Consider the following 72,089-nt stretch of genomic DNA (forward strand, 5'->3'; position numbering starts at 1 on the left):
AATAAACGGATCCCCACTGATAAATAACTCGGACAGCACTCCGGCGTCTCGGCAAGAAATGCCCATAAATCCGACTTATAAATAGGACTCCAATCCACGGAACAAAAAGTCACCCTCTGAGTCACCAACAGAACATGCATCTGTAATAATCACCCTCCCCTCACAGGTAAATTCTAATCAGGTCATCCTAAGGCGGATAATAGTCTCGACAATCGGGCAAAGATACTCAATGGGTTTGCCCTTTCGGGTGTGCCATTGTAGCTCTCCTGAGATCGTCTAAACCAAAGATCCGGGAAATGATCGGTCACCAGAGTCAATAGCCCAAATGAAGTAACTCAACCAAAGTGGAATATTCCACAATGGAAAGCACTATCAGATGAACCTCGTCCGGCTTGTGGTATGTCACGTTGCAACATTATGCTGATTTAGCAAATGAGGAACGTGAGACCACACTAATCCTAGGTGTATACTCGGGCTTGGGTTTTAGCCCCACTCAGAACACCCACCCCAACACAGAGGAACCACCTGCACAGAGGACGGCAACATGATAGAATGATGCATGCACATATTTAATGCAAATATATACAGTGGTTAGAATAATAAATGCACTAAATACAACAACACAAGCAACCTAAACTATCCTAAAACGCTAGGAAAGACTCGCTTAGGGAAGATGGACCAGCACAGGTCTACATCCGAGTTCCCCAGCAGAGTCGCCAGCTTTCGCATCCTGCGAAAAAACAACCGACGGGACTCAAATAAAAACACAACACAGAGCCGCCACTGCGCGTTATTTATCCCAAAATAGGGAAAGGAAACGCTCAGAGAAACCTGGAAAGGAAATGGTCTCGCGACCAAAGAGAAAGGGTAAGGGAGTCGGTTACGCAAGGGGAAGGTATTAGCACCCCTCACGTCCGTCGTACTCGACGGGATCCACGTTCTAAAATAAAGAATAGGTTGCTAAACATCACACACACACACAGGGAACGCAGGTGGGGTTGAGAGAAGGGAGCTCGATAGGACATCGCATCCTATGCCTACATATCTCGTCTGGAACGAGAATCAGAGCCACTGTAGTTCGGCTTACGCACGCCAAACAACACAAAACGCACAAACAGATGGCAAACATGGAGCCCGACAACCACTTGATGGAATTACGCCAGCATCCGAACCAAAACACGCACAAAATGGCAAACATGGAGCCCGACAGCCAATTACTGGACTTACGTCGGCATCCGAACCAAAACACAATCAGATAACAAGTAAACACACGCAAAAAAGAAAAAGGTTGCCCGGAGTGGTCTCGCTCGACCACCTGCCTACATACCTCGTCTGGAACAAGGATCAGGGCGATGTAGTTCCCCTGAAAGGGACTGAATTACTAGCCAGAAACCAGGGGAAGACACACTACCAGGGAGCTGGACTCGAGCCTAGTGTTGTCATGCATCGTTACCCTAAGTTCAGTTTTCTATCCTACTTGCATAAGCAAACTACTCCTATCCAGGAAAGAAGCAAGCATACAAGCATACAAAATAATTCAAGCATACATCAAATGAGAACAAGCATCTCAAACAGATATCCACATAGCACGCACTATAACCAAACAAGTGGGCTCACACAATAGGTTTGACTGCCTCAGCAAGTCATCTGTACGGGCTGTGTTTGCTCTTAACCTTGCCATTACGAGGCTAAGGTGAAGCAGATGAAAGGTGAAGTGAGGATCAGACCTCACAGCTCTTATCCCTGACCAGGGAGAGCTTCAGACAAGGGAGCGTGGGTCCAGAATGGAGGGACCCTTCTACGCTCAAAGACTCTGACTCGATTGTGCAACAGCACGAGATCTTGGGTTTGTGTCCCAATGCATCAACACACAGCCGTGTGAGCAGAGGGACGACTCACAGAATAGTGGGGGATAGATTGCATATCCTACCTTCCACCAATTGCCTTGATTAAGGACTTTACCTGCTTAGGCACAATATTAAACAATCACAAACATCGCCTTTTAAGGAGGACTTCAGACAGTTTGCCCGGTCAAATAACAGACCGGGTCTCCAGACTACATGAAGAATAGAAGTCCTACCTCAAGTGGTTTTCACAACCAAGCAGCAGCAAGCAAGTTCAATATGAACTATAAGCAACTAAATGTACCTGAAAACAATCAAGTATCATCAGTACTCAGACAGACAAACATAAACAGCAAATGTTAATCAGTTAGACTATACAAACTAATGCACAACAAAGCAAGCTCAAAGCTCAAGCTCAAGCTTCATAACCTACAAAACCAAGTCATGTTAGTGTACAAACATCAACCAAACTCATTTGAATTAACTTGATTCAATCTCCATACACATTGCACCTTTTCATCCTGAAAAATCAATCAAATGTTAGAAACTAGACCACTAGGCCAAGCCTAGGGTCCAAAGGTGACAAAAATGTCTAAACAGCAAGGGATTTCTAACCAAAGTCAAATTAATGTCAAACAAAAGCCAACACAATTAGTCCCATGCTCATACCATTCATTATATTCATTTCATGCACAAAACAATTCAATTTAGGTCAAATGGAACACCAAACATCCAAACAGAACTATTGCATTCAATTCCATGTCAAAACAATTCCAAAAATCCTCAAATAATTTACACCTAAACAGGACATATTCAAGGTATGGCATGTCAAATTTTAGCTCAATTGGACAAAGGGAACCATGTCAATGAAAATCAACAAAAACAGACACAATTATATGAGCCAAATCACAACATCAACACATGCATTCACTTCAAAAATTCATAAATCAATGAAAACAATAAAGAAATGAATGGGACCAAAAGCATCATGTCCTATCATGTGTCTATAACCAGCATACCAAATTTCATGTTCATTCAATACCATATGAGCATTTCACAACAAATTTCACAACATGTGTCACATGGACTTGCATATTTGACCAACAGAGATGAAAAATAGCAATCAAATTGAAAATGCAATGGAAAAATCCAGAAAAATTCACATAGCATCTTAACATGTTAATGAACAATCATGCAAAATTTCACTTCAATCCAACAAGCTTAGGTCATGAAAATAAATCCAGCAAGTTGACATAATGAGGTGTGACACAAATTGTCACACCTAGGTTCAAAAATTCATAACTCCATCACCAGGAATCCAAAATTCATGAAATTTACATGTAAATAACCATTGACATGTCTACAATTACCACAAAAATTTTCAAGAATTTCTTTTAGAGCATGAGAATTTCACAATCAAAATGGCCAAAGGTATCAAAATTGCACACATGTTAAATAACCCTAGGTCAAACTAAAAATTCACCAAGCACAACTTCCAAAAATAGGTCAACAAAATTCTACAGGGAATTTGGAAGTCAACAAAAAAAACCACATATTTTTTGGATTGTTAATTTATTTTTTATGAATTTTTTAAAGTGTTTTATGATTTTTAACAATTTTTTGAATTAATATTAATTAAATGAATTTTCATTAATGGCAATTGTAATTGTTGGAACGCGGGCGCGGGAAACAGCTTTTTCAAAAGTTCAAACGAAACAAAAGATCAAACACCAGTTTTCATCATCATCTTCGCCCAGCAACACCAAGAACACGCATGAATATGACGAACATCAAAACTTCACAAGAATCCACAATCCACACATGGTTGGAACCGTCTAAGAACAAGGAGTCCAAATATGATCCTGATTTAACCTAAATGTTCCTAAATCTCACGGATCGATCGACTTAGGGTTTGCATTCGAAACTTTCAAGCACGATATCTCACTCTATGCGTCATCATAATCCAAAATAAACCTAGCATTGCAATCTACATGGAATGAACTTTCAAATGCACATAACAATTAAGCAATTCGTGAGATTCGAAATTCACACACCTGGAGATGACAGTGATGAAATTGGTGTTCTTGAGCTTCGATTTCCACAAACAGTCGAAGAATGATGATGTGTGAGGTGATTGATGCGTTCAGGTTCGATTGCAATTGCTCCTAATGCAATGAATTTCGATTTGCCATGAATGATGCAAACTTGAACAGTCACGATCTATAACTCCTTTCCATCCAATTTCCAAAAACAGTTGAAGATGATGATGAGAGGAAGTGGCAGCAAGAAGAACTTCGAAAATTGAGCAAGAATTGAGGAAGTTTCAAGAGATTGAAGTTCTATGTGTTCTTGAGAGAATGTGATGAATCTTGAGAGTTTTTGATCTGATTTTGGGAATGGTGAATTTCTGTTATGATTTGATGATGATTAACAATATATACTCAAGCTTAATCCATGTTTAATCACTCTCATTAGCCAAAATGGAAATGATTAGCAAAAATGTTAATTTCAAGCTAGGGGCAAAATGGTCATTTCATGTGCCAGCTCATGACAGCTCAATGCCACCTCACACACCTTCTAAACACCTGTCATGAGCTAATGCCACTTGGTTCATGCTCATTGGAGGTGTATTTCTCATTTTCACTATGTGATGGCTTATGTGTTCAATTATTCAAGTTCATTTCAAAAGCCATTTTCCAAACCATAAGGCTTTGGCATGTTATGAATATTCCAACAAGTTTCAAATGCCATTTGTGAAGTGTTGCAAAAATCCCCATCCAAAAATTCCAATTATTTCACAAGTTGGACAATTTTGCCCCTGGTCATTTTAACTGTCCAGTTGAAATTTGACTTTTTGCATTGACCATTTTTGAGAAAATCCAATTATGCACCATGAAAGCACATGTCAAATGGAGTTTGTGCATATAAAGAACTTCCAATTTGGACAATCCATGTGGAAGTTATGGCCTCCTGATTATGGGTCATTTCTGAAATTCACTAGACCCTAACTTGACAACCATACATGGGATTTTCAAGTTCTTGGACTTTTTGGAAAGGTGAGAACAAGATCTACAACTTTCATGTTTAACAATTTTTCATTTGAAGCATTTTTGGACACGTGGTCTTGAGGTCAAAAACTTTCCATTTTTGGAAACTTCCATTACAAGTCACTTTCTATTTTTGGCAGTTTTTGTCTGACTTGATTTTCTCCATTCTTAAGCTTTGAGATGTCAAATAACACTTGTTCCAACATAAAAGAAGTGTATCCAACTCATTTCCACCTCCAAATCCATCAGATCATGTACAGTTGACCACAGTTGACTTTTCAACTGACAGATGAATCTGGCAATGCATAGATCCAATTAAACTCCAGTCTCCTGATGAAATGGCTCAAGGGTGAAACCCTAGCCTCAATAAGCACAATATAACCACATAATGAACCCCATAGCCATCATAGACCCCACCTCCTAATTATGCCCTGATTGGCCCAATGCAACTGATTAGGGTTGACCAGTGGTCAAAACCCTAATCTCAAGGAATGTGCTTCAACACTTGAATCCTCTGATGATAACAAGACATGATGATGATGATGAATCATTGTAATCAAGATGAAGACCAATATCCTTTGAGAATCACAAAACCCTAATTCACAGCCCAATCCTCAGATGGCCAATGATCAGTCAACAAAACCCTAACTTGCACTTTGACTTCCTCATCTTCTGATCAAGACTTGGAAAAATGGCTTGCACAATGTAACCACATGATATGCAATATGCAATGCCTAATGACCTAAAATGATATGCAAAATGATAATGCTAGTCCCAAGAGAGGAGGGCAAATTTTGAGGTGTTACAGTAAGGTATCACGCGCTTAAGTGATTTTGGCATATTATAAGATATGGGCCACATACACTTAAGTAGGCATTTTAACTTGCAGTCCATACAAGTGGTTCTATAAATAGAACCCTTGTGCAGTTGCAATTTCGTCTCTCTCTCTCTCTCTCTCTCTCTCTCTCTCTCTCACTCACTCAAAGCCTTCATTCGTAGCAGCTAGCAATAAGATTGAAGGAATCCGTTCGTGTGGACTGAGTAGAGGCATTGTCACCGTTCAACGTTCGTGATCGCTCCGTAGATCTGCACCAAAGGTTTCAATCATCACAAGAGGTAACGATTCTATCACTGATCATGCCCATCCGTAAGGATCACTAAAGGAGAATTTTTTTAAATTCTGCTGCGTTTTGGATCGCCCTTCTCCTTCAGTGGTATTAGAGTCATTTACGAAACCATGCATATGATACCTGTTTATTTTCTGTATTTTTTTGTATTAATACGATTAAAAGACAGAATGAATCAAAGAATAAATGAGTAATTAAATTTGGCATCATGTGTGTACGATTTGGATGATTGATGTTGACTATGCTTCGGAATCCGATATTAGTATGGTGAAGCAGCGATACATCGATCGTCCATAGGTTACGCAATTGAGATCGATCAAGTTATATATATGATATAAGTAATTCTAATGCAAAATACGGTATATATGATATATTGTTTCTGTTTCGTTCATTCAAATACTTAATGGTTGTTTTCCTTTGAGCGATCAATGGTCATTTGCTTCTTGATCCGACATTAGTATGGTGAAGCAATGACGTGTTGATCAATCATACTGAATTAACAATCGAAGTGTGTTTGACGGTCTGAAATTGGTGCATTAGGGTTAATGACGGCACAAGGGTTGTGCTGTCAAAGAGTTATGCGATTAGGGTTGTGACTGCGCAAGAGTTGTGCTTTAAAGTATCAAGTGTTGATGCGAAAAACGACGTCGATTTCAAATGAATTGTTCATTAAAAATTTGAGTCGGGGCGCTTCCCTACAACCCCGGCTAATTCTGTGTAGTGTGATCGGTCGCCGAAATTTAATTTGGTTTTAATTAATTAACAGAATTTAAATTAATAATAATAATGTGTTTATTATTATTGTCTTGTGGTGATCGTTTATAGCCTTAGTTTTCCTTTATTTTGTTTTGGGATTTTAAAATACGACTTGCGTGTCGTGCCTCTCTTTTAATATCTTAATGTAACTTATTTTCTCATCCAACCCCCTCTTATGTAAAACGAGTTTCTTTTATATAATATAATGTTATGAAGAAAGAGAAGAATACAATATCAAAGGAGGACAACCTTGAAGATCTTGCTTGGAGAAGCTTAGATCATTATTAGGTTAGCTTAGGTTCTCTCATTGGCTTGGGAGAACAATTGATCTAGGGGACATAACTGTTTCATTATGTATGTTGATGCATGTGAGAGACGATTTATATGATAAATAAGTTGGGGAGATCAAAATAATTGCAAATTCCCTCAAATTAAATATTAAGTTTATGCTTTCCAAGTTTTAGCACTCATCAAGACTAGTATCGGATAATGTAGGTTTCGCCTACGCGAGGTGCATGTTCTATATTTGTAAGGTGCGATGGGATAATTGTAATATCCAATTGCTAAAACAATGGGTCAAACTTAACTAAACAAATTATACACTACGCCAAATAAGGGAAAAGAGGGCGCTTATTTTGGCCTATAACAGCGCTTTTAAGCGCCCTCTAATCTGGCGCTGGCATAGGTAAAGACAGCGCTTTGATTTCCTGGAGAAAGCGCTGTCTAAAGTGGCCACATTATAGTGCGCTTTAAGAAAAAAGCGCCCTCTGGAGTGGTCCATAAAGGGACACCTTAGAGGGCGCTTTCAGGAAAAAGCGCCCTCTAAAGTTGTCAGTGTAAAGTGTTTAGAGGGCGCTTTCTGGAAAAAGCGCCCTCTAAAGTTGTCAATGTAAAGTGTTTAGAGGGCGCTTTCAGGAAGAAGCGCCCTCTAAAGTTGTCATTGTAAAGTGTTTAGAGGGCGCTTTCAGGAAAAAGCGCCCTCTAAAGTTGTCAATGTAAAGTGTTTAGAGGGCGCTTTCAGGAAAAAGCGCCCTCTAAAGTTGTCAATGTAAAGTGTTTAGAGGGCGCTTTGTCCAGAAAGCGCCCTCTAAAGTGTTAGTTATTTTAAAAAAATTTGTTTGAAAAACAGTGGATATATATTTAATTGGTAACCTGTTCGCATGCTGCAAAAGTGTAAAATTCATATTGATTTCATCCTTTAATCCAATGTTATACACCATTAATCTATTGATATATACAACATGAATCCATTTATATACAACATTAATCCTCCATATATACAACATTAATATATGATTCTTTGATCAACAATATACAACAACATATTCTCAAAGTACTACAATTAAGAGAATAAAACATAGCAACCAACACCCAGTGACCACTGTATCCAAAAGCTGTCTAGTAGTTCTAACCAATACTAAACAAAAACGCCCATCCACCCATGGTGGCAAACATGTTCTGTATATCCAAAAGCTGTCTAGTAGTTCTATCGCACATCCATACAAAATAAGGCTCAACCAAAACAACAGATGGCAGCATAAGTAGTCCCCTGCAAAAAGAACACGTCCAAATGCAAATAACACAGAACTGTCAAAAGGCGATTGAGCAACAAATAGTAAACAATGGCATAAAGTTAAATGACATAGCTAATATTACCTGAATTCCTGCATGGCTGTTAAGGTAAAAATCAAATTCCCTAGGGTGACAAATGCTGGTGTCTACCACGGTTCCTTTGACAATTTAGAACAACAAAATCAGCAAAAAGTGATAAATTCAAATGATAATATATACCAGCTGCGTTGAGAAATATATTGAAAAAACCTGGCATAATATTTCCACTTCTATCGGTCTCTTTGGGGTTGACAGGAAAGAGACGGGTGTGATGTCTCTTTTGGACCACTACAAAAGTAACTTTAGGTAGATACCCATCCTCTATTGAGACACAAGCCTGATGAAAAAAAATTAAAAATTAAACGCATAGAATTTAGTGGTGTATTTTATGAACGACAAAGTAACAAGAAATCAACTTTGAGAAGTCCTAAATTCTGCCTACAATACAGGGCTGCAAAGTTGATGCAACAAAAAACATATAACAATATATGGTAAGTACCTGTATCTCCGACCATATTTTTTCTTTGCCAACCTTCAAGTCCGGACTTCTCCAATTATCACATGTAATCGGAATATGTTGTCGAACAAGGAAACCAATGTAACTTGCCAACATTGAACCCTTATCTTTTGAAGATAGAATTGATATATGTTTAGATGGACATGTTCCATTGTCGTAGAGGGATACTTTCAAATATCCAGCATCATCATCTACGCGAATGAGGCTTGACGACAATAGAGCATCTCCATCTAAACAAATATCCAGCATCATCATTTTACCTGTAAAAAAGAAAACAATTAAAATCAGATGACAAATGTAAAAACAATTAAAATCATAAAAGTCATTTTACCTGTAATAAAGAAAACAATTAAAATCATTTGACCTGTACCTTTTTCACTAAGTTCTCTTTCTTTTCTTGGTTGGAATATGTTCTACATGTCTCTTAACAACATGGACGGTTGGATTGATCCAAATACCCTCATTATGATCATTTCTAATATATGAATCATTTGATATAATATTCTCATCTTGATCATTTCTGGTAAACGATTCAATCTCAACATCAATATCACCTTGATCTCCAGTGTTTTCATCAATTACTTTGTTGGAAAAAAGAACTATAGACCATTTCGTACTTTTCGGATCATTGACATAGAACACTTGTCTAGCTTGAGAGGCTAGAATAAAAGACTCATCTTTGTATCCCACCCTATTAAGATCCACTTGCAAAAATCCTGACTTATCCATTCGAATGCCGTTATTATTTTCAACCCACTTGCAACCAAATATAGGAATCTGAAACTTCTCATAATCAAACACCCAAATGCGCTCGATAACACCAAAATACGACAGATTTGCAAATTTGGGGTTTAAGTCCTTCACACTTGATATGTGCATTGCTTCAGCTACCACGGTGACACCACTATTCTGCATAGTACTTTTATCATCTTGTTCTTTGGTATAAAATGTGTATCCATTAATCGCGTATGCGCTATAAGAAAAAACATGGAAACTTGGACCATATGCTAAGCATCTCAACCTTTCTGTTATTGAAGCGGGATCTGAATAATACTTTGAATAAATATGATCCTTAAACCAAGGTATAAAACATCGATTGTGCTCTCGTACTATCCAATTTTCATTTCTATTGGGATTTAAACCTCGGAGAACATCCTTGTGAATTTCAACATACGGCTCAACCTCATTCTCATTGTGCAGAACATACAAATGCACTTGATCCCGTTCGACCCTTGATACTGCCACGATTTTATTTCCAATTAGATTTTTTCCTTCTTTCTTTTCGACAAGCTGAGACTTGGGGAGTCCGATTGACTGAACATTAGACAAATATTCAGTACAAAACTCAATCGCTTCTTCAACAATGTATCTTTCAACCATACAACCTTCTGGTCGACTTCGGTTCTTCACGTACCCTTTTAATATTTTCATATAACGTTCAACAGGGTACATCCATCTCATATAAGCTGGTCCACACAATTGTGTCTCTTTCACAAGATGAACAACTAGATGTACCATTATGTCAAAAAATGATGGAGGAAAAAACATTTCAAGCTCACACAAAGTAATAACGATTTCTTTTTGCAACATTGGTAAGATCGCAGGATTGATCACCTTACTGCAAATTGACTTGAAGAAAGAACACAACTTAGTTATAGAGCTTCTTACTTTTTCTGGAAGAATAGAACGTATACCTATTGGGAGAAAATGTTCCATTATAACATGGCAATCATGGGTCTTTAAACTCTTTAACTTGAGGTCTTTCATAGACACAAGTCTTCTAATATCTGAAGAGTACCCTTCTGGAACTTTAACTTCACTTAGAAACTTACACAATGTTTTTTTCTCCTTTCTAGATAGAGTATAAGCAGCAGGCGGTAGATATGTTCGTTTTCCTTTCCTCAAGGGTCCTAATTCAGTTCTTATTCCCATCGCTATCAAGTCCTTTCTTGCCTTAAGGCCATCCTTAGACTTTCCTTGTATATTGAGTAACGTGCCAATAACACTTTCAAATACATTTTTTTCAATATGCATAACATCAAGAAAATGTCTCACATACAAGGACTTCCAATACGGCAATTCAAAAAAAACTGACCTCTTCTTCCACCCACTTTTGACAAGTGTGTGGGCAAAAGGCTTGCCAAACTGAGTATCCAAATCTTTCACCTTTTCAAAAATTTGATCACCCGTCAATATAGGTGGAGCTCTGCCTTGTTCTGTCTCTCCATTGAACGCCTTTCTCCATCCACGGTAGTGATGATTTGAATTTAAGAATCTCCGATGACCGAGAAAGACATTCTTCTGACCAAACTCCAAGCGCTTCCAATCTGTTTTATCTTCACAAACAAGACACGCACATTGACCTTTTATGCTATACCCTGATAGATTTCCGTATGCTGGAAAATCATTAATTGTGCCAAACAACATCGCCCTCAAGTTGAAACTTTCTTTCCTATATCCATCATAAACCTCCACACCGGTCTCCCACAAAATCTTTAAATCTTCGATTAAGGGCTTCAAGTACATGTCTATGTCATTCCCTGGTTGTTTAGGTCCAGAAATCAACATAGACAACATCATGTACTTACGCTTCATACATAGCCATGGAGGTAGGTTATAAATCATAATAATCACAGGCCATGTACTGTGTGAGATACTCTGGATACCGTGTGGGTTCATTCCATCAGTAGATAATGCCAAGCGAAGGTTTCTTGATTCTTCTCCAAATTCAGGATAATCATTATCAATTTTCAACCACTGTGGTGAATCTGCCGGATGTCGATACTTTCCATCTATAATTCTTTCATCTGCATGCCAGGTCAAGTGTCTTGAATCGGTTTCACTACGAAACATGCGTCTAAATCTCGGAATAACAGGAAAATACCACAAGACCTTTGCTGGAGACAACTTGTTCTTATATCGCGAGACACCGCATTTAGGACACTCATTTAACGATGCATACTCATTTCGAAACAAAACGCAATCGTTTGGACATGCATGTATCTTATCATAGCTCATGCCAATAGAGCACAACATCTTTTTGGTCTCATATGTTCGATTGGGAAGAACATTATCCTCAGGAAGCATATCTTTCAAAAGGGCTAATAACTCTGTGAAACTTTTATCCGACCACCCATTGCCCGCCTTTAAGTTGTACAACTTTAATACCGCAGACAATCTTGTGAATTTAGTGCAACCATCATACAAAGGTAACTGCATCACTTACCAACCTCTCAAACATTTCGGGACAATCCTTAAGATCTCCTTCAAGTGCTTCTGCAATCTCTTCAACTCGATCACAATCGTATGTATCTGCGCCACTATAGTTTGAGGCATAGGTCGTACTATCCCCCGGTTCAACATTCTCGTTACTTTTCTCACCATGCAAATTCCAACATGTATAACTTCGATCAATTCCATGCCTCATTAGATGCGATGTCAACTGAACTGCGTCAACCCGTTTCCCATAACAACAACCCAAGCAAGGACATATCATTCTACTGGGGTCTTCGGCGTGCGCAACGGCAAACTTAACGAATTCTGATACCCCATTCTCGTACTCTCTCGACAACCGATTGGAAGACATCCATGTATTATCCATTACTAATTAGAATAAATAAAAAACAATTTCAGAAGAGTTCAAACACATTTGGACCTAGGTTTCTAAAAACCAACCGTCAATTTCCTAGTGCATCCGCTATCATGGTCGAAACAAACGTAGAAGGAGGAAACGTGCAGTAATAAGGTAAAACAGAAATTGGGCAAAGCTAAAACAAAGCAATAACATAAAACAGTAATTGGGAAAAGCGTGTACCTTTGATGGGTAGAAGGAGGAAACGCGCATGTAGATCTAACAGAGGTGGAAGGAAAACGCCTCAGAACCCTAACGTGAAAAAGAACGCTAATAACAGATAGTGAAATAACAAAACGCGCAGTATGTTATAATTTTAATGTTTACTAAAGGAGACATTAGAGGGCGCTTGTGGAAAAAAAGCGCCCTCTAAAGGGGGCCTAAAAGGGCGCTTATGAAAGCGCTCTCTAAGGCTTTCCAGAAGCGCTTTATAAACTGGAAATGTACATGGACTTAGAGAGCGCTTTTTCAAAAGCGCCCTCTAAGGGTAACCTTAGAGGGCGCTTTCACAAAAGCGCCCTCTATTGTTGTCCCTCCATTTTTTTTTGGCTTCACTTTAGAGGGCGCTTTGTTACAAAAGCGCCCTCTAAAGGGGGCCTAAGAGGGCGCTTCTAAAAGCGCTCTCTAAGGGTTTCCAAAAGCGCTTTATAAACTGGAAATGCACATGGACTTATAGAGCGCTTTTTTAAAAGCGCCCTCTAAGGGTAACCTTAGAGGGCGCTTTCTAAAAAGCGCCCTGTATTGTTGTCCCTCTATCTCCTCCTTATTTTTCCGCTTCACCTTAGAGGGCGCTTTATTACAAAAGCGCCCTCTAAAGTGCGCTGTCTATTCCAGTTGTTCGCTCCTTATTTTTTCTCTTCACTTTAGAGTGCGCTTTTGTAATAAAGCGCCCTCTAAGGGCCGCTGTCTATTCCAGTTTTTGGCGTAGTGATAATAAGATTATATATGTTTAGAAGCAAGAGTTGGAAATGATCCATGTGATGGATTGGAATAAGGAGTTATTCACCCAACTAAAATATTCGAGAGTTGTATTAGATACAATTGGAAGGAGTTCCGACCTAAATAACCTAGTTTTGTGTAATCCGCCTACGCGGACTTAAAACAAAGTGAAATATGGATCTCGACCCACTAGAAAATCTTCCAACGGGATTTTCCAAATCAAATGGTGAGGGCCATTTGTTTTGAGTAAAATAGTGGGAGCATATTTAAATAAAGGCCTAATTAAATATGTTATTGATACTTATATTTTTATTATTTTCATGTAGATTACCATGACAACAAACACCTCTAACAACATTTTACGATCAATCCTTGACAAGGAAAAATTGTCTGGGACAAATTTTCTGGATTGGCACCGAAATCTGAGGATTGTCCTCAAACATGATAGAAAGTTGTATGTCTTGGAGAAACCTGTTCCTGAAGAGGAACCTCCTAGTTCTGCACCTAAGGCAGAAATAGATGCTTATAAGAAGCATGTCGATGATGCCAATGAAACTGCTTTCCTCATGCTAGCTACCATGAACTATGAGTTGCAAAAGTAACATGAGAATATGGCAACGTTTGATATGATCGAACACTTGAAGATGCTCTATCAAGAGCAAGCAAGACATGAAAGTTTTGAAGTTTCAAAAGCCCTTTTTCAAGGCAAGTTAGCTGAGGGAGCCCCTGTAGGTCCCCATGTGCTCAAGATGATTGGGTATGTGGAAAACCTTGAGAGGTTGGATTTTCCCCTCGGAAAGGAACTTGTGACTGATTTGATCTTGTAATCGTTGCCAGATAGATTCAGTCAATTTGTCCTTAATTTCAATATGAATGATATGGACAAATCTCTTCCTGAACTTCTAGCCATGTTAAGAACTGTTGAGCAGAATCTGAAGTCAAAAGGGAAGTCCATTTTGATGATCGAAAATGAAAAGAGACAGAACAAAAGACCCATCAAGCAGGGTGATAAAGGGAAAGGCAAGGAAGTTGCCAAACCCAAACCCACTGTTGCTGCTTTGAAGCCTAGTGGAGGCATAGCAAAGGAAGGCACATGCTTCCATTGTGGTAAGACCAGACACTGGAAGAGAAAATTCCCAAAGTGCCTGGAAGATAAGAAGAATGGAGTAGAGACTTCAATTTCAGGTATTTTTGTTATTGAAATTAATTTATCTACTTCTGCATCATGGATATTAGATACTGGATGCGGTTCTCACATTTGTACCAATGTGCAGGGGTTAAAAAGGAGTAGAGATTTGGCAAAAGGTGAAGTTGACCTATGAGTTGGCAATGGAGCAAAGGTTGTTGCTTTAGCCGTAGGAACTTATGTATTGACTTTACCTAGTGGTTTATTAATTCAGTTAGAGAACTGTTATTATGTACCTGTAATTAGCAGGAATATTATTTCCGTTTCTTGTTTGGACAAGTTTGGTTTTTCATTTATAATAAAGAACAATTGTTGCTCAATTTATTTGAATGATATATTCTATGCTACTGCACAAATGAACAATGGACTATATGTCCTTGATCTTGAAATGCCTATTTATAACATTAATACTAAAAGGATGAAACCTAATGAGTTAAATCCAACTTACCTTTGGCATTGTCGATTAGGCCACATAAATGAGAAACGCATTTCCAAACTCCATAAAGATGGACTCTTGGACTCTTTTGATTATGAATCATATGAGACATGCAGATCTTGTTTAATTGGAAAGATGACAAAGTCTCCATTCACAGGAAAAGGTGAAAGAGCTAATGACCTTTTGGCCCTCATACATACTGATGTATGTGGACCACTGAATATACCAACCAAAGGAGGTTTTCAGTACTTCATCACATTTATTGATGATTTCAGTAGATATGGTTATGTGTATTTAATGAAACACAAATCAGAGTCCTTTGAAAAGTTCAAGGAATTCAAGAATGAAGTACAAAACCAACTAGGTAAGAATATTAAAACTCTTCGATTAGATCGAGGTGGTGAGTATTTAAGCCTAGAGTTTGATGACCATCTGAAAGAGTGTGGGATCCTATCCCAACTTACTCCTCCTGGAGCACCCCAATGGAATGGTGTATCTGAGAGAAGAAATCAAACCCTATTAGACATGGTCCGATCCATGATGAGTCACGCCGATCTTCCAAACTCCTTTTGGGGACATGCACTATTGACAGCAGCTTACACACTTAACCTTGTTCCATCCAAAAAGGTTGAGAAGACACCATATGAGATATGGAGTGGTAAGAAACCACATAAGTCTTACATGAAGATTTGGGGTTGCGAAGTTTATATGAAACGACAAATTTCAACTAAGCTTGAGCCCAAATTTGACAAATGCTTATTTGTAGGGTATTCTAAAGAAACAACAGGGTATTACTTCTACAATCCTTCTGAGGGCAAAATGTTTATCGGTCGAACTGGAGTTTTCCTAGAAAAGGATTTTATTTCCAAAGGAATCAGTGGGAGGAAAGTAGAGCTTGAAGAAATTCAAGAATCACAAAGCATTGATACACCTATGGAGGAATTAGAGCAGGAAACACAAGTAGTTGTGGAAGAGCAACCTGCTCAAGTAGAACAAGACCAACGTAGGTCAAGCAGGATACGTCACCTACCTGAGAGATATGGATATCTCATAACTGATCAAGGTGATGTATTACTCGTGGATCAAGATGAGCCTGTGACCTACCAAGAGGCCATAACTGGTCCTGGGTCTGAGAAGTGGCTAGAAGCCATGAAATTTGAAATGGATTCCATGTACACAAACCAAGTTTGGACCTTGGTAGAACCTCCTGTAGGAGTTAACCCTATAGGATGCAAGTGGGTCTTCAAAAGGAAGACTAACATGGATGGTAAGGTACATACCTATAAGGCAAGACTGGTTGCAAAAGGATATAAACAAATTCATGGGGTTGACTATGATGAAACCTTTTCACCGATTGCAATGCTTAAATCTGTTCGGATTTTACTTGCTATCGCTGCATATCATGATTATGAAATATGGCAGATGGATGTCAAAACTACTTTCCTTAATGGGAATCTTCTTGAGGATGTGTACATGACACAGACTGAAGGATTTGACATACCAGAAGAAGCCCAAAAGATATATAAGTTACAAAGATCAATCTATGGATTGAAGCAAGCTTCCAGAAGCTGGAATCTTCGTTTTGATGAAACGGTAAAACAATATGGATTCATCAAGAACAAAGATGAGCCTTGTGTCTACAAGAAGGTTAGTGGGAGCATGATCATTTTCCTGGTATTATATGTAGATGACATATTACTCATTGGAAACGATGTCCCTGCCCTACAACAAGTAAAGTCTTGGTTGGGGAAATGCTTTTCTATAAAGGACATAGGTGAAGCATCCTATATATTAGGAATCAGAATCTATAGAGATAGATCACAAAAACTGCTTGGCCTAAGTCAGAGTACATACATAGACAAAGTGTTGAGACACTTTAATATGCATGATTCCAAGAAAGGATTCATACCTATACAACATGGCATGTGTCTATCAAAAACACAATCCCCTTCAAATAAGGAAGAAAGGGATCGCATGAATAAGATTCCATATGCATTTGCAATAGGATCTATCATGTATGCCATGTTATGTACTCGACCAGATGTCTCGTATGCTTTAAGTGCAACGAGTAGGTACCAATCGGATCCCGGTGATGCTCATTGGGTAGCTGTCAAGAATATCCTTAAGTATTTAAGAAGGACTAAGGACTCATTCTTGATATATGGAGGTCAGAAAGAGCTTGTTCTAATTGGATACACCGATGCTAACTTCCAGACAGATAAGGATGACTTTAAATCACAATCTGGTTATGTATTTTGCTTAAACGGTGGCGCTGTGAGCTGGAAAAGTTCAAAGCAAGATACAATTGTTGATTCTACAGCCGAGGTCGAGTATATTGCTTCCTCAAGTGCAGCAAAGGAAGTTGTTTGGATCAAAAAGTTCATTAGTGAACTTGGCGTAGTTCCTAGCATTGTGGATCCCATTGGTCTCTATTGTGATAACAATGGTGTTATCGCACAAGCTAAGGAGCCTAGATCTCACCAACGATCCAAACACATACTTAGGTGTTATCACCTCATTCGAGAGATAATAGATACAGGATATGTGAAAATATGCAGAGTACCTACACTGGACAATATTGCTAACCCACTGACAAATCCTCTTACGCAGTAGAAGCATGATGGCCATACTAGATCTATGGGCATTAGGGGTATGCCTGATTGGCTCTAGTGCTAGTGGGAGATTGTTGGTGTAAGCCCTAGATTCCAATACTTTTGGTACTTGTATCGAATTATTTATTAATAATAAAAGGCTTTTTCTTTATTATCGTTGTTTAATAAAGTCCCTAGAATAGCTAGTCCGTTTAATGTATCAAGTGTGACTTAATCATGAGATCACATTAAACATAAGGACATTATTCTTAAAGTATCCGTAGTCGAGCCTTATTGTGAAATGGGATAACATTAAAGCATTAAGACTATTATGTATATAGATTGATGATCACATCTCATGAATCATGGATAAGGAGTTATCAGGTCTTAAATATAGGTATGAATATTAAGAGTAATATTTATACTAGATTAACCCACTATGAGAATACTATATAGAATGTTATGCAAAGTGTCATAAGTTATTCTCATGGTGATAATGATGTATACCACCCATTCGACCTGAAACCACTATGGACCCTAGATGTAGAGTCGGGTACCTTATTGTTGATCAAACGTTGTCCATAACTGGATGACCATAAAGACAGTTGATGGGTACTCCACGAAGCATGCTAAGGGACATGAGTGACCTAGATGGAATTTGCCCATCCTGCATAACAGGAAACATGTCTATGGGCTCAATATTGAACTGGACAAGGATGACACGGTCTATGCCTTGTGTTTAATATAGACATAAGGGCAAAAGGGTAATTATATACATAAGTATTATCACAAAAGGATTTGTCATATCACATGACATTTTCGTGTCTTGGGTAGCAGTCATGTGTTGCTAGATACCGCTCACTGTTTATTATGTTAAATACGTGATTTAATATAATTGTCAATGCCGCGAAAACCTACAGAGTCACACACAAAAGGACAGATTGATGAGAGATAGAGTAACTAAGGAACACCGTAAGGTACGGTGCATTTAAGTGAATTGTAGGACATTGTAAGGTACGATGTACTTAAGTAGAATACGAAATATGGTAAGGTACCACGTGCTTAAGTGATTTTGGCATATTATAAGATATGGGCCACATACACTTAAGTGGGCCTTTTAGCTTGTAGCCCACACAAGTGGTTCTATAAATAGAACCCTTGTGTACAAGCATTTGTGCAGTTGCAATTTCGTTTCTCTCTCTCACTCAAAGCCTTCATTCGTAGCAGCTAGCACTGAGATTGAAGGAATCCGTTCATGTGGAGTGAGTAGAGGCGTTGTCATCGTTCAACTTTCGTGATCGCTCCGTAGATCCGCATCAAAGGTTTCAATCGTCACAAGAGGTAACAATTCTATCATTGATCATGCCCATTCATAAGGATCACTAAAGGAGAAATTTTTTAAATTCCGCTGCGTTTTGGATTGCCCTTCTCCTTCAACATATGCAATGTCGGGTCTAGTACAATCAGTGGCATACCTAAGACTTCCAATGATGCTCACATATTCTATTTGTCTGACACTTTTACCAGTGTTCTTAAACAATTTGACACTTGGATCATATGGTGTGCACGCAGGTTTATAGTCAAAGTATTTATATTTTTGTAAGATCTTCTCCACATAGTGTGATTGATCCAAATAAATTCCTTGTTCGGATCTCGTGATCTTTATACCAAGGATCATGTTCACTTCTCCGAGTTCTTTCATGTCAAAGTTGTTGCACAACAATGATTTCACATCATTAATGGTTTGAATGTTTGATCCAAATATGAGTAGATTGTCAAAATAGAGACATATGTTAGTGCAGATATGATTCTCAGTTTTGTAATAAACGCATTTTCCACTTTCATTCAATTTGCACCCATTCGATATCATTAAGTTATCAAACTTTTCATGCCATTACTTAGGAGCTTGTTTTAGTTCATACATAGGCTTGTGTAACTTACAAACCTTGTTTTCTTGTCCATAGATCACAAACTCTTCCGGTTGTTCCATATAGATTTCTTCTTCTAAGTCACCATTTAAAAAATTTGTTTTAACATCCATTTTATGTACTATAAATTTATAAATAACAATTATTGAAATAAGTACCTTAATGGATGTAATTCTAGTGACTGGAGAAAAGGTGTCTAAGAAATCTATATTTTCTCTTTGTCTAAAACCCTTGGATACAAGGCGGGCCCCATCATGTTTTAGTTTCTTTTTCAAAACCCATTTACAACCGATTAGTTTGCAACCAGGAGGCAAGTCTACTAAGTGCCAGGTCTTGTTAGTTTCTAGAGATTATATTTAATCATTAATAGCCTCTTGCCATAAATCTACATCCAGAGATGACAAAACTTCTTGAAGATTAATTGGATCTTCTTCTATATTATAAGCCACATAACCGGGCCCATAGTCTTTATCAATTCTTACTATTTTACTTCGTTGAAGTTCTGTTTCTACATTGTCATTGCTTTCTGTGCTTCTAATAACGGGAATGTGACTTGATGTGTGTGCCCCCACTGTTCTCGATTTGAAAGTAAATTTGTCTTCATAGAATTCAACATCATTTGATTTTATGATTACTTTTACATTTAAGTCATAAAACCTATATGCCTTACTGTTTGCTGCATACCCAATGAATACACATTCATAGGCTCTACTAGCGAGTTTAACTCATTTCGGATCCTAAATTCTGACATAAGCCAGACAACCCCAAGTTCTCAAATAAGACAAGTTTGGTTGTCTTTTATTTAATATCTCATAAGGAAAGACCTTATTTTTTGACTTGGGAACTCTATTCAGGACATATCAAACAATCAATTAAATTTTCCCCCACTAGTGAGGTGCAGCACCAGAATTCATCATAATTGCAACAAAAAGTTTTGTAAGAGTTTTATTCTTTCTTTCTGCTTTAACATTCATTTCAGGAGAATATAGAGTTGTCGTTTTATGTACAATTCCATGTTTACTATACAAATCATTCAATAACCCAGAATCGTATTCAGTTCCCCTATCACTACGAAGTCTCTTGATCTTCTTACTAAGTTGATTCTCAATTTCAGTTACATACATCTTAAACATGTCAAGCGCTTCACTTTTATTCTTCATTAAGTACACATAAGTATAATCAGAACAATCGGCAATAAAGGTGATAAAATAACGTTTACTATTTCTAGTTAAAGTTCCATCTAATTTGCATATATCAAAATGTATAAGATCTATGAGATCAGATTCTTTAATGATTGATTTATGTGAAGTCTTAGTTATTTTAGCTTGTACAATATTCACATTTATTTGAATCATTGACATTTAATTTAGGAATTAGGCCTAAGTTGCTTGCATTAGAAATAACTGGCTTATTAACATGACAAAGTCTAGCATGCCAAATATTAAAATCACACAAAGAGTAAACAGAAGGAGAAATTTTATTCAATTCAACATTCAACTTAAACATGCCATCAGTGGCATACCCTTTTCCCAACAAAAATATCATTCTTAGTGATGGTGTACAAATCTACCCCATTAGACTGACTAAGCCCTGCCTTATTTAAAAGAGAACCATAAACAAGATTCTTCCTAATTTCAGGGACATGCATGACATCCTTCAAGATCGAAGTTTTTCCTGAGGTGACGTTCAACTCAACATCTCCAATTCCAGCAACATTAGTGGTGTGAGCATCTCCCAACAACATTTTATTATCTTCAACGTTCATGTATGTCTTGAACATAGCAGGATCATAACATACATGATGTGAGGCGTTAGTGTTTATCCACCAACCATCAATTCCACCAACCATGTTGATTTCGGTGATCATAGCAATGAATTTCTCATTAGTCAGGTTAACATGTGCATTAGAGCCAACAGGTTTAGGCATGCTCTTACATTTTCTTAGCCATATGACCCGGTTTTCCACAATTAAAGCAAGTGAAGATTGGAGCGTCATTTTTTTGAGGTGGTGGTTGATGTCTAGAAATCTGAGCATATAGGGCCCTTGAGGGATTCACATTCTTAATTTGGTTCACAACATTGCAGTTTTGATTCTTTAATGGTTTGCCCGTAGGCCTCATAACTACTGAAATTCTGGTATCAGATATGAGATGTCGAAGGTAATGTCACAACACTAATATCTGAACAATATAAACAGGATAAAAGATAAAGAACAGTAATGCAAGAGACACAAGCAATTGTTAACCCAGTTCGGTGCAAACTCACCTACGTATGAGGGCTACCAAGCCAGGAAGGAAATCCACTAAACAAAATTAGTTCAAAGACTCTCAGTAAACAACTTCAAGTTACAGTCTTTTCACCTAATTTCTACCCGTGTGACTTCTACCTAAGAACTCTTAGATATGAGAACCTACTCACTCCCCCTCAATCACTGCAGTGATGTAAAACAAGAATTACAATGAAAAGAAGACACTCTTCAATAACACATACTTGATCTTGCTTAAAAGCTCCAGTCAAGTAAACACACACTCATGCTTCAAAGCTTAGAGTGGACAAATTACAACTCAAAAGTCAGTCCAATTCAATCATCTATGGATGAATGAATGGCTCACAATACACACGACCACACAAGACTAAAACCCTTATTCTCTCTCAATATTTCGTTTGTTATTTCTTATGTCTAAAACAGATATTCCATGCCCTATTTATAGAATCGTTTGGCTGGGCTTGGACATCATAAAACCCTAAAACTATTTTCCATTCATATCTTCTCATGACAACTGATTATATCTCGTTGGAAAATAAGTCAATCTGGTTGTAATTAGTGATTGAGGGCGTGTTCAATCATCTCATCAATCACACATAGATTAGCATAAAAAATGCAATCACATAATACATAACATTCAGACTGAATGTTCTGTATACAGGTGTAATGACATTGGGTCTGACATCTCAGTAAAATCCTGCATATTCACATTTTAAACACCCTGCAAGTACATGTTATCTTATGTCAAGACAACACTTGTGACAACTTGTGAACACTCTAGGTTTTACCAAAGTTGCTGTCAACACATAGAACCAACAAACTCCCCCTTTGGCAAATTTTGGCTAAAACATACATCAGACCGTTTGTTCACAAGAAAAAAAACACATCAACAGTTTAGCAGCAGAAGTAATAAAACACACATTTACTAGCTAAAATAACAACTAGTAAACACATATTAAACACGCATATGCTTCTTCTCCCCCCCCCCCCCCCCCCCCCCCTCCCCCAGTCTGCTCAACACAGAAATCTCCTTCAACAACACCTGTAACTCCCCATCTAACATCATCTTCAACATCACCTGTACTACACAACATCCTTTTCAACATCATTTGTCATCTGTTTATAGCATAGCTACTTTAGCTATAGCTCCTTTAGCTACTTCTCCCCCTTTTTATCCAAAAGAGACCAAAGAGACCAATGAGACAAAATAAATGTCTATCAGTCAAAGAGAATGTCACATAGAATGTCAAAACATATTGTTAGGTGTTACAGAACCACAAATATACACAACTTAACAAGCTGAGATAAAAAGAATCCAGAGAAATCACAAAGAACCCAAGAAATACATCAAGGCATCAAAACATGACTGCAAAAAAAACCATCAGAACAGCACATCATCATAAAAGTGGGGAGAAATCTTCAACAAAACTCAGTCAGAGGAGCTAGCATCTTCATCAGCTTCAGAACTAGAACTGCCACTTGATTTATCTTAAGATTCAAACCTCTCACTAGAGGTTTGGGCTTCTGTTTCCTTGGTCTGTCCAACATTATCTCTATCACCTTGCTCTAAGCTTTCAATCAGAGCCTCCAAAGCTTCTTTCCTGGCTTTAGCCACCCTTATCCAAGTCTCCAATTCCTTACAAGTCTCTTTCAGTTCAGCAATCAGACCACCTTGAGAAGCTGGCTTCTTCACAGCATATGCCATGACAATGTCATTGACATGACTGCCTTAAAATAATTTGTAATGAACTGACAGGGGAGGTTTTCTTCTACAAGGAAGATCATTTGTGCTCAGAATTCCAGGTTGCTGGCTTAGGATTATCCCACAAATCATTGAGGGAAAATCTATGGGCAGCTTCACTACATTAGTAGAAGCATGTTTGACAATTTGTTCAAACATGAATCTTCCATAATCAAAATTAAGCTTGGTTCCAACAGCAAATATGAACCTTCCAAGACCATTTGAGATTATAGAGATGTGACTGGTTGGTACCCAGTTTGCTGACCCTATCTTGTGCAAGATAGCATATTTCACAATTAGCTTTCCAGTAGGGAGATGCTTCTTGCTAGGCCACTCCTTGACCTGTCTAGCAGTTATTTCCCTACAGACCTCATTGTCTGTGGCTTCTAGTTCACAAGCACCTTTTGTTCCTCTACCTAGGAACCTATTAATCACAGTTGGAGAAAAATTTATACACTTCCCTCTAACAAACACCTTACAAAACTCTTTGCTATTTTTATCAGCAATGTCCTCAGGGATGTTCACCACAAATTCTTTAACCAGACCTTCAAAACACTGAGATAACCCAGTAACAGTTTTCATTAATCCAGCAGATTTAATCAGGTCCATGACCTCCTTAACCTCCATAACATCCTTGCCCAGTTCTCTTTCCACAACCACTCTCCTTTGGATTACAAACTTCCATTTTACTGCTCCATCTTCAAGATGGAAGAAGATATTATCCAAGTGTACAGCAGCAACCTTTGCAGAGGATTTTCTAATAGTTGTCCTCTTGACAGGAGAGATGTCGGGGACATCTTCTTCAACATCTTCATCTGAGTCAGAACTTTCTCTTACTTTTCTCTTCTTCACCTCCACTTTACTCCAAGACTTTGAGGGGCCTACAATAGTAGCCTTCTTAGCAGTTTTGGTTGTCATCATCTTAGCCACAGACCTACCCTTTCTGGTCTTCATCCTCTTAGCTACACTAGGCTTCAAGTGATGAAGCAAGCTATCATCTTCGTCATCTGAGCTCTCATCTTCCAGGTCAATCACCTTCTTAGCAGAGTCATGCTTCTTAGACTTGAGTATGGCCTACAGTGGAGGATGAACCAGGAGTGTCGCCTGGGATGACTGACAGGGGAATCACTTCCAAAATGTCTTCATTAAGAAAGTCCATATAGGGCGTTCTAGCTTTGTGCGCAGGTTTGGTGTTTTTAGAACCAGATGGTGAAGGATGTTGTGACCTCTTGTTATTCTTGTGGAAAGTTTTTTGTTGCCCTGGCAGAGAAGGTTGATGAAGTTGAAGGAAGGTGGAAATGTTTGAGCAGGGGTTGCGTGTGAAAATGTTATAGATGGAAGTTCCAATACTAGGTGATGATTTACTATAAATGGGGCACTTTCTTTTAAGTGGGCAGATAATATTTTTATTACCTTTTCCACTCCAAATTAATTGCTATAAATTCTCATAGATACAAATCCCTAATTTCCCTCTTAGACATTCAAATTGATTAGCATCCAAAGCCTTTTTAAATATATCAGCTAATTGCTTTTCAGTAGTAACATGCTCCAGGGCTATGATTTTCTCTTCCACTAGTTCTCTAATAAAATGATGACGAATATCAATATGTTTTGTCCTGCTATGCTGAATAGGATTCTTAGAAATATTTATAGCACTCAGGTTGTCACAGTATAATGTCATGACATCTTGCGTGACATTGTATTCAGTCAGCATCTGTTTCATCCAAACCAGCTGAGAACAACTACTTCCAGTTGCTATGTATTCAGCTTCAGTAGTGGGAAGAGACACACAATTTTGTTTCTTACTAAACCATGATATTAAGTTGTTCCCCAAGAAGAAACATCCTCCTGATGTGCCTTTCCTATCATCAGCACTTCCAACCCAATCGGCATCACAGTATCCAATCAGCATAGATCCAGATCCATGAGTATACAACATCCCATAGTCACTGGTGCCATTGACATATTTCAGTATCCTTTTCACTTGGTTTATGTGACTGACTTTTGGTTCAACTTGATATCTAGCACAAACACCTATAGCAAAGGCAATGTCAGGTCTGCTTGCTGTGAGATATAGCAGACTTCCTATCATGCTTCTGTAGAGACTTTGATCTACACTAACACCATTTTCATCTTTGGAGACTTTTAGATGTGTAGGAGCAAGTGTCCTTTTATGACTTGCATTCTCCATGCCAAACTTCTTAACAATGTTTTTTGCATATTTGCTTTGAGATAGAAAGATAGAATCTTCCATCTGCTTGACTTGTAGCCCAAGAAAATAGGTCAGCTCTCCAACAAGGCTCATTTCAAATTCAGACTGCATTTGTTTAACAAAATGTTCGACCATCTGATCTAACATCCCACCAAACACAATATCATCCACATATATTTGAGCCACCATGAGTTTTCCTCCTTCATTCTTAACAAATAGGGTCTTGCCAATGCCTCCCTTCCTGTATCCATTGTTAATGAGGAACACCGCGAGTCTATCATACCAAGCCCTAGGAGCTTGTTTCAAACCATAGAGGGCTTTCCTTAGCTTATACACATGTTTTGGAAGATTTGGATCTGTAAATCCTTTAGGTTGTTCAACATACACTTCCTCATTTAAGTAACCATTCAAGAAGGCACTTTTTACATCCATTTGGAACAGTTTAAACTTCAGAATACATGCCATTCCAAGCAATAGTCTAATGGACTCAAGGCGAGCTACAGGGGCAAATGTTTCATCAAAGTCAACTGCTTCAACTTGAGTGTATCCTTGTGCTACTAATCTTGCTTTATTTTTAGTGATCACCCCTTGTTCATTAGATTTATTCTTGTACACCCACTTTGTTCCAATGACATTTATTCCTTCAGGTCTTGGAACCAGTTCCCATACTTCATTTCTCTTAAATTGGCCTAACTCTTCCTGCATGGCATTGATCCATAATTCATCAGTCAAGGCTTCCGTGACATTCGTAGGCTCAATCTTGGACACAAAACAGCCATGTGAGATCACATCCCTTGATCTAGTTGTGACATCTTTATTTGGGTCTCCTATAATGAGATCTTTAGGATGATACTTCTGAATTCTGATAGAGGGTCCCTTATTCATTTTGTCAGCTTCAGGTTTAGCTTGAGTGAGTTCACTCTCATTACTTTTGTCTGGGAAATCAGCTGGGGGATCATTTAGGGATGTCTCAACATCGTCTGTGACATCAGTTTGTTGATCATCAAACACAACATTGATAGATTCCATCATTACTTTTGTTCTGGAATTAAAGACTCTAAATGCTCTGCTGTTTGTTGAGTAGCCCAGAAATATTCCTTCATCACTCTTGGGATCCATCTTCCTTCTTTGTTCACGATCAGTCAAGATATAACATTTACTACCAAACACATGGAAGTATTTGACTGTAGGTCTTCTCCCTTTCCAAACTTCATATAAAGTAGTAGGAGTCCCTTTCTTCAAGGTTACTCTGTTGTGAACATAGCAGGCTGTGTTCATAGCTTCATCCCAGAAGTGGTAGGGCAATTTCTTAGCATGAATCATAGCTCTGGCTGATTCTTGGAGAGTTCTATTTTTCCTTTCTACCACACCATTTTGCTGAGGAGTAATGGGAAATGAGAACTCATGACTAATTCCTTCTGATGCACATAATCCATCAAATTTGTTGTTCTCAAATTCTTTCCCATGATCACTTCTGATTCTGATAACCTGACTTTCTTTTTCTCTTTGAAGTCTTAGACAAAGATCTTTGAAGACTTCAAATAAATCAGATTTTTCTCTTATAAAATTGACCCAGGTGTATCTGGAGAAGTCATCCACCACCACATAAGCATAATTTTTCCCACCAAGACTTTCCACCTGCATGGGTCCCATCAAGTCCATGTGGAGAAGTTCGAGCACTTTGGAAGTGGTGTCATGTCTGAGCTTCTGATGTGACATCTTTGTCTGTTTTCCAATCTGACATTCCCCACAAACTCTTCCTTCATAAATCTTCAAGTTTGGAATTCCTCTGACATTTTCAACCGATATAATCCTCTTCATTCCTTTAAGATGCAAATGGCCCAATTTTTGATGCCATATCTTCACTTCTTCTTCTTTGGCTAGAGTACACATTGATGAATAACCAGTTTCTTGAGGACTCCACATATAACAGTTGTCCTTAGACCTGACTCCTTTCATGATCACTTCATTTTCCTTATTAGTAATCATACATTCAGTTTTTGTGAAGTTTACAGTTTGACCTTGGTCACATAGTTGACTGATGCTTATTATGTTCGTAGTCAGTCCTTTAACAAGTAGGACATTGTCAAGGTTAGGGACTCTAGGGCAGTTTAGCTTTCCAATCCCCTTGATTTCACCCTTTGCTCCATCACCAAAGGTTACATAGCTGGTGGCATGAGGATGAAGGTCAGTTAGCAGGTTTTTGTTTCCAGTCATGTGTCTGGAGCATCCACTGTCAAAATACCAGTCTTCTTTGGCTGAAACTCTGAAGGAGGTGTGAGCTATTAGGTTAGTAACACCAGTCCTAGGAACCCATTGTTTTCTGTTGACAGTGATGTGATGTTTGGGTCTAGGTTGATGGTGAGAAGGACTAGGATAGCCATAAAATTTAAAGCAGAATGGTTTTATGTGACCAAATTTTCCACAGTAATGACATCTCTATCTTTGGTGTTTTCCTTTCTGCTATCTTTCCTTATGATGTTGTGACATCTTTTGTTTGCTACCAATGTGACTACACTCAGGTTTGGATTCATTGAACCCAAGGCCAGACTTCCATCTTTGGTGTTTTCCTTTATGTTGTCTTTCCTTATGGTGTTGTGACACATGTTGTGACATCTTTGGTTTGCTACTAGTGTGACTACATTCAGGTTTGGATTCATTGAACCCAAGGCCAGACTTGTCTCTTTCCATTTGTCCAGTCTGGAGAATTTTGTCTAAGGTGTCAGATCCATTGTTTAGCATTCTGACATACTTTGTCATCTCATCCAGTTTGGAATTCAAGAACACAGCTTCAGTCTTTAACTTAGAGATGGTTTCCAAGTGTTCTGCCTTCTCATTCTCCAGTTGTCTTATCACTTTCTTCTGACTTTCAACTTGTTGACACACTTCTTCACTTCTGTGACACAACTTTCTGTAGGTAGTGGCTAACTCATCAAAGGTTACTTCATCATCACTTGAGTCTTCATTAGAACCTCATCTTCCAATCAAGGCAGTCACAAGATTTTCAGACTCTTCTGTTTCACTTTCATCAGACCAAGTAGCAGCAACACTCTTCTTCTGTTTCTTGAGGTAGGTCCCACATTCAGCTCTAATGTGTCCATACCCATCACATTCATGACACTGAACTCCTTTTCCTTCTTTGGACTTTTCATCAGATCTTGTTCTTCTTCCAGCATTATTGGACCTACTGATGTCAGATGAGATGTTCTTGACATTAGACTTAGACCTTACATCCATCTTTTTCAGAAGTTTGTTGAATTGTCTTCCCAATAATGCTACATCATTTGCCAGATCTTCATCGGTATCTTGACCACTTTCTTCCTCTTTCTCTCCAGTGTTTGACATGAAGGCTATGCTTTTGACTTTCTTTTCTGATCCATCACACATTCCCAACTCAAATGTTTGGAGGGATCCAATTAGCTCATCCACTCTCATATTGGAAATGTCTTAAGACTCTTCTATGGTTGTCACTTTCATGGCAAATCTCTTATGAAGTGACCTGAGTATTTTCCTCACTAGTTTTTCATCTGACATCTTCTCACCCAGGGCTCCTGAGGCATTAGTAATTTCAAGGATATTCATATGAAATTCATGAATATTTTCATCTTTTTTCATCCTCAAATTTTCAAACTTGGTAGTGAGCAGCTGCAGTCTAGACATCTTCACTCTAGAGGTGCCTTCATGAGTGGTTTTGAGAATATTCCAAGCATCTTTAGCCACCTCACAGTTGTTCACCAATCTGAAGATGTTCTTATCAACCCCATTGAATATAGCATTCAATGCTTTAGAGTTCCCAAGGGCTAGATCATCCTCCTCCTTGGTCCAGTGTTCCTCAGCCTTCTTATCAGTTGTAGCTTCTCATTCCTTAGTAATAACTGGATGTTCCCAGCCTGTTAAAACATCCTTCCAAGCCTTATTATCCAAAGATTTTAGGAAGGCTACCATTCGAGGTTTCCAGTAGTCATAGTTGGATCCATCCAGAATATGTGGTCTGTGAACAGATCCTCCGTCTCTATCTATAGTACCAGAAAGTAATGTCCCTAGATCTCACCCAGAACCAGAGCAGGATGCCTGCTCTGATACCAATTGAAATTTTAGTATCAGATATGAGATATCGAAGGTAATGTCATAACACTAATATCTGAACAATATAAACAGGATAAATGATAAAGAACAGTAATGCAAGAGACACAAGCAATTGTTAACCCAGTTCAGTGCAAACTCACCTACGTTTGGGGGCTACCAAGCCAGGAAGGAAATCCACTAAACAAAATTAGTTCAAAGACTCTCAGTAAACAACTTCAAGTTACAGTCTTTTCACCTAATCTCTACCTATGTGACTTCTACCTAAGAACTCTTAGATATGAGAACCTACTCACTCCCTCTTAATCACAGCAGTGATGTAAAACAAGAATTACAATGAAAAGAAGACACTCTTCAATAACACATACTTGATCTTGCTTAAAAGCTTCAGTCAAGTAAACACACATTCATGCTTCAAAGCTTAGAATGGACAAATTATAACTCAAAAGTCAGTCCAATTCAATCATCTATGGATGAATGAATGACTCACAATACACACGACCACACAAGACTAAAACCCTTATTCTCTCTCAATATTTTGTTCGTTATTTCTTGTGTCTAAAACCAGATATTCCATGCCCTATTTATAGAATTGTTTGGCTGGGCTTGGACATCATAAAACCCTAAAACTATTTTCCATTCATATCTTCTCATGACAGCTGATTATATCTCGTTGGAAAATAAGTCAATCTAGTTGTAATTACTGATTGAGGGCGCGTTCAATCATCTCATCAATCACACATAGATTAGCATAAAATATGCAATCACATAATACATAACATTCATACCGAATGTTCTGTATACAGGTGTCATGACATCGGGTTTGACATCTCAGTAAAATCCTGCATATTCACATTTTAAACACCCTGCAGGTACATGTTATCTTATGTCAAGACAACACTTGTGATAACTTGTGAACACTCTAGGTTTTACCAAAATTGTTGCCAACACATAGAACCAACAACCACATCGAATCCCTTGTTGTTGTTAGAAATAACTAAGATTTCCTCTTTCTGATCTTGTCTCCTAGCTTCCTCTTCAATTCGGAGGCGAGTGATTAGACACTTGATTGAAAAGTCTTTTGTTTTGTGTCGAAACAAATTTTTGAAATCTTTTCAACCATGGGTAGTTTGTCAATTATAACAGCAATCTGAAATTGTTCATCGAGGGGCATACCTTCAGTTATGATTTCATGAACAATTTTTGAATTTTGTGGCTTTGAGCTTTCACAGACCTTTCATCCACCATCTTATAGTTCAAGTAGCGGCTGACAACATATTTGCACCTGCTTCTTCAGTATCATATTTCTTCTACAGAGCTTCTCATGCCTATTTAGCAATCTTATAATTACTGTAGTAATCGTACAGATCATCCGCAAGACTTTTCAAAATGTGATTTTTGCAGAGATAGTCACTCTCATGCCATAAGCCAGTTTCTTTCCTGAGTTGTAAATTACTCGCAGATTCATCAGTTTTAGCAATTCCATTTGAATCTACAGAATTCTTACCATTAGTTTGTTCGGGTGATCCAGAAGGAGCAACAGGGATATCCTCGGTCAGAAGGTGGGCAACCTTCTTTAAAGTTAACAAAATTTTCATCTTAGCTTGCCAACGTCTGAAGTGAAAACCCTCAAATTTGAATGGTTTATAACAGACAACAACAACCACAGTAGTACTGATAATTTCTTCAGTAGCAATGGCAGCTAAAGCAACGTCTTAAAATTGTTGTTTTTTGTTTTGAAAATTTTGCCACAAAGAAAATTATCGGGATGAGTCGTGTATTAGGTCGCTTTCTTTAAGACGTTTCGTCGTATTGCCAATAATATGCAATGCAGTCGAGTTTCGAAGACGTCTCCAGGATAAAACAACTCATTCAATTTTACGATTATCACTTGCACTCTAATAAATTCGTTCAAAGAAATGCACATTCAGATGGTGTTTAAATCGCTCGTAGTATTTGAAAAAATTCAATCGTTTATGGCATAATAAGCAACTCAAAAAATAAAGAAGAATATAAATAATTTGAGATGAAGAGAATAAAGAGGGAGAAAACAAATCCCAAAAATTCAGAAATCTGGATTAGTTTGCAATTAAATTGAGGAATCTTATTTATGAGTAAAGAATTCATCATAATGAAAAAAAATAGTGGAAATGAATTACTTAGTCAAAACTAAATTAAAATTAGATTTTGATTAATGACACATTATAATTATTAATTAATATTAATTAATTAATTTCTACATAATTAATTTTCATTAATTAATACATGCGACCCTTTCAAATTCACATGAACTTTTCCAAGAATGTGTAATTGAATTCTATCGAAAACTTTTCCAAGAATGTGTAATTGAATTCTATCGAAAATTAGTAAAACATTGGTACAGAAAAAAGACTTGTCAGTTGTCACGTTATGGAATTAAAATATAGATCATATAATAAATAGGATTGAGTTAGACTTTATTAAACATAAATCTATAAGTCTATCCTGCAAAAGAAAATGAAGGTTTAAATTTGACATGTATCTTCTTATCAGCTTATTTTTAGTTATGCATCTGATCTTTTCAAAGAACTGATTAACATGCTAATCTACTTTGAATACATAAATGAGATATTTAACAAATGTTTAAATAAACTACGTAACCAAAAGTACAATGAAAAGTTTGAGAGAACTTATCAAAATAATTTATAATATTATTTATAAAATATTTTCCACTTATTTTTATAATTTTTTCAAGATAATAAAATTTTATTTATGTATTTTACTTGATATTTTATAAAATTTAATTATATAAAATACTACATTTCAATTCTAATTTAGAGTAATATTATTTAAAGGTACACAAATTAAAATATATGTTAATAAGTTTAAATTGTTGAAAAGGTTAATAAATTTATATTTTAATTTAAAATACAAAATATAATATAATATTATAATAATAATAATAATAATAATAATAATAATAATAATAATAATAATAATATATTCAGTTAAATAAACTGACATGATAGGTTTAAAAGTTTTTTTAATGACATGTAACCTAGCATTTTTTATTAACTAAACTTATAAAAAAGCATGACTAGATTTTATTTATTTAAATAAATGTTTGGTCTGTCCTAGAAGTGTGTGTTAGTTAGGTACTCTAATAGATTACTATTAGTTGGGCTAACCTGTTTTCATCCCTACCAATCAATTTTACCAATAAAGATAATAATTAAAATTTACTAAGAAAATTATTAATCAAAATTAAATTAATTTTATTATTTATAAGAGATTAATTACTATACAGTGTCAGTGTAAAAAGTTTTACGCCGTCAGTTCATCATCATCACCCGTTTGTATTACTTTATAGACTTTTAAAATAAAAGTTAAACTTCTTTTAATATCCAACGTCTATAATTAACTGATGGTGTAGAACCCTTTTACAGTGACAGTGTATTTCAATTAATCTCTATTTATAATGTAGAAAAGTTTTATGCAAATATTTTTATAAAATATATTTTTTTAATTATTTAAATTTAAAATTAGCTGAAATGAATTTGAACTCAAAACGTTGATATTTTAAAGTTAATAGAGTGAATTCTAAGAAAAACTCACTAAACTTTTATCCTATATTCGAATAAAATTCACGGATAATTTAAAAGTTATTATCATATGGATTACATGTATAAAATTTTACATAAATTAAAATTTATTTGATATATTAAAAAAATATAAAAATAAATGATTTTCATGAAATTTATATATATATATATATATATATATATATATATATATATATATATATATATATATATATATATATATATATATATATATATATATATATATATATATATATATATATATATAACTTTTCTTATGCTCCTCTCTTTTGTTTTATAAATTTATGTTCTCCGCAAACCAAAGAGAATTTTTTTTACCAAACCTTGCTAAAGTCTCATATTTTTCATCAAAACAACTTTCAATCGGTCATATTTCATAAGTTTTGAAGCTTTAAAAAATAATTGTAGAAAAATAAGAATTCAATTTTATTTAATATAATTAATATTCATGGTAGCCCATTTGATAATTACAAGGAGGAAGCGACAAAACCTCATCTATGTGTTGATTTAGATATATTCGGTAGCTGGTTTTCCTACTTACGACATTTGTTTCGTATTTGAAGATTGGGGATGTCATCTAGGTTTTGTATATAATTCTTCATTTATCTTATCTCTACTATCTTCTTTTTGAAAATTATGGATTTTATCAGTCAAATTAACAAAATTCGTAATCTTATGGTTTTCCTGTTTTTCCTACGAATGACCATTTCTTTTTCTTCTTTTTTGTCCTTTTTACATTCACTCTAGGTGATCTTTGTGGGTCCCTTTTATATGTGAAGTTGCATGTCTCTAATACATTAATGGGGAGAACCTCAATACGATTTTGTTGCTTGTCTCTTAAGGTTTCGTTTTGTTATTATTGTTTATTGAGTCTCCTCTGAATTGTACATCTTTGAATTAAGTTTTTAATCCGTTAGTTTTAGCATGCATAATAAAAATCAACACACATGCTTGTGACTTTCTGATAAACTCTGTCGCGCCAGAAGTAGTTAGCCTCTTAAGAAGTCTGAATTATTTTGATATGAAATAAGATTCATTGTAGGATTTAGTTTAGAACAGAAAAAATGCTACTTCTTAAGGCTAGCACAAGTATACACTGCATTTATAAATAAACACACAAAAGCGTGCAGAAAAAATGAAAAATGCCAATGTGCATTTGTTTACTATGAAATTTTGTAAACAAAGACAAGTTTTATTTCACTCAAGGGATTAAACTCAAAAAAAATGCAGGATAAATTGTGCAAAAATTATGAGTTTGAAACAAATTTGACATTAAAGTCGAAAATAAAGAAAACTTTAAAATAACTTCCAATGCAGTAAATGACTTAAAAATAATGAATTCAATTCATAAAGTAGAACGCAAATACATACATTTTCAGAAATCACTCTTTTCTCACTAAATTCTTGGATACCTAGTTTGTAGAATTTGTGTAAAATTGCGGACCCCATAAAACTATAAACTAACGTTGCTTATATACAAGTCCTAACATCGACTCAGCAAATTACACCACGTCTTCGTCTCCATGCAATCTTCGTTCCCGACAGGATTCCACATTTTTCGAAAATAACTGTCTGATTTTATCTACTTGTGTCTCGTTCGACCGCGTGGAGTAACATCAAATTGAAAACTCGAAATTTCACTAAGTCCAAAAACTAACAAATCCCTGGTCTTTAACTAATTGCTTACAAATTCGACCAAGGTCACCAATATCACTCGATGTGATCAATTCGTCGAAAATTCATACCTAATTCCATGGTTGAATGACCATTTCGACCAAAGTAAAAACCCAAGTTATCAAACAATCTTAAAAAATTGTCAAATCCTTACAATCAAGGCTTGCGTCCAAAATTCGAGGTAACAAATTGCCCCCCCCCCCCCCCGCCCCAAATGCCATGTTTCTAATTTCCTTTTAATCAGAAGGAGAAAGTGGCATTTTTGAAATGATTTTCGACATTTTTCAAAAATCCATTTGCTGACGTAAGCGTCATCATTGCGCCTTTTCTCAAACGTCTGTCCAGCATGGTTTTCTATAGAAAAACCATTATTACTCCTACTTCTTAGGAGAGTTGGAAGTTACTTCCCCCCATTAAATCTTCCACTTCCTGAATAGGAACCGTCTTTGAATGCCACGTGAATGCCACTTGTCAGATGTTTGCTTATCACCATTCTCTATAAATATCAGTTTCACTTCTTCATTTTAACTCTTCCACCTTCAAACCCTAATACGCACCAGTCTTTTCACTCATAAATCTCTTTTTCCACATAGCTTCAAAAGAAGAAGAAATTGCAACTTTCACCACCTTAGAACCAGTCACTAGCAAGAACCCAATAACATTCACGATTTTGGCATCGTAAGAAGAAAAAGGGAGAGATTTTGTACCTGAACCACCACTCGCCAGGGAGAAAATATCCATCTGGGCTAAACATGTACTCATTCCATTCTACCTCTCTGATAAACTCTTACCATTTTTAGGTATGTTTCCCACTGCTAAGTCACACCCTGGGAAGGTGAAGAGTTTCTTTCCTTGTTATCCTATCACCATGCCTTATGCGTTCGAAGAACACTCTCTTGACCTAATTTTCATGGAAATGCATATGCGTATTTTCTGATCAACACCCCCAACTATAAATAAGGAATATATTTCCCTACTCGATAAGGTCCAAATCAAAAATAAAGAAAAATGGGAAAACCTAGGTATCTACGGCGTAATCCAATTATCTAGAACCGACCCTAGGTATAACCCTGATATGCTACTTGCGTCGATCTTCTTTTGGGAAGGTCCGACAAACATCTTTCACTCTACATGTGGAATTCTTACACCGACTTTTTTCGGCATATAATCTATCATTGGGCTTCGCCCTACATGTGAGACCTTTACCCCCATAGTGGAAACTGTAAATGAGTTCATCTTCAAACAATTCAACTTTAAAAATTACATTACCGGCCATCGTAAGACCAAACTAGAAGAGGTATAAGACCAATAACACGTTGCGATTCCTACCCTTTGGCTTTCTTACTATTTCTTTTGCTTGTGCTCTTTGCAAATATCCAAAAAGCATGTCCGCTTAGCAATTCAACTCCATGAGGGTCGAATATCTCTTTAGGTAAGTTACTTTTAGCCACTTTATATCAATCAATAGGTAGCGCTTCTTACAAGCTAAAACACCTCCCTAAAACCAACAAAAAATACCTTCTTTCTAGCCCCTTGGGGCTTTTACATCTTTGGTTGAATTCCACTTCGAACCAAAGCTAGAGATAACCACGTTGAAAGATTTGATGGAAGAGAATGATTGTAGGAGCATTAAAGGCACTAGACTTTCCCTAACTACCCCACACGACACTCCTTTGCAAATAACGTTCATGAAGTATATTAATTTGTTTCTCGACTCCAAAACTCTTGTTACGACCATGGCACCCTTTGCAGATAGATGTGTTGGCCCAACCTGGTTTCGAAACAGGCTTCTTTGTGTAACTCTTTCCGCTGCTGCAATGTCGAATTTTGTTTGGGAAACCTTTTTAACCCCTACACTCCTATCCAGTCGCATTGAGATATGGATTGTTGGCTTTGGGTTTATCTTTTTTGTTCTAGGTGAAACTGAAACACAGGGCAAAGCCAATGTCGAAGGCCCATCTAATGTTGGTGGGGCCAAAAAAGAAGCAGACATCTAAAAGAAAAAGGTAAGTCTTTTCTCCATTTGTGCGTTGGCTAATTTCGAGATAATTTTTAGCATGCCGTCTTCTTTTCAGAGTCAAAAATGTGACTCAGGTTCCCTCACAACCACCAAACCCAAGAAAAATAAGAAAACTACAAAGGTTTCATCGACACAGGTATGCACATGATTTCCTTAACTTATGGTTTCAATGATTTGGTAGAAACTAACCAACCAAACTTTCCAGGCTACGCCAGAACCCAAAAAATTCCTTGGTTGAGGTCGAGAGTTCAGATGATAGAGAAAAGACTAAGATCTTTTTGAATCCTAAACCCAAGCTTTATCCTAAGTCAGGTGTCAACTAGATGAAGGGTGCCAGTTGAAAGATAGATTGACCCAAGGAACAACACACTTCGACTGCTAATCTGAATGACAAGGAGGGTCAAGACTTGGCCAAATTTGACAAAGAAAAATGAGGCAATCTACAAGAGGTCCTCCATATTGAAGTAAAATAGACGAAGGAAACTAAGGTATTGTTTGCATCTCTCACCTGCCAATTTTCTTTCTTAACTATCAAAACTTAATCGTTCCTCTTCTTTTAGGTACAACCACATCTGAAAGAGACCGTAGCATATTAGCCAAAAGGTATTTAAATTTCAACTCCCGCTTTCTCTCTCATTCACTTATCGGCCTTCATTGATTTAAGCCATGCCTCCGTTCATCTAGAAATTAATCAAGCTGGTAAAGATTGAGGCACTTCAAAAGAGCCAATTTTTGAAGTGGAGGTCGATGTCACCAAACTATCTCCCCAACAGATTGAAGAATTAGACGATACACTAGCATTTGTTCATGATAATTTGTCCCAAGATAACCCGCAAACTGAAAAAGGCTTTGAGGTAGTGGATGAAGAACAAATCAAACCTGGTGTTGAAATCATCTATCCGAAGGAGGAAAATCAACATGTTGCGGTTGGAGGGAATCCAAAGCCCATTATCCAAGATTCTTCCTCTAAAACTTCGCTTATCCAAGAAGAAATTTTTCCATTAAAAGGAAGAATCCTGCAGAGCCCTTAAGGAGACTTCAAAAACTGCACATGCTTTCAACCGACATAAGATTTTCAAACTCTTCTAATGCTTCTTTGGCTGACGCAAGTGAAGGCTCGGTGAACCTCCTTATCCAACAACTGAAAGCTAACATTTTTGAAGTAGACCTCCTTAATTCCATCAAAGGGGATGCTTAAATTAGCATGGATATTCAAAAGATGCTGGTTGAACTTAACAAACAGCGGGTCCCATATTCCATGGTTCAGTTCCTGTTTGAATTTGAAGCTTAATTTGATTATGTATATCGGGACATAAACCTCTAAATGGCCTATGACGCTCAACTTCAGCAAAAAATGGTAGAAATGCTTGTGGCATGGGATCTAAGTGGCTCTTTCGATAAAGACTTCGATAAGCTCGATAATCAACTTCAATAATATCTAGATGAGAAGGCTTCCTTCAATGATCAAATTTTAAACCGTCGCTCCCGAATTGCTGAACTAAACAAAGAAAGTGAAAGTCTAGAAAAGTAAAAGTCAAGCTTGAATGGGATAAATCATTGCCCACCAGAGAGATTATTGATCAAGAAGCTGCCAAAGGCGTCGAACACGGTGAAGTTGCTCTCCGAATGGGATCTTAGGTTGATTCTTTAGAAGAGGCTAGTAACAGTATGACCATTTAACTTGCTTTCTCCAAGGCCAAGCTTGAAGACTTTAGATCTAGATTTCCTGCTTAAACGTGTACTTTGAATTTTGTCTTTTATTTGTGATATTTTGCAATGACTTTCCATTTTGGCACCTTTTAAATACCATTTTGGCATTTTGCATTTATGCATATTATTTTGTTGAACTTCAAATTTCCTATAGCGTGGGTTTGTATCTTTTCAAATATATACCGTTTACTCTCAAGATTCGACGGTCAGGTGTTATCTCTTAGATCTCATAAGCATTATTAGAGAATACTTGAATGATTCGAAAAAGCTCATCCCAATTAGGGGACCATCTTCCTAAAGCCTTATCTTTTCGATCCATAGGAAAAATAACTTTTCACACACAATATCCCGTCGATAATGTTTTAAACTTAACCTTTTTATTATACGCCCTAGCTACTCGCTCTTTTTTCCTTATTAAAACATCTAATGCAACTAGCCTTTCCTCATCCAAATCTACCAATTCATCAAGCATCATATTCCAATGATGTTCGGATGGCATCTCATTTCTTCTTTGAATCCTAGCTAATTGTAGATATATTTCAACAGGTAAGGCAACATAATGTCCATAGGTTAGTCTAAAAGAAGTAGTATTTGTTGCTTCCTTAGGGGATGTTCGACTTTCCCACAAGACTTGGTCCATAGTTTTATGCCAATTCTTTGGCTTCTTCCATACATGCTCTTGATTAGACCAATTATGATTTTATTGGCTGCCTCGACTTGGTCATTTGCTTGGGCATAGTAAAGTGTGGATATTAACATCTTAATCCCCATCTCAGAATAATTTCTTGCATCTTTCAACTAGTAAACATTGATCCTTGATCAGTCGTAATGGTCTTAGGGATACCGAATCTATAAATAATATGCCTTTGGATAAAATCTATCACTGCATCCTGGTCAACATTGACTAGGGGTATTTCTTCTATCCATTTAGTAAAGTAGTCAATACCAACTAAAATGCACCTCTGACTTTTAAAGGATGTTGGTTGAATCTCGCTAACCAAATCCAAAGCCCAACCTCTAAATGGCCATGGTTTCCCAATTGCATGTATCTTGCTTGCAGGAACATGTTGAATACCTGCATGTATTTGACATTCTTGACATCTTGTAGCGGTAAATTCATGACCATTGAGCTATTAGTTAAATCAACATCAATAAAACCAGAGTCGCCACCGCGCTTTTATTGTTTCCAAAGGAAAAGGGAAAAAGTATGAACAAACCCAAAGATTATAAGTTTTCAAATCAAAACTAATAAAATGTCAGAGATTACAGGTAAGGGGGTTGGTTACACATAGGGAAGGTATTAGCACCCAAAGTGTCCTATATACTCCTAGGGAGCCCTTTTGTGTGTAAGTGTTTTGGTTGAAAAAGATGTTTGTTTTAAAAATAGAATGAGGGGATGAGAAAAGAATTCATTATTTATATTTTTGTGTTTGACAAGGTTTTTGGTCTTATGCCTACGTACCAACATAAATGAGGGATCAAAACCTCGTAGTTTATGGTAAAAATTTCAAAGATGGATGGATTGATTTTAACAAAAGCTTAAATATCTTTTGTTATCAATGAGAGAATACTCAACCAAACATCTACTGATAATAAGGGCTTTACAACAAGAGGGAGGGCTTCAACTTGGATTAAATGAACAAGTATGCCACTAACCCCTAATAAATGGAAAGTCTTACACTCAACATATCATGGAATGGGAGAATTATATCTCAACCAAAGATAACTCAAATCTAAATATTTTCTTTTGAAAAGGTTAAAAGGAAAAGGCACAAAGTGGCCAAAATGATTAGATGAGATTGTTAGTTCTTTTTGGGTCTTTTTTTTGAAAATAAAGTCAATATGATTAAGTTCTTTACAAATTTGATTAAGAAAATATTTTGAAAATCAATGGCATAAGGCCAAGGTTTCTACTCATTAAAATAAGTCTAAGTTGAAAATAACAAGCAAAGAAGTTTTGAAAATGAGAGGGAGATTTTGAAATTAAAGAAGAAGGAGGAGATGAAGAGACTATCCTAGACAATATTTAAAAGTTTAGAGTTGAAAAGATCTAACCCACAGGAAGCATCCACAAGACAATAATGTCAGATAGAAACCCATTTCCTTTGGATTGTCAAGCAAGCAACAAACCCACAATCATCCAAGCAAATTAATAAGAAGACCAATGGTATCAAATAAAGATAACCAAACATCCAAGCAATCACTCCAAAGCAAGAAATCTTCAATGTCCTTTAGATGTATAAGATGAAAAGTCCCTTGAAACATACTCAAAGAGAGAACATTAAATAACAACAATAAGATCAAAATAACCATGGGACAAAGAGAAAGAGTGCATCAGATAAACCAAAGATGAATGGCATTGGCCAAGAAGTGATCTCAAGTTAATGGCATTGGCCAAGTTTTCTTCCATAGCTCAGGGATATTGCCTACTATAAGTCCATAGGTCCAAATCAAGTCACAGACAGAGGTCCAACAGTCCACGAATGTGTTTTTTTAAGGTTTTTGTTTTTATTAAGTGTTTTAAGGTCCTAAGACCACAAACAAAATAAGATCACAAGCACAGATATATCACAAACACAAAAGTACAATGGCTCAACTGAGCAAAATGAAAATGATTGAAACATAAACAATTTGCATGAATGTAAAATGACAATGAATGATAAAGTGCAAGAATTTAAATTGCATTAAAGTAAATGACACTAAAATAAAGTCAATATAAAGAGATGTTAGTGAATGTTAGTGGAAGAAGAAGAAAAATGTTTTAGTCATTTTTTGGAGAACACACAACCATCCACTCACAAGCATGAAGATATGAATCTATACATCATTCATGAGAAGGACTCCAACTTGGATAAAATTAACATGTATGCCACTAGCTCTCACAAATGGAAGAGGATCAAAATCTTCACACAATACCATAAGGAATAGGAGACTTACAATCTCACTTACAAAAACGTTATTGCCTTTGGGACAAATTTAGCGCTATGTTAAGCAATCATAATTGAACTTATATAGAAGTCACAACTATCTGAGACCGATCAATAATAATATTGGTGTTAATGCATGCTAGATACAAGGTATATAAGACCAAACTCCTAAAGCATACCACACACAAAAATAAGAGGGGATGAACCTATCTCAATCAAGCTCATGTTAATTCATCTGACACAAGGTTATTGATGAATCAACTAGCATATGAGAAATCATTGGCCATGAGAGGATAGGGGAAGAAGAGAGATGAAGATGGAGGGATAAAATGGAAAGAGATCACAAATTGATCAAGAGATGAACCTCACTTGATAAATAACATTCATTCATTTTGAGGGATGAAGTTCAAACTTCATCAACCCCCTAAATCCAATGGTATTGACCAAGTCAAGGTCCAATTCAACCAAGATCAAGGCCAAACAGAAGTTGAGTCAACACAAAGTTAATACAAAAGCTCAACAAAACATTTAAAGCAATTAAACCAATTTAAAACAATTTTTAAAATGAAGAAAATAAAATTTTAAAGGTCAAAAACCTAAAACCCCTTCAAATCACCAAAGAAATGTCCAAGGTATTTATCGTAGGTCAAACAAGGTCAAAGGATCATTGACTAATTTTTTTGGCATTTTTCAAAAGTCAAAATTATTTAAAAATCAATTAAAACAAGTCAAAAATTAAAAAAAAATCACTAAAAATATCAAACTCAATGCAAAAATTAATTTTAAATAAAAAATGGGAAGAGGAAATTATTTGTGATTTTTTGGTGTTGGTCCCATAATTTTTGGATTAAAAATGAAATTATAGTGAATTTTGGAAGAAAATGCTAATTAAAAATCAATTTAGAAAATTAAGTAAATCAGAAAAAACAAGGGTCATCAGATCTCCCTCGTTAATTGAGGTGGCAGATCTGATGGTCACTCGCGCGCATTCCACCAATGCTTCAGTCAACACATGTACACGCTTGGTAATTAAAAGGAAAGGACAAGATTAAAACATGGGACCAGGATCTGAGGGTGTTGGATGAGCCAACACACCACTGGAGCCCTAGCTTCGGTCATGTTCCCCAGCAAGCTTCGTCGGACTGGTCAGACCAAAAAGTTTCCAAAAATGGATGGATCGCATACCTATTTAAAGAGAAAAATGCAAGGAACACGAATATGACCTCCAATCCTTCCAACTCTCACTCTATAATCAGAAAAGTGGAGTTGAAATTCGATGTGTCAAAACTGAGTTGCTTCGGTTCGACCTCAAAACAACTCAAGAACATTGCCTATATTGGTAGGACTTCAGTCATCCATAAATTAAGTCAATATCTTAAGAAATGAGAGAGAATCGAATAAGAGAAGTTTGAGAAAAAAACACCTTCGGTCAGATGCTTTGGAGCTCGATTCTTGATGCAATTCCACTTGACTTCTCTTTCTCTCACTTGTAGAAGCTTAATGGAATGAAAATGGCAATGAATCCTTGGAGTTCTTGTTAACAAACAGAAGTTGAATAAGAGCTCGATTTCAAATGAAACCTTCAAGGAATTATGTAGAGCGAGGCTATGGGATTGATTGATAGAGCTTGGGTAAGGGTCCTCCTCCATTCTGAGGAAATGGAAATGTATTTATAGGAAAAGCATTTGATTTCCACACCATTCAAATTTTGAACCAAAAATAGCAATTCAATGGTGCATGGATGCATGGGCATGTGTTCAGGCCTAAATGATGATTACAATCCACTCAAATTCGTGTCAAAATGCTATTGAGGTCATAACATGAAGCCATGCAAAGTTTTACATCGATTGTAGTTCAAAAGTTGCTAAATTAAGCCATGAAAAGAACCTATATGCAAGTCCTCCAATTCTCATACAAATGAAGTGATCTTGGGCTCTTTGGAAATCTACCATTATGAGGAACAACTTTGATGTTGGGAAGTTTTCCATTTAAATATTGGAACATGGAGAATTATGGCCTTGAAGTTAGAAGAATCAAACATACTTAGAAATTTTCTAAGTTATAAGTCAAATGACCTCTCTTTCCATCTTGAATAACTTTTGATATGAGCTTCAAATGACTTTGGTTCCTTCTACAAAGTTGTAGCTCTTTCAATTCCCTTCAATATTATTACAAATTTGACACCATTTTGAGCTTTGATGATGGATTTACGGATTTTAGAAGTTGAGGAAAATTGCTTGTTCAATGATGAGGACCAAAATGGACCTATAATGTTTCCTCTTGGTACATGCCTTTTCAAGTAGAATTTGACCTTTATCAAAGAAGAAAAGTTGAAGAAGAAATATTTAAATTGATCATGAAACTTGTATTATCTTCATAACATAAAAATTGAGGAAGTTATGGTTCTTGGAAGTTGACCTTGTATATAGGGCACAGACAAAATGACCTATAATTTTTCACCATAAAAAATGATTGTCCAAGCAAAATTAGGTCTTAATTCCAACATGAAAGATGTTTGTAATGTCATTGTCGCACCTCGAAAAAATGGGGATACGACTTCAAAGCGAAGCGCGATCGCACGCTCGCAATGATGGACTGAACAGAGTCGCCACCGAACTTTATTTATTCCTAAAAAGGAAAGGGGAAATATCGATAAAACCCAAGACAAAAGAAAGGATAAGATATGGTCATCGCAACCAATATCAGGGTTCGGGAGTCGATTACGCAAGGGGAAGGTATTAGCACCCCTCACGTCCGTTGTACTCAACGGGAACCATTAGGTCAGTTGTGTGCGTTAGTGTTAGTTTGAAATGTTAGGCCTTTCAAGTTATTAGGTGGGAAAGAAAGAATATAAGAGAGAAGGATATTTTTGGATTTTTGACGAAGGACTAAACCTAAGTTTTTTTATTAGTGGGCCTGACAAGATTTACAAATCCTGCTCCTACGTATCTCAAAAGAGAAATCAAGGCTTACGTAGTTTTGGGTAGAAAAATGTTTGTTTGTTGGCCGATTTTAGCGAAAGCTATATTGTATTAATCGACGAAAACATTGTTTTACCCAAAACAGATGAGGAGTGGACGCATACCACACATCGAACGGATTTATAAATCTACATTCGGAAAAGCGTCATTATCTCGACTCAACAATCATGGCCGAAACATTGTTTTGTATCACTTAAGACAATATATCTTTCATTTATGAAAAAGGTTCTTGATTAATCGCACGGCGGCGAGAAAAGGGTTTGATTGGTTGGATGTATTTTGAGTGATGGCGAGAACTTGGATGAGCGAGATATACATCTCGAATCCTAGCCTCAGGAGTGCATGGTATACACCATGTTCCATTTCCATCTTTATTGAAAGAGTTTAAGATAGGAATTAAGTATTTTGGAACTTTGATTGAGAAAGAGTTTGAAGAAACCGCATTGACAATTTTAGACGATGGCGAGAGTTAAGATTGGCGAGGCATACGTCTCGAATCTTAACCTCAGGAGTGCATGGTATACACCATGTTCCATTTCCACCTTTATTGAAAAAGTGTTAAATAAGATTTAGGTATCTTAGATTTGATTGAGAAAGGGTTTGACGAAACCACATTGACAATTTTAGACGATGGCGAGAGTTAAGATTGGCGAGGCATACGTCTCGAATCTTAACCTCAGGAGTGCATGGTATACACCATGTTCCATTTCCACCTTTATTGAGAAAGTGTTTAAATAAGAATTAGGTATTTTGAGTTTTGTTGTGAAAATGACTTGACCTAGATCAAGTATTGATGGACGTTTAAGAAATTTGAATGAGTGTTTGAGAGAAAACAAAGTGGATAAATTTGGATGATGGCGAGATATACATCTCGAATCCTAGTCTCAGGAGTGCGTGGCATACACCACGTTCCACTTCCATCTTTATTGGAAAGTGTTTAGATATGGATTAATATTTTTGAGTTTTTATTAGAGAAAATGGCTTGACGTTGAATCAAGCGTTTGATGAAAGTTTGAATGGAATAGGAGGGAGAAATGAGTTGATTTATTTATTGAGAAAATACTCGACGTTGGATCGAGTCATATTTTTTGTATTTTTTTTGGAAATGGTTGATTTTATTCTTGGGTTAGTATCTAAAACAAATAGAGAAATAAAACAATACAACATTATATACACATTGGGGAAATGGGGTACATTTTGTCAAATGGGGATTCAAAATCATGAAATAATTAAATCAGGCCCAAACAACAAATGATGCGAAATATGAGTGTAAGTGCAAGAGAACCGGATCATTGTAAGAAAGCCCAAGAGTAAGCTATGTGAGGTTGATGGCGATGCATAAAAGCAATCGACTTACAAGGGTGTGGAAATGGGCTCGACATTGAATCGAGAAAAATATGATTTTTATAGTTTTAAAATGGTTTTGAATGAATGATGAAGTTAAAAGAAAGCAGATCAACCATGAGTATAATAAAAACATAAACATAAAATAAAATGCTAAAAGAAATAAAATACTCCATACGGGTATCGAACCCACTACACTAAAGACCATAGAAACTACCCCTCTCCACTAGACCAATTATGATTAGTTATTATTTACAATGACAAATGGGCTTTATAAATCAGAAAAGATTGGAACAAAAAAATTAAAGAAAATAAAACCAAAATAATAATAATAATAAAAAAACTGTTGGATTACCCCCAAAAAAACCCAGCCGCCTGGCTGTTGGATTTTAGAGGTTAGGAATTGGGAATACTAAAAAACATTTAACTAAAACTAATACCAATAAACCATAGTTAATGACCATTGAGAACTCTAAACGTTCAATTAGTGGAGATTAAATGGTCTGCCTAATAAAAGCAAATAAATAATAAAAAAATAAAAAAAAGGAAAAGGAAAAGGTGAAGGCAACGGAAGAAAGTCCAGTTCTCAAACCTCACGCACGAACTCTCTCTTCTCTCAATCGCTACAAGCAAACTCCCTCCATCGCCCTCAATGAAATTGCTCCCTCATCGCCCCCCTTAATCGCTCTCTCAATCTCCCTTTCGCTCTCAATCGCTACCCACGAACCCTCTCACGCTCTCAAACTCAATCAATCATTCTCTATCAAATTCTCAGAGGAATCCAATCGAAAACTCACCTTTGGTGGCGGTAATGACGAGCTCAGGTAAAGCTGGAATCTCCCCTTCACTTCTTCAAATGCTGGTGTTCTTTTTCTCTTAGGATTAGGTTTTGATTCTTGCTTTCAAGTTTTCAATTCCGCCTCCTTCTAATTTCGTCCTCAATTCCTGATTCTCTTCTCACTATTTATGTTCACAGATTAGGGTTTTCAATTGGTACGATGGAGCTCAAAAGGGGAAATTTCCAGAAGTCTTTTTGATGCTCAGAATTTGACTACCTTCTTTGATGCTTGGCCTTGGAAAGGTAATCTGAACCACGCTTTCTCCAATTGTTTTGTCTGGATGCCAAATTGGGATATTTTCCTGAGATTTTACTGTTGCCAATGCCATGTTTTTTTTACTGCAGTGAAAACGACGAAGACATGAGGAACTTTGGTTTTCACGTGGCTTTGGTTTCACGGTGCGCCGGCTAGTGAATAAACTGTTTTACAAGGTTAGTATTGGTCTAAGTTTTGACTTGCTTCAATTGCATGAGTCCCTAATTTCCACTGGAAGAACTTTCGCCTTCATCTTGATGCATAGCTTATTCAAGAAAACTGACCGTTGATTTCTTGCAGGTGAATTTCTAACCGGCTCATCACTTTCTTCATTGCTTAAATCCCATCTATCAAGACCAGCAAACCCTTCGCTCTTTAACTTCTTTCCTGGTGGTGAAAAATTAAGGTTTGTGGTGATATTGTGCTCCTCTGCTTTGTCAATAAGACCAACCCTTCCAAAGAGACGGTCCATACAAGAATAGTGTTTAATCGTTGAATTTATTTGCGTAGACTTCTATCATTTGTCTAAATAGCAATTGCCGTTGTGCTGCAGGTTTGAGGTCTGTTTAGATGCCGGCTATCAATGGGTGAAGGTCCTTCATCTAAAGAGATGCAAGTAACACGCTGAATCATCCACGACTTATCTTTTTGAAATGGAAAGTTAGAAGGATCCGATCAAAAACAAGTAACATCGAGTGCTGCAGTGAGAGGCATATGCTGAGTTTGTTGTTTTTTGTTGTGGATTTGGAGAAACCAAACTAGTTCAAGAGGTTAAGGTGAGTTCTTTGGATCCTGTTATGTCCTTCTCAATTTATGCTATGGCTTTTGTAACCGGAACAAAGACTGCTGTGATGTGCTGGGAAACAAAGCAGGGTTGTAATAAAATGGTTATTTTTGTGTGTATTATGCAGGTTCATGTTGGAAGTTTGTGCCTGGTTTGAGGTCTGTTAAATGACCGGATTGCAAATTGTTTGACTTGGACGGTAATGCAGGCGGTTGATGTGATCGGTTATGGACCAGGGGCATAATTGAAACAGGACGGGTACATCTTGCTGCAAGATGACCAAGACCTTGTTAAGCCAGCGGCACCAATGAAGTTCCACACATGTATCATGCTGTAAAATACATATGCACCGGCTGAACTGTCAAATTAGACGAACCAGCCAACGTCTTATTTTGCACCATGTCCCACAAATTGTAACAAGCTAACCATCAGAAGCAATTCACCCTATAATTATTAACCAATCACAATAACAGCATCCTCGTCGTCAACCGAAGTGAGCATAACAATTAACACTCCATTATAGCTTTTGCTGTTGGGAGCCAAACAATTATCAGCGGTTACGGTGAGTTTTTTTCGATGCTGTCATGTTCTTTCCAATTTGCTGTTGTGGCTTTTGTAAATGAAACAGGGACTGCTGTGATATTGCAGGTTTATTTGGAAATGAAGAATGGTTTCCCCTTGGCAAGCCTGGCTGCTTCAAAGACAGTGAGGGAGATAGCCAACAGATGGTTCAGATGGTTATCCGGCAATGTACCATACTCTTGCAGGTGGTTACGGGATGCTAGTGTAAGGCTTGTCATGGTAAGTCCAAAACCAAATCCAAGTGCATTCCCTTGGCCAATGTAAGTATAGCATTTGATCATGACTATGGTGTGTTCATGGCTCATGATTTGTAAAACATCTATTACAAGTGAAAGCAGGATTGTAATATTGTTTCTAACAAGCAGGATTTCAATAATGAACTTCGGCGAACAGCTACAGGAATCTTTTTTTCAATGCCATGGAAAGGATTCAGAGCAAGTGCTTGCAAATCACCTAAAAGTTGTGGCACTTCCGAATTTACATCACCTAAGGTATCCACGGGCAACGAATTACGGGCAATAAATTCTACCTGCATTTGTTCTGGTTGAATACCTTCCCGGGGAGGCAAAGTGGTTAAGAGAGATTTCCCAGATAAATTTCCTGAATGGTGTACAGATTGTGCAGAAGTAGAATGCTTCTCCAAATGGTCGGACGTCGGCTGTATGTTTACATTCTTTTCCTTTTTTTTCTTTCTCTCTTCAATAACAGAAGTCTTTGAGTTCATGTCATCTGCAAATCGCTTATGACCTTTTATCTTCTTTACTGCAATAGTTTCCCGATGCTTTACTGCAACAAGTTTATCCATTAACGTTGGTTTGTTGTTATTTTGCAATTAGGATTGTTAGCTTTGTCGGTGTAATGAGCTGCTCCTGCTGCTTTTCACTTGGCTTCTCGCAGCTTTTTGAATTGCAGCTTAATGTTGGCTCGCGTTGTCGTTTTGGTGCTAGCTTTAGAGTTTCCGTGACTTGCGTTTTGCTTACTTTGCATCGCCGTTTACTGCAACTGGCTCGTGTTGATGCTGCTAGCTGGAGCAGTTTTGGATACTTGGTACATAGCAACTTTTTGCATTTGGCTTGTATGCCGTCTCCCACTGTTTTGGGTTGTTGTGTTGCTGCTTTTGCTTTTCATTCACTTTCCAATTGTTTTTCATTTATCTGATTTGGACATGTACGCTATTTGGATAGTTAATGGCTAACTCTAATGTGGAATTGGACATGAACTTAAGTAAATGGGTTTTGGTTTGTATAGTTAAAATGGGTTATTGGATTAAAAAAATGGATTTAATTGTGGGTTCAAAGAATTTGGATATTTGATTATAAAATGGATATGTATTTTTAGGAATAATCCAAGACTAATCTAAATATCAATTTAGATAATAATAACAAATCAGCAAAAATCAAATTAAAATCAAATTAATCTATAATTCGTTAAAATTACTTTGATATCAACTCTAACATTCATTTGGAAATTAAAATCAATTAGAGTTTGAATCATTAGTAAAATAAACAATTAAGATTAAATTGAAATTTGGAATTAAACTTAATTCGAATGTAAAATCAAATTGAAAATTAAAAAAAAGTCAAATAATTAAAATCCATTTTATAATCAAAAACACCATGATCAAGAAGCTAGATAATGACCAATATCTATCAATAAACAAAATGGATTTGGGAATGAATGTATGCAAATGAATTTTAGGCCAAGTGCCAAATAAAAATAAAAAATTCAGGACCAAAATCGGGGTATGACAGTTGCCCCTATTTAAGCGTCTTCAACTAGAAAATATGAAGCAGGACGTTCTTCATATGATCATAGTGGGAGATGGTTAAATACTAAGAAGACCCAGATTTTGATCCTGAATCCCTATGACATGGTGTGATATGATATGATATGCATGACATGATATGCGTGGATGCATGATTCTCTTTTTTAATTTTTAATTTTCTTCCCTGCTAGGGATATGGTGGACCCTTGACAGGGGATGCTACTAGACAGACCAAGTTGTGGGGAATGTTGATGGTCCACAGGAAGACAGACAAGTGGTAAGAAACAAACTCGCTGGGGAAAACAAATACTGCTGGAGAGTCAAACACACACTGGGGAGTAATCGAAGTGGAATTTGATAAGCAGCATTCAGAGTACAAGAGATTTCGGGAGTAAGTTCACATATGACTTGCCAGACCTGAATAAGAAAGAAAAATGCACAACAGGTTCAGACACAACAAACAGGTTCATATATGACCTGACAATGCTGGGGAATAATCATGGGGAAAAACTCTTCGAAACAGGTTCATGTATGACCTGACACCGGAATAAAGCTCAACAACAGGTTCATACATGATCTGAATAGTATTGAACAAACATAGGGGAAAATCTTCAGAGCAGGTTCAAGTATGACCTGACACCGGAATAAAGCTCAACAACAGGTTCATACATGACCTGAATAGTATTGAACAAAAATTGGAAAAAATCTTCAGAGCAGGTTCATGTATGACCTGACACCGGAATAAAACTCAACAACAGGTTCATACATGACCTGAATAGTATTGAACAAATAGAGAAAGAATCTTCAGAACAGGTTCAAGTATGACCTGACACCGGAATAAGGCTCAACAACAGGTTCATACATGACCTGAATAGTATTGAACAAACAGAGAAAAAATCTTCAGAGCAGGTTCAAGTATGACCTGACACCGGAATGAAGCTCAACAACAGGTTCATACATGACCTGAATAGTATTGAACAACATAGGAAAAAATCTTCAGAACAGGTTCATGTATGACCTGATACCGGAATAAGGGTTCAACAACAGGTTCATACATGACCTGAATAGTATTGAACAAACAGAGAAAAAATCTTCAGAACAGGTTCAAGTATGACCTGACACCGGAATAAAGGTTCAACAACAGGTTCATACATGACCTGAATAGTATTGAACAAACAGAGAAAAAATCTTCAGAACAGGTTCAAGTATGACCTGATACCGGAATAAGGCTCAACAACAGGTTCATGTATGACCTGAATAGTATTGAACGACTGGGAAAGAATCTTCAGAGCAGGTTCAAGTATGACCTGACACCGGAATAAAGCTTAACAACAGGTTCATGTATGACCTGAATAGTATTGAACGACTGGGAAAGAATCTTCAGAGCAGGTTCAAGTATGACCTGAATAGTATTGAACAAAGAATCTTCAGAACAGGTTCAAGTATGACCTGACACCGGAATAAAGCTCAATAACAGGTTCATACATGACCCGAATAGTATTGAACAACAGGGAAAAAAAATCTTCAGAGCAGGTTCATGTATGACCTGACACCGGAATAAAGCTCAACAACAGGTTCATGTATGACCTGAGTGGTATTGAACAAAAATTGGATTTGAGAATGACTGCGAAAACCGGATGTGGGTTTAAGGGCACCAAATACAAACTGGAATCAAAGGTCAAAGGATCATAGGATCGACAACAAGACCCGAGTCAATGCAAAATGAGCACGAAGTACATTTCGGCTATGCATGATTTGAACTTGCTTTTATGCATGATATATGAATGATCATGATTATGAGAATGCTGACACTGGGCAGACTGGGAGTTTGTAAAGGCTTTTTATGGAAGCTCATGATTCCTCAACACCGAGAACTCAACCAAATATTTTATGATAGACGTTGTCAAAGGAGGATTCTATCCAGTTTGATAGCCACAGCTTAGCCAATGGATCCTTTTGGAGGATTAATGAATCGTGCTAGCATAATTTTCGGGCACTCGTCTTAAACTCAATAGTTGTTGACGTATGGCAGAATTTGTTTGGACAGTTTGAAAGCACGAAGAAATAGGTTCTGCCCCTCTGTGGCTCATCTTGCCCCAGTCTGTTGGGTCTTTGGAAATGTTCACCTTGAAAGTGGGTTTGGAAACAACTTTCCATGAGATTACCTCGAGATGGCTTGCCCCAAGTGTTTGAGACTTGCAACGGTCCGAACTTGACTAACCAAATGCTGGAATGGCAGACTCTTGGTTGACTGTCTTTTGGATAGTTGGAGTCATTGAGCTCTGAGGTGGCTTGCCCCAGTCTAAGTCTTGAAGCAAATTACTCTTGGCTAACTGAACCTTGGAGTGATTGGACTTACTGAGCTCTGAGGTGGCTTGCCCCGGTCTGATTCTTGAAGCAGATTACTCTTGGCTAGATGACCCTTAGGGTGACTGATGCTCAAAGTGATTTGCCCCTGACTAGACTTCTTTCACTCCATCAAGTTCCTCAACTGTGTATTGAATTTCTTTGATGCTAAGTGTTGAATCGCAAATAAGATTGTTCATTTGAAAATGGTAATTTTAATTCAATACTTATGCCAAAATTTGAAATCAAAGTTTATTGATATGAATGGGTGAAATACAATGAAAGAGTCGTTGATAAGAACACAATGGTGATCAAGTCATTCACAGTATGCAAATTGGTGCTATCAAATGATTAACAAAAATCGTTTGGAGTCAAGTTAACACAACCTTGTTATAGTATGCTTTCAAAATAAACCCTGCCTCAATTAGGTCTTTTAAGGGTTGTAACGTGGTCTGGTTCGCGGTTTCTTGAAACAAAAGGATATAAGGCTCAAAATTTGTTTTTACCCACCCCTTCTTCTTGATGATCTCCAGTTCCTACGTTCAGTTAATTCGACACACGCATTCGACTTCCAAGAGGGTTCGAAGGTGTGATGGGGATTCAAGACGAATTTTCTTGAAATGTCAGTCCCCTTATTTTATTTTTGTTAAGGATTTAATGACCTCTTTTGATTGATTTTCTTTATTCCCTAATTTTTCTTGGACTGCTTCTTTGAAGCTTTCGGTCCATCGGGATACCCTAACTTTTGCCTAAGTCATTTTGTGGTATTTGACTTAGCGGGCCTTTTTTATTCTTTAAAGGTATTGACAGCCACATTATTGGTGGATAAGGATCAACCAACACTAATTTTAGCTTTTCTTAACTTCTTCGACACTTCAACATGTGCGCGAAGGATATCATGTGGTTGAACCTAATTGGAGGGTTTTCATATGGACGATTTTTTTGAAAGATCGAATGCATGATCAAACTATCTGAACACAACTACCCTGCCCCAGGTTAAGATTAAGGGTTTTAGATCCGAAACAAACACCAACTTCTAGGATCAAAGTGGTTGACTAGGGATTAACTCCTTATCTCTTCAATGTTTGGGGATTTGAAACAAATGCCTTACATCATCGACAAGGTTTTACTCAAAAGCATACCACAACAATTTCAGGTGTTTCGTTTTCATCATCCTCCTTCCAATCTTTGTTAACACAACGGTTTGATAAACAAAAGTGAATGAGAGGAGTATTTTTGTTTTTAACATAAATGAAAAACGAGTGAATACGAATGGATTAATTCAAAAGATGCATAAACAGTTCATTAATCTTACCAGTTCAAAGAAAACAACAATGCTTAAAAGCAAATAACAATCAACATGCAAAGAAACTACAAAAGAAGTGTTGAAATAACCAAATGATTGCCAGCTTTAGGGAATTGACTTCTTCAAACCAAGCTTTTTGACATTGGCATGATGATCTTCAAATTCTTTTCCTTTTATCTCATCGTTGAACGCGACCTTCTCGGATCCCCTACTCATTTCTCCTTTTCTTTCATTGGTATGGGTCGTGACATTGGAAATCCAAGGCGGTATCTCAATGCTCTTACCAGGAAACAATGATAGCTCATTAGCCATATCCCTGACATCTTCCTTGTGGAACAAAACCTTGAGGGGTTTCAAGGGTCCTTTCCCTTTCTCATTACCTGGCCCAGAAATCAAGGTATATGTAACTGAGCCCTCCTCCTTGAGTGTTGGTGACCTTATGTCAATCAATCCTTGCAGCTTGAGCTTAAAACTCTTGCATTCCTCGATGGAGTGCCCCATTGTTCCAGTATGGTATCCGCACTTGATCTTCGGGTGATCTTCTTCAAAAACTAAGCTCTTTTTGTTAATCAGTCCTCGTACCAAGGCTTTTAGCGCTAAGCAAGAATCTAGGTCATGTCCCAATGCCCCTTTATGGAATTCACATGTTGCATTTGGATTGTACCATGGCAGGTATGGTGACACAGGTGTGAGAGCTCGAGGGGTCACCAAAGCATTTTGGATCAGTTGCAGGTAGAGCTTGCTATATGGTACCGGAATCGAGTCATTGTGATCCTTGTTCCTCTTGTTCTGATTCTGATTTTTGTTCTGAACCTGGCTTGGGTGATTTTGAGGAGGAATAGCCAGAGGATGTTGATGATGACGTCTTGAGGGAGGTCCATATACTGGTAAATGAGGAGCTTCCACATGGAATTTCCCTTGACTTGGGGTAACACCAGATGGATGCGGGGTAGTAGCTTTCTTTGTTGCAGCAGTGTATACTAGGTGACCCTCTTTTCCCAACAAGACTTGCAGGGTTTCCAAGACCAATCTCATTTGGCTCTTCAAAAGATTAAGTTCCCCCTTCAGTGCTTCTTGGCTTTTCCTTAGCTCGTCCATCATCTCCCGAGACATGGTTCTTTGTTCTAAACGCGTGTTGAGAATCACTTTGCTTTACGGACAAAGGATGGATGAGTTTTTTTTATTTTGTCTGGAAAATGACATGCGTTATGATGAGATGCAGATGCAATGAAATGTGAATGAATGCAATGCAAGCCATGCATATTTGTGTTTTTTCTTCAATACACGGGTTCAAAAGTCCGAGGTACCGATAAATTTGATTGCTTTTCCAAAACGGGGTTCTCACCGGGTATGATCTAGGGCTTTGTTACAAAGGATCCCCAGAGTCATCGATTCACAAGAATGTTTGACGCTTACGGGAAATACTTTCCGGTCGTCAACTCCATCAAGGGAATCTATTCTGGGTGAGGTTCTCGTACCGACCCTTACGAAGTATTCACCTCGGGAGTCCGTACTACGCAACCATCGACTGGGTTCTAGACAGGATACTCAGAGTCATGGATTCAAAAGACTGTTTGACGCTTACGGAAAATACTTTCCGGTCATCAACTCCATCTGGAGAATCTATTCTGAGCGAGGTTCTCGTATCGATCCTTACGAGGTATCCACCTCGGGAATCCATACTACGCAACCATCATTTCTAGTTGGCCAAAGGTTCAATGTTCTAAAAGGTCCTTAGAGTCACGGACCCTTTTGAAACATCGGCGCTTACGAGGTATACACCTCGGGCGACAATATTTGCAAAAGAATCTACTCTAAGTGAGGTTCTCGTACCGACTCTTACGAAGTATTCACCTCGGGAGTCCGTACTACTCAACCATCGTCCTATCTTATGTTATTTTTTCACTCTAGACTCGGGTGTAGAGTCTTTCCCACATGGTTTGCAATCAAATACCCAAGTACCAACAATCACAATAGAACCAATATACAACAGATATCAATATAACAATAAAGATATTAAAAGCAATAAATAAGGGAAAAGCCATAAAATTAAACAAACAAAGGCACACAAACATCCTAACTAGGCTTAACTCGCTTAGAATTTATCATTCCCCAGCAGAGTCGCCATCTGTCGCACCTCGAAAAAATGGGGATACGACTTCAAAGCGAAGCGCGATCGCACGCTCGCAATGATGGACTGAACAGAGTCGCCACCGAACTTTATTTATTCCTAAAAAGGAAAGGGGAAATATCGATAAAACCCAAGACAAAAGAAAGGATAAGATATGGTCATCGCAACCAATATCAGGGTTCGGGAGTCGATTACGCAAGGGGAAGGTATTAGCACCCCTCACGTCCGTTGTACTCAACGGGAACCATTAGATCAGTTGTGTGCGTTAGTGTTAGTTTGAAATGTTAGGCCTTTCAAGTTATTAGGTGGGAAAGAAAGAATATAAGAGAGAAGGATATTTTTGGATTTTTGACGAAGGACTAAACCTAAGTTTTTTTATTAGTGGGCCTGACAAGATTTACAAATCCTGCTCCTACGTATCTCAAAAGAGAAATCAAGGCTTACGTAGTTCTGGGTAGAAAAATGTTTGTTTGTTGGCCGATTTTAGCGAAAGCTATATTGTATTAATCGACGAAAACATTGTTTTACCCAAAACAGATGAGGAGTGGACGCATACCACACATCGAATGGATTTATAAATCTACATTCGGAAAAGCGTCATTATCTCGACTCAACAATCATGGCCGAAACATTGTTTTGTATCACTTAAGACAATATATCTTTCATTTATGAAAAAGGTTCTTGATTAATCGCACGGCGGCGAGAAAAGGGTTTGATTGGTTGGATGTATTTTGAGTGATGGCGAGAACTTGGATGAGCGAGATATACATCTCGAATCCTAGCCTCAGGAGTGCATGGTATACACCATGTTCCATTTCCATCTTTATTGAAAGAGTTTAAGATAGGAATTAAGTATTTTGGAACTTTGATTGAGAAAGAGTTTGAAGAAACCGCATTGACAATTTTAGACGATGGCGAGAGTTAAGATTGGCGAGGCATACGTCTCGAATCTTAACCTCAGGAGTGCATGGTATACACCATGTTCCATTTCCACCTTTATTGAAAAAGTGTTAAATAAGATTTAGGTATCTTAGATTTGATTGAGAAAGGGTTTGACGAAACCACATTGACAATTTTAGACGATGGCGAGAGTTAAGATTGGCGAGGCATACGTCTCGAATCTTAACCTCAGGAGTGCATGGTATACACCATGTTCCATTTCCACCTTTATTGAGAAAGTGTTTAAATAAGAATTAGGTATTTTGAGTTTTGTTGTGAAAATGACTTGACCTAGATCAAGTATTGATGGACGTTTAAGAAATTTGAATGAGTGTTTGAGAGAAAACAAAGTGGATAAATTTGGATGATGGCGAGATATACATCTCGAATCCTAGTCTCAGGAGTGCGTGGTATACACCACGTTCCACTTCCATCTTTATTGGAAAGTGTTTAGATATGGATTAATATTTTTGAGTTTTTATTAGAGAAAATGGCTTGACGTTAAATCAAGCGTTTGATGAAAGTTTGAATGGAATAGGAGGGAGAAATGAGTTGATTTATTTATTGAGAAAATACTCGACGTTGGATCGAGTCATATTTTTTGTATTTTTTTTGGAAATGGTTGATTTTATTCTTGGGTTAGTATCTAAAACAAATAGAGAAATAAAACAATACAACATTATATACACATTGGGGAAGTGGGGTACATTTTGTCAAATGGGGATTCAAAATCATGAAATAATTAAATCAGGCCCAAACAACAAATGATGCGAAATATGAGTGTAAGTGCAAGAGAACCGGCTCATTGTAAGAAAGCCCAAGAGTAAGCTATGTGAGGTTGATGGCGATGCATAAAAGCAATCGACTTACAAGGGTGTGGAAATGGGCTCGACATTGAATCGAGAAAAATATGATTTTTATAGTTTTAAAATGGTTTTGAATGAATGATGAAGTTAAAAGAAAGCAGATCAACCATGAGTATAATAAAAACATAAACATAAAATAAAATGCTAAAAGAAATAAAATACTCCATACGGGTATCGAACCCACTACACTAAAGACCATAGAAACTACCCCTCTCCACTAGACCAATTATGATTAGTTATTATTTACAATGACAAATGGGCTTTATAAATCAGAAAAGATTGGAACAAAAAAATTAAAGAAAATAAAACCAAAATAATAATAATAATAAAAAAACTGTTGGATTACCCCCAAAAAAATCCAGCCGCCTGGCTGTTGGATTTTAGAGGTTAGGAATTGGGAATACTAAAAAACATTTAACTAAAACTAATACCAATAAACCATAGTTAATGACCATTGAGAACTCTAAACGTTCAATTAGTGGAGATTAAATGGTCTGCCTAATAAAAGCAAATAAATAATAAAAAATAAAAAAAAGGAAAAGGAAAAGGTGAAGACAACGGAAGAAAGTCCAGTTCTCAAACCTCACGCACGAACTCTCTCTTCTCTCAATCGCTACAAGCAAACTCCCTCCATCGCCCTCAATGAAATTGCTCCCTCATCGCCCCCCTTAATCGCTCTCTCAATCTCCCTTTCGCTCTCAATCGCTACCCACGAACCCTCTCACGCTCTCAAACTCAATCAATCATTCTCTATCAAATTCTCAGAGGAATCCAATCGAAAACTCACCTTTGGTGGCGGTAATGACGAGCTCAGGTAAAGCTGGAATCTCCCCTTCACTTCTTCAAATGCTGGTGTTCTTTTTCTCTTAGGATTAGGTTTTGATTCTTGCTTTCAAGTTTTCAATTCCGCCTCCTTCTAATTTCGTCCTCAATTCCTGATTCTCTTCTCACTATTTATGTTCACAGATTAGGGTTTTCAATTGGTACGATGGAGCTCAAAAGGGGAAATTTCCAGAAGTCTTTTTGATGCTCAGAATTGGACTACCTTCTTTGATGCTTGGCCTTGGAAAGGTAATCTGAACCACGCTTTCTCCAATTGTTTTGTCTGGATGCCAAATTGGGATATTTTCCTGAGATTTTACTGTTGCCAATGCCATGTTTTTTTTACTGCAGTGAAAACGACGAAGACATGAGGAACTTTGGTTTTCACGTGGCTTTGGTTTCACGGTGCGCCGGCTAGTGAATAAACTGTTTTACAAGGTTAGTATTGGTCTAAGTTTTGACTTGCTTCAATTGCGTGAGTCCCTAATTTCCACTGGAAGAACTTCCGCCTCATCTTGATGCATAGCTTATTCAAGAAAACTGACCGTTGATTTCTTGCAGGTGAATTTCTAACCGGCTCATCACTTTCTTCATTGCTTAAATCCCAATTATCAAGACCAGCAAACCCTTCGCTCTTTGACTTCTTTCCTGGTGGTGAAAAATTAAGGTTTGTGGTGATATTGTGCTCCTCTGCTTTGTCAATAAGACCAGCCCTTCCAAAGAGACGGTCCATACAAGAATAGTGTTTAATCGTTGAATTTATTTGCGTAGACTTCTATCATTTGTCTAAATAGCAATTGTCGTTGTGCTGCAGGTTTGAGGTCTGTTTAGATGTCGGCTATCAATGGGTGAAGGTCCTTCATCTAAAGAGATGCAAGTAACACGCTGAATCATCCACGACTTATCTTTTGGAAATGGAAAGTTAGAAGGATCCGATCAAAAACAAGTAACATCGAGTGCTGCAGTGAGAGGCATATGCTGAGTTTGTTGTTTTTTGTTGTGGATTTGGAGAAACCAAACTAGTTCAAGAGGTTAAGGTGAGTTCTTTGGATCCTGTTATGTCCTTCTCAATTTCTGCTATGGCTTTTATAACCGGAACAAAGACTGCTGTGATGTGCTGGGAAACAAAGCAGGGTTGTAATAAAATGGTTATTTTTGTGTGTATTATGCAGGTTCATGTTGGAAGTTTGTGCCTGGTTTGAGGTCTGTTAAATGACCGGATTGCAAATTGTTTGACTTGGACGGTAATGCAGGCGGTTGATGTGATCGGTTATGGACCAGGGGCATAATTGAAACAGGACGGGTACATCTTGCTGCAAGATGACCAAGACCTTGTTAAGCCAGCGGCACCAATGAAGTTCCACACATGTATCATGCTGTAAAATACATATGCACCGGCTGAACTGTCAAATTAGACGAACCAGCCAACGTCTTATTTTGCACCATGTCCCACAAATTGTAACAAGCTAACCATCAGAAGCAATTCACCCTATAATTATTAACCAATCACAATAACAACATCCTCGTCATCAACCGAAGTGAGCATAACAATTAACACTCCATTATAGCTTTTGCTGTTGGGAGCCAAACAATTATCAGCGGTTACGGTGAGTTTTTTCCGATGCTGTCATGTTCTTTCCAATTTGCTGTTGTGGCTTTTGTAAATGAAACAGGGACTGCTGTGATATTGCAGGTTTATTTGGAAATGAAGAATGGTTTCCCCTTGGCAAGCCTGGCTACTTCAAAGACAGTGAGGGAGATAGCCAACAGATGGTTCAGATGGTTATCCGGCAATGTACCATACTCTTGCAGGTGGTTACGGGATGCTAGTGTAAGGCTTGTCATGGTAAGTTCAAAACCAAATCCAAGTGCATTCCCTTGGCCAATGTAAGTATAGCATTTGATCATGACTATGGTGTGTTCATGGCTCATGATTTGTAAAACATCTATTACAAGTGAAAACAGGATTGTAATATTGTTTCTAACAAGCAGGATTTCAATAATGAACTTCGGCGAACAACTACAAGAATCTTTCTTTCAATGCCATGGAAAGGATTCAGAGCAAGTGCTTGCAAATCACCTAAAAGTTGCGGCACTTTCGAATTTACATCACCTAAGGTATCCACGGGCAACGAATTACGGGCAATAAATTCTACCTGCATTTGTTCTGGTTGAATACCTTCCCGGGGAGGCAAAGTGGTTAAGAGAGATTTCCCAGATAAATTTCCTGAATGGTGTACAGATTGTGCAGAAGTAGAATGCTTCTCCAAATGGTCCGACGTCGGCTGTATGTTTACATTCTTTTCCTTTTTTTTTCTTTCTCTCTTCAATAACAGAAGTCTTTGAGTTCATGTCATCTGCAAATCGCTTATGACCTTTTATCTTCTTTACTGCAATAGTTTCCCGATGCTTTGCTGCAACAAGTTTATCCATTAACGTTGGTTTGTTGTTATTTTGCAATTAGGATTGTTAGCTTTGTCGGTGTAATGAGCTGCTCCTGCTGCTTTTCACTTGGCTTCTCGCAGCTTTTTGAATTGCAGCTTAATGTTGGCTCGCGTTGTCGTTTTGGTGCTAGCTTTAGAGTTTCCGTGACTTGCGTTTTGCTTACTTTGCATCGCCGTTTACTGCAACTGGCTCGTGTTGACGCTGCTAGCTGGAGCAGTTTTGGATACTTGGTACATAGCAACTTTTTGCATTTGGCTTGTATGCCGTCTCCCACTGTTTTGGGTTGTTGTGTTGCTGCTTTTGCTTTTCATTCACTTTCCAATTGTTTTTCATTTATCTGATTTGGACATGTACGCTATTTGGATAGTTAATGGCTAACTCTAATGTGGAATTGGACATGAACTTAAGTAAATGGGTTTTGGTTTGTATAGTTAAAATGGGTTATTGGATTAAAAAAATGGATTTAATTGTGGGTTCAAAGAATTTGGATATTTGATTATAAAATGGATATGGATTTTTAGGAATAATCCAAGACTAATCTAAATATCAATTTAGATAATAATAACAAATCAGCAAAAATCAAATTAAAATCAAATTAATCTATAATTCGTTAAAATTACTTTGATATCAACTCTAACATTCATTTGGAAATTAAAATCAATTAGAGTTTGAATCATTAGTAAAATAAACAATTAAGATTAAATTGAAATTTGGAATTAAACTTAATTCGAAATTAAAATCAAATTGAAAATTAAAAAAAAGTCAAATAATTAAAATCCATTTTATAATCAAAAACACCATGATCAAGAAGCTAGATAATGACCAATGTCTATCAATAAACAAAATGGATTTGGGAATGAATGTATGCAAATGAATTTTAGGCCAAGTGCCAAATAAAAATAAAAAATTCAGGACCAAAATCGGGGTATGACAGTCATAAAGAGTAACTTTTCACTTTGAACCATTTTCATATGACAAAAATTGCAGGAGATAGGGTCTAGAAAATCCTAGATTTGACCAGTTGACTTTTCTGGTCAACTTCCTTGAACCAACTTGCACACTTGAAGTTCCTTTGTTATTAGGGGATCATGGAGGACCATATATGCTTATGATGATGTACAATGAAGTATACCTTGATATCTTTGACCAAATTTTAAAGAAACTTGCTGAGGAAGGCACACAAGATACCCAGATGAATTAGGGTTTCCTTGACAAATAAGCTTCAAACTCTTGATGAATTCTTGATCAAAATGACAAATAAAGAAAATGGGTATCCATATATGATTCTTAGAACCAACTTGGACCTTTTCTTGCTTGATCTCTTGCACTGAGGGTCTCAAACCCTAATTGTGAGCTTGGTGAGGCAGGGGTGCACACACGCTCTACCTACAAAAGAAACAAAACTACACTAGACATATTTTTGTATTTTGGTTAGTAAAAAAAGAAAATAAAGTGTGATACAATCAAATATGCTTGGTGATCTCTCCCAATACAAACCCAATGAATGATAGGTGAGGAGGTACCAAGGTGTGATCTCAATGCCAATGCCAAGCTATGAGATGACATGAGGGATCATAGGGGTCAAAATTGGGGTCTTACACATCCCTTGGCGAATTCAATATGATTGTTTACCATGTTGATCAATCCATGCATAAGTTGAATTGTACGGCCTTATTTGTACTTGAAGTATAAAGGTAAGCATGTTACATGAGCCATGTATGAAGTACACTTTGAATACTTGATATTCACAAGCCAAAATGATGAGTACTTGAAACTTGATATTGTACTTGAGATTGATGAATGGTCAATCTTGATTCAACCTTAAGTTATGCCTTGTTTAGAAAGGGCAAATCATATGTGCCATAGATATTTGGGTGAAGTTTGGATGAGGAAGCCTCATGCATAAAATATATCTTAATTACATTCCTAAGTTCATCTTGGATGACAACCTTGTCCATGAATGTCTATCATGTTTCTTATCAAAACAATAATCATTTTAGCCTTCTTTGACAAGTCATAATTGTCCCATAATAAGTATGCCTTTAGGGGTTGACCATATGAACCTCTATTTGAGCTTAATTTAAAGTACCACACTTTTCTTCATCTTTGTATACCTACAGGAACACAAAGGAAAAGAGACAAAATACAACATATTTTTGTGTTTTGGATGCATAAAGGTTATATGTAATACTTGATTAATAAGTAAACCCTAGTCTACAAATGATGGCACAAAGACAAAGTACCCAAAATGTATCATGATCATACCAATGAGATTCTTGATGAAACCTTGGGAAGATAAGCAATCAGAACCCTACTCCCAAGCTCCACTTCAAGAATGGCTATGCTTGTGAACTCATAACCAAATGAAATGGTCATGCTAATGACATTGTATGATGAATGATATGATTTCATGTATGCATATGGGTCACAAACCAAGATGAACAATGGGAGGGTAAACTTTGGGGTATGATAGAGAATAACAAGAATCACTTACAAAACTTTTCATTAAGCCCAAATCATTAAAGAGTTTTAGTGATGAAAGGTAAATTAAGGGAAATAATTGTCCTTATACTCATCATTATTGATAATATTGTTGAAATCCCCTATAAAATACCAGGGTGTGTTAGGGATGAGTGCAAAGATTTTGCCATAACTGTCTTCTATGCAAATAATAGGTAGAAGCATAGATAATAGAGAATCCCATGATAGTGTTATGCATTTTCAAAGTGAATGAAACATGTCGGTCATCAGACATGACATCCAAAGGATCAAGGTCAGACTTATAGAAGCACCAGAGATTTGGCAACATAGCAACTCTTCGGTTGAAAGCAAAAGGCTTGAGATCAAGGTGTTTAAACCAGTTTTGAGGAAATTTATAGAAATTAATCTAAGAATCAACAATTAACACCAAGTCAGGATTATTAGATTTAATAAGTCTCTTTAGGGCAAGCCTGGAAGAGATTTTTGCCACACCTCTAATATTCCAGAAGAGGCTCTTTATAATGAAGCTTTGGATTGACTAGATTTATGTCTAGTATTATTGTTGGATTTTGAATTTATGTTCCTTCTTCTAGAAGTAACCAATTGAAATCCCTTTTCAGGAATATAATCAATACCACAATCTTCATCATTATCTAGGTCATCCATGTTTGCCCAAGATTTTTCCAAAAAGTATTTCACTTGTTCTTTTTGAAATTCCACAATAGCCTGAGTTTCAGGAACTATATCCACAACTTGAGTAGCATAAAAAAACTCAATTTTCGAGCTTCCATTTGTATCTCTTATTTAAATATTGCTCCTATGATTATCATTAATTAAATCATCTTTGTTGGCATCCTTAGGATCTAACACTGGTTCTTCCACCAAGTTATCATGTGTGTCTAGTTCCAAATCCTTGTTGGTTCCTTCACCAGAGACAATTTTATTTCCAACTTGAACATAAGTAGCTTTAACAGGTTTCATAACTGCTTCTTTATCGTTACTTTGTGATTGTTCCTTTCTTTTGCAGGTAGTTAGAGGATGACCAATACGAGAACAAAAGGAACAAAACTCAGGAACCTTTTCATACTCAATGTCAATGAAAAAAGCAAAACCAACTCTTTCCACTGAAATTTTATAGCTAAAATCCTTTGTTAAATCTAGATCCACCAAGACTCTAACAAAGGGTCCAAAAGGCCGTTCAAAATAGGACTTGTTAGAAGTTGAATCTATGCAGATAGGAGTTCCAACACTACTTGGAATAGAAAAATATAATGCAAGGTCTCCAAAATTCTTGGGATACACCATCAATCCTTATCCAAACCTGAGCTAAAGTTTGTTTAAGAGTAGAAAGAACAAAACCCTTTGTCCAAGGAAATAGCTTGAGGACTCCTTGGTTTAGGGTCTGATGACAATCAGTCATCGTATATATTTAGTCGAAGAATTGGACTAAACAAGTGAAATTCGAGCAAATATGAGGAAGAATGACCTAAGAATGAGGGGAAAATAACTAAGTGTGTAATTTGTGGACTTAGTAAAAATTTTGAGTGAAAAAGGAGAAAAAAATAGTGAAGCTTCGGAAATAACTACATCCACCATCGTGCAACATCACACACACGATAAGGCATTAAAAGTTGAATCGCGTGCGCGATACAGAGTATCATACGCGCGATTGTCACTTTTCAAAGGCTTTTTTTTCTGACGCGTTTTGGTCCATTCTGACGCTTTTAAAATGGGATTTTCTGCACTTTCACAAGGGTTACTATTTTAGGAGATTGAAGCATAGATTAAAGAGCACAAATGGTGTTTTTTTGGAGCATTTGAATCCACTAGAGGCCATCTCTTCAAGGGACTTCTTATGTTATCTTTATTTATTAATTATGGTATTTTTAATTACACCATGAGTAGTAAATTCTTCTAGGTTAGGTTGTGTTATGATGACCCTGTGTCTCAATTGTTAGATTCTATGTTAATTTGACCACTATAAGAAACTTACATCAATACTGATCATTCATGGGAGGAGGATTCATCATTTCAACTTGAAGAAACCTTGACCCCGTTTATAAAGATGACTTAACTCAATTTTGATAACATCAACAAACTTCAAGAGTCTGTGCGAAGTGACATGGAAATATCCTTCGAGAACTTAGTTGTGTCGCTTGGCCTAGTAGCTAGCCAATTAGCATTAAAATTGAGTGCTAGTGGGGAGTTCGATGGGAAAATTTTAGATAGTACCAGAGATAAGGAAATTGAAAGAGAATTCAAAAAGGAATGTGAGGTTGTTGATGAAGGAGGAATTGAAAAAGAGAAAGAAGAATAAAAGTGCACACCATCTGATAAAGAAATAGAAGCAAGAATAGAAGAAATGAGGGTGAAAATTATAAGTGGAAAAAGGACAAGAATGTATTATGAAGATTATATAGTTTTGGATGAAGCTTCAAATGCAATAATTCGTTTAGACGTAGATGTCCAACTACAAGATCTTCAACAAAAGAATAGTCCTACACCTAGCTGAAGAGAATATGGAAGAAAAACCTTCAATTCCTGAAAATGATGGAATTCCTACTAGACAAAAGGAAGAAGAAGTATGATTTATTTTTCTTGTCATATATGCCGCCCTAACACAAAAATTGAAAGGTCAAGCTTACGACCCTAAAAAAGCGCGGGATGGGAGGCAACCCATCATTTATAATCAGTTTTTGTTTTGCATAATTTACTTTATTTTTATTCAAGACCATACAAAAGTGGAATTAGCTACTCAAGCATAACCCTTCCATGGTGATCTATGTTTGATTTAATAAACAAGTGTGTAGCTGTGTTTTTTTTTTCTTTTCAGATTTTCAAGTTTAGTACTTTAGGATTAAATAGATGATCCAAAAAAAACTTGATCATCACAATAGCAACTAGCAACTTGAAAGCGAAGGATGAGAAAAGAATCAACAAACTTGTAATCAACCTACAGATACCTCATCTAGTAAGGTTTGAGCCAAATATTTCCATTGTTCACTTTTCTTTCTTTGTGAGTGTATCCATGCATTATTATTTTATCTGGTTTTCTTTATTTCCAGTTAAGTTATCTGATTTGAACAACGCACACTGAGACAATTTTTTTGTTTATAACTTTGAGCCTTTGTAACCACCCGTTAGTAATAGGTATATCCACTGCTAAACACTTTGAGTCTAAGCCTTTATTTCGGTGACATAGCCTAAAATTATTAGCCATATTACTTGAAAGATCTTTTCTTTCCACCCTCTCTTTGGATTTAGGTAGAAGTATAGTCTTAAAGTATATAAAAAAGATTAAGTTTGGGGTTGTTCTTGGAAGTGACCAAAGTTTTAAGTTTGAGGTTGGGGTACTAGAGAATATGATCCATAATTTCAAAAAAAATGAATGAGAAAAGAAAAGAACAATATTATAAGAAGGATTAAAACTCTCCAGTACTAGCAAAATTGAACAAAGAGGTATGATGATAGAAGGAGAACTAGGAACCTAACTCCAAAGATTTAACCCTACTTACCCAAGTTACAACCTGAAAAGTCCTCTAATGTATGTGTTGTGATTTTTATGATTGACTCTATTAGAACATGATCAAGCTAAGTTTAATTGACTTTGCGTGTTGATTGAGAGATCACCATATCCATTAAGTGATTTATAGTGAGCTGAGAGACAGATTGAGTACTCATTAATGTTGAGGATGTTTTTTCGAATTCGCCGGATAGAAGTTTGGAGCTAGAATAATGGTCAGGTAAAAGAAATATTTAATGTGGTGATGTTCGATTGTTATTGTGCAACTTGTTGTTTGTGGAAATATGCAGTTGTAGACGAGTTACTTAAGAACAAGCAATGATTCAAGTTTGGGATTGTGACGATAGTCAGTCATCGCATATATTTAGTCGAAGAATCATAGAAAAACAAGTGAAAGTCGAGCAAATATGAGGAATAATGACCAAAGAATGAGGGAAAATAGCTAAGTGTGCAAATTGTGGACTTAGTGAAAATTTGAGTGAAAAAAGAGAAAAAAAAATAGTGAAGTTTCGAAAATAATTACATCCACCATCGCACACGTGATATGGCATTAAAAGTTGAATCGCCCGCGTGATGGAGGTATCATGCGCGCGATGGTCACTTTTATGGGCCTTTTTCTGACGCATTCTAGTCCATTATAACACCTTTAAAAGGGATTTTCCGCACTTTCACAAGATTTACGATTTTGGGAGATTGAAGCACAAATTAGAGAGCACAAGTGATGATTTTTTGAGTATTTGAAGCCATTGAAGACCATCTCTTCAAGGGACTTCTTATGTTATCTTTGTTTATCAATTGTGGTATTTTTAATTACATTATGAGTAGCTAATTTCTTCTAGGTTAGATTGTGTTATGATGAACCTGTTTCTCAATTGTTGGATTCTATGTTGATTTGATCACTGTATGAACCTATTGATTATAATCTTATTCAAATGCTTCTTGTTCGTAATAATTTTTATGTGAGATATTCTTTTAATCTGATTTTGGGCACATAGGAAATACTGACCATTAGTCTATGTGTTAGACTTATGGCAATTGTTGTACTTATGCTGGTTGAATAGGGATAGGAGACCCCGAGTAGTGGCATAGAGAATTAACGTTCTGTACATCGTCTAACCCTGCTTACGCTGGCGAACTAGGAATAGAAAGCTCTGAGTAGTGGTTAGTGAGTTATTTCGTGAGAGATCGACTATAATAGTTTTATTAATTTGCCGTGAGGTTATAGCGATTAGATAATTCATACATAGCATCAAACATCAACAAGAGAGGAATAAGAGATTCTACAACACAACCTAACCACTTTCGTGACATTTTTTTCTCGTTTATTTACTTTTCAGACTAAAACTCGACCCCCCTTACTAGTTTTTATAAATTGCACAAATTTTGTCTTTGCTTGGAGGCAGACCCTGTGGATTCTATCTTCATTATTATTTCAACAGTATCAATACACTTGCCGAGAAGGCATTATGGTCTAAGCATTAACTGACCTCACATTTTGAACATCATCAAGTGGGGATAAAGCAAATTAAAAAACCCTTTCCAAGAGAGCTGACACCATATTGCCCTATTGAAGGCCATAACTGGCTAAGCTTTTGTTTTTGGTTCACAATCGTTAATGGCATCGACTCTTTCGACAAAACAACTCTACCATGTAAATGGTGTTGCAGGCTTCGACTCCCATGTTATATTCGTCCTCAGGGATGGTGATGGAAAACCTATCCCCTTTAAGACAAGGAACTAGTAATTGACTAATTGGTATATCACAAACATTATTCGAAACCAAAGATGCAAATGACTTTCTAATTTGTTAGTTCGTTTTCTTCACACTTGTAATAACATCAAGGTTAAAAATGAATTTCAAGAAATAATAGATGAACCTCCATGAAGAAGGGGAGAAAGAAGCAAGAAAGAACCGTGAGGAAGGAGGGGGAAGGAGCAAGAAACAACCGTTAAAGAGAGATTTCCAATAAAAGAAAAGTAGTCGATATAGGCAGAATAATAGAGCTCCCTCCAACAAAAATTCTAATCTATTTTAAGAGACATAATTTTAATATAATATTTAGTAATTAATTTCTTAATTTATGTTATTTAATAACAAAACTTCATGTTTTTAGGTGAAAAATCTATAAAATGTTAGGTTAACATTGAACTAAACTTGGTATTAGTAGAATCATGTAGCATCATCACCACCAATTTCTTTTTCCGAATCACTACCTTTTAATCCTCAACAATAATAAAAAAAACCTCAACAACAATTTTTTCAATTAAAAAATTTATAAATAATTAAAAAAAAACTCAAATAAAAAATTTATTTAATTATATTTTAATTTAGATATTATTTTATTAAGTTGTTTAGATATTAAAATTTCAAAAAACTATTAAAATTTACAATTATTTTGAATAACTTTTATTAAAAAAATTTTTTTGAATATATTTATAAAAAAAAGTTAGGTGATTTTAACCATATTTTATCTTTAATACTAAATATTTATATATTGGATATCAAAATTTATGTTTTAATTTATGTAAAGTTAGTTTAAAGAAGGTAAATTTTTTGGTATTCATGATTTTAAGTTGAATATCGGTAATTTTTTGTATAAATTATATTAAATTTTTTATTTATTTTAATATAAAATAAAATAAAAAATAACGTGACATTAAATTATACAATTTGATTGATCGAAGGTCAGCTGAATTTATGAATACTAGAATATTCACTTAAAAAAAACTTTAAAAAAAAAAAAATCATTTTTAAAAATAAAAAAATAAATAGAATCTATAACAACCAAATGATTAACCAAATCAAAGATATCGTGTAAGAAATTTTATGAAGTTATTCAAAAAAAGTTGTAAAATTAGATAAACATTTATAACAAAAAAAACCATTTTTAAAGAAAAGTTAGGTGATTTTTGAAAAATTTTCAAAAAAATAAGAATGATTTTATTGCATTATATTAGTAAACAAACACTAACACAACCAATGGATCATAAATTCCCATTTGCATAGAGAATGTATAGAATATGATGAAGCATAGAAATCATAACGCGCTATTATGAGCGTAAATGACGTGTGAAGAAGAACCCAATAATATTAAAAACCAAATAACCCAATAGTTTCAAACTTTTTCAACCTTTCTAATTTCTTCCAACATTATTATTGTTTATTCCAATACTACCCTCATTCCACAAAGAACCTTCTTTCTTCTTTCTTTCCTTTTTTTTTCCACTTTGGCGACTCTTCTTATCATTTCATCACCCAATTAATTCACCAAATTCTTTTTGTTCATTCATCACCAACACCAATTCAAAAAAAATGGACACAGAACAACAACACCGGCGTAAGAGAAAAAGAGGTGTGGTAAAACACTTCCACGTATCTTCAAGATCACTTTTTCTCTGCTTTTCTTTCTTCATCTTCTTACTTTTCTTATCGAATTACCATGGTTTCTTCACTCATAAACCTCCTCTATCTTCATCTACTTTATCGCTTCTTTATTCTTCAGCAAGTTTTTCAGTTCTTGATGACCCTCTTCAATCCACCACCGCACAAACAACAACGCTTTCTTTATCTCTTCAACACCAAATCCTCTTCCCGAATCACTACCTCATAATCCTCAACAACAATGAAAAAATCCAAACCCGTGAAGTAGAGTGTGTTTATTATATACTCAACGGTTCTTCTCCCGGTTCAGCTAAACCGGTCCTTGATGTTGAGGTTCAGGTTCAACCGGTTCAATCTATAGACTATTACGACGAATCTCGATCCGTAGCGAGATGCCCGTTTCATGAAACGAATAGTTCGACTTCCGGCGGGGTTAAAGTTGTTGACTTGCGGCGGTTTGGTGAAGTGGGTCGTCGGAATTTAAGTGGTTTGAAGAAACAAACGCCGCAGTCTTGGGATAGGGTTGCGTATGAAGCGATGTTGGACGGTGATACTGTTGTTGTTTTTGTGAAAGGGTTGAATCTTCGACCGCACAAGATCTCGGATCCGACGAATTTTCGTTGCCATTTTGGGTTACGAAGCTTCCACAAAGATGGTGTTGGAGCTTCTTTTTTGCTTAGCACAAGAGCGGTTTCGGTGGCTCAAGAAATCGTGAGGTGTGTTTTGCCGCAGAGTATAATAAACAAACCAGATAAAGCTCGTGGTGTTAGGGTCACTGTGAGTAATTTGAGTGGGAATTTGAGGCGTCAAGTTCGTACCCTTTTGCCATCGGTAGCTAGAATTGGTAGTGGAAGTGTTCATAAGGAGAGTAGTGAGAAGCATGAGCTTTGTGTTTGTACAATGGTTTGGAATCAAGCTTCTGCGTTGAGGGAATGGATTATGTATCATTCATGGCTTGGAGTGGAGCGTTGGTTTATCTATGATAACAATAGCGATGATGATATCGAAAATGTAGTTAATGATCTCGATTCGAAAGGGTTTAATGTTAGTAGAAAGGTTTGGCCTTGGATTAAGACACAGGAAGCAGGGTTTTCTCATTGTGCTTTGAAAGCTAGAGAGGATTGTAAATGGGTTGGATTCTTCGATGTCGATGAGTTTTTCTATTTCCCTAACGAGTTTCATCGGCCTAACGAGCTCGGTGAAAGTAGTAGTACTAGTAGTAGTGGTGTTCCTGGTGAGAAATCGTTGAGATCGATGGTAGCGAATTTCTCGTCTTCGACGACAATCGCTGAGATACGAACTGCTTGTCATAGTTTCGGACCGTCTGGTTTAACTTCACACCCGAAACAAGGTGTTACCATAGGGTACACATGTAGGCTTCAAAGCCCTGAGCGGCATAAATCTATTGTGCGACCGGATTTGCTCGACGCGAGTCTTCTAAACGTGGTAC

The 72,089-nt window shown here is 36.8% G+C and overlaps 1 protein-coding gene across 1 annotated transcript in view; it reads left to right on the forward strand.

The window, feature by feature from the left end:
* The first annotated feature begins 70,386 nt into the window (after nt 1–70,386).
* The window catches only part of LOC127119446 (glycosyltransferase family 92 protein RCOM_0530710), a 2,247-nt gene continuing 544 nt past the window's right edge, over nt 70,387–72,089 (forward strand). Inside the window, exon 1 of the mRNA XM_051049677.1 lies at nt 70,387–72,089. This exon is cut by the window's right edge and continues 544 nt beyond it. Within this exon, the coding sequence (XP_050905634.1) occupies nt 70,571–72,089 (1,519 nt within the window). The 5' untranslated portion in view covers nt 70,387–70,570.

The sequence above is a fragment of the Lathyrus oleraceus genome, chromosome 2, assembly GCF_024323335.1.
Source record: "Lathyrus oleraceus cultivar Zhongwan6 chromosome 2, CAAS_Psat_ZW6_1.0, whole genome shotgun sequence".
Lineage (NCBI taxonomy): Eukaryota > Viridiplantae > Streptophyta > Magnoliopsida > Fabales > Fabaceae > Lathyrus > Lathyrus oleraceus.